This window comes from Corylus avellana, chromosome 2, assembly GCF_965113065.1.
Source record: "Corylus avellana chromosome 2, dhCorAvel1.hap1.2, whole genome shotgun sequence".
In the NCBI taxonomy this organism is placed as follows: Eukaryota; Viridiplantae; Streptophyta; class Magnoliopsida; order Fagales; family Betulaceae; genus Corylus; species Corylus avellana.
Window position 1 is genome coordinate 22,556,885 of NC_142491.1, and position 72,089 is coordinate 22,628,973.

The window sequence follows — 72,089 nt, forward strand, 5'->3', positions numbered from 1 at the left end:
TTCAATAGATATTCACTAAGACGGTTGTACCACATGCGTCCGAATTGCTTTAACCCATATAAAGATCTTTGTAGCTTGATAGAATAAATACTTCAGAATTTGGAAATATATGCTTTAGGCATTTTGTATCTTTCAGGAATTTTCATGTATATGTCATTATCAAGTGATCCATATAAATATGTTGTAACCACATCCATTAAACGCATATCCAAACTTTCTGTAACTACCAAGCTAATCAAAAATCTAAATGTAATTGCATCCACTATAGGGAAATTTGTTTAGGGAACGCATATCCAAACTTTCTGTAACTACCAAGCTAATCAAAAATCTAAATGTAATTGCATCCAATATAGGGAAATATGTTTTTTCATAATCAATACCAGGTTTCTACAAGAAACCTTGTGCAACAAGTCTTGCTTTGTATCTCACAATTTCATATTTCTCATTATGTTTTTGTACAAATATCCACTTATATCAAACAGGCAATACACCTTCAGGTGTTTTGACTACAGGTCCAAATATTTCACGTTTTGCTCGTGAGTTCAATTCTACCTGAATTGCTTCCTTCCACATTGGCCAATCATTTCTACGTCGACATTCATCGATGTTTTGTGGTTCAATATCATCATTACTTCTGGTAATGTCAAATGTAACTTTCAATGAAAATATGTTGTTGACAACAGTTTTGTTTCTATCAAATATTTCTCCTATACTTACATAATTTATTGAGATCTCATTATTTTTAGGTACCTGTTCCTCTTTAGGGGGTAACTCTTCAGAAGATTATTCTTTGAGGGATTCCTTTCCAAGAGAATTTTGTACAGAAAGTTTCGATGGATCAATTTTTGTTGCTTGTTTTGTGGGTAAGGCCTCTTTAGGAGCGCCAATTTCATTTCCTTGTGCTTTTCTCTTCAGAGGAATCTTATCATTTGCACCAATAGGTCTTTCACACTTCAGGTGTGCCTTAGACTCATTGCCTGCTGTATTAATTAATTGTCCTACAGGGACTTCTATCTTCGCTGGAGTATTAGCAGTTGGAATGGGAGACTTAACTATTTTCTTGTTATCAGTAAATGCATCCGGCAATTGATTTGCAATACTCTGCAAATGAATGATCCTCTGAACTTCTAGTTCACATTGATTTATGAGGATCAAAATGAGATAACATCAAATTATTCCAAGTGAATTCTTATCGTGCTTCTGGCAACGACTTTTATTTCCCTAGTGGTGAGAATTTGTTTTCAACAAAATGACAATCTTCAAAATGTGCTTTAAAAATATCACCTGTTAAAGGCTCAAGGTATCTAATGATAGAAGGAAAATCAAAACCAATATAAATTCCAAGTCTACGTTGAGGTCCAATCTTGGTGCGTTGAGGTGGCGCAATTGGAACATATACAGCACAACCAAAAATACGAAAATGAAAAATATTTGGTGGTTAACCAAATGCAAGTTGCAAAGGGGAATATTTTTGGTAAGTTGTTGGTTTGATTCAAACTAATGATGCAACATGTAATATTGCATGTCCCAAGCAGAAATAAGTAATTTTGTTTTCATAAGCAAAGGTTGTGCAATTAACTGAAGTCTTTTACTAAACAATTCAGTTAAACCATTTTGAGTATGAGTATGAGCAACAAGATGTTCAACATTAATTCCAATTGACATTTAATAATCATAAAATGCTTGAGGTGTAAATTCACCCTTCATGTGGGCCATTTAGATATTTTATGGTTTTACCTTGAGAACATGCAGCACAAGGATAATCACTTGGTAAAAGAATCTTCTGGTTCTTTAAGGGATGCCCATGAGAGTTCTCAATTATTCAACGCATCATAATTGTTCCCGGATGTCCAAGACGACCATGCCAAAGCATAAACATCTTTGGATTAGAGCACTTTTGGTGCATCACATCATGTGATTCAATTGTTTTTATTGTTGTATAATACAACCCGGAAGAGCACGCATGCAGCTTTTCCAATATAAGCTTCTGGCTCGAAATTATTGAAGTAATATAAAGATATTCGTTACTTCCTTCATTAGTGGTTTCAACATGATAACCATTTAGACGAATATCCTTAAAACTGATTAAATTTCTTCTAGATTTAGAAGAATACAAAGCATCATCAATACAAAATTTTGTTCCTTTTGGCAATACAATATTCGCTCTTCCAGAGCCTTCGATTAGGTTTGATGAACCTGATATTATATTGACACTAGCTTTGTTTAATATCAACTATTGAAAATATTCATTATCTCTAAGAATTGTGTGCGTTGTACAACTGTCTACTAGACACAAATCTTCACCAATCATCTTGGACTTAATCATTCGATCAATATGACCCATAACTCCATATATAAACAAAAATATATATATATTTTTTTTGAAACATATCATACTCATTCATTGATAAAAGTTGCAAGCCTAAAGCTCTTACAAACAGAGCAAAAAGCTCTGAAGTAAATCATAGCCGAAGCTAAAGATACAGTCATCAACAACAGACCAAATCAACCAAACACAGCATCCGCTAACCTATGACTAAATATCAGGTTGAAAACTCAGATCTGCATCAAACAGACACCATCTAATGCATAAGTAGCGCTTATTCCTCAGCCTTGAGAGCAAAACCCCCAAGCCGTTACATATTCCTCGGCCTTGAGAGCAAAACCCCCAAGCCAATACTTATTCCTCGGCCTTGGCCTTGAGAGCAAAATCCACAAGCCGATACTCATCCTCCTCGACTCGAAAGCTAGGATAAATTTCACATCCACAACCCAAAGGTTTGGACCAGTAATAGCGGGCAGCAACCGGGCGCAACAAAGCAGGAGGAGAAAGCCTTATTACAAGCATAAATAAAACCATACAGGGAAATAAAGGGAACAATAAAACTAATGCAGGAAAAGAAATTACAGCAAATAAAACCAAATACAGGGGAACTCAAAGGAAATACAAAACAAAAAAACAACAAAATAGGAAAATAAATGCGAAAAACACTCAAAGCGGGTCACTGCAGCCGGAGGAGGCCGATCACGAGCTGGCCGGAAACCGCCGCGGAAGGTGGCACAAAAAGCTTGGCGCGGGAGGGGTGCGTGAAAAGACCCGACAGCGAGCGGTGAGTAGCGAAGCGAGCACGGAGGAGATCGGCGGCACACACAAACAAACAGGGAGGGGGAGAGTTTGAGTGAAAACCCCCAAAAGCAGTACCCACCGAGAGAGAACACAAGCACAACAGAACAAAAAACACCAAAGACAGAAACAAACCTAAAACAAAAATCGGGAAGCAAGGAAGGGAGGAGAGATGCAGGCAACGGGCATCTCTCCTCCCCTGAGGCGGCAGCGCTCTGGAGGGGGGCTTGGGGTTTCACAAGGCATCTCATTTTCTATTATATCGTTTCTCATTATAAACAAAAATATATTAAATTTCATTAATCAAAAAGAAAATAATAAAATACAATTAAATTTGACAGTATAAACATACTGTAATTAAGACATAATAAAAACATATTAATTGTTGTAGACATATTCATCACCAATCAAAAGATCAGTTTTTGTGTAAAAGTTTACAAAGAAATCAGAAACATCAAGATGAATCTTACCCTCTCCATTTAGAGTATCAAGAGAAACTTGAAAATCTTCAGGATTACTGTGATTAGCAAAATTCATTTCAATCCCCTTTTCTTTTATGAAGGCTTGATATAGGTCTACCAGATATTTAGGTGTACAACAGATACGCGACCAATGTCTTTTCATACCACACTTGTACACCTATAACATTTATCTTCATAGTTCTTTGTAGGTTTATTTTGTAAACCTTTGTTTTCATTTTTTTTTTTTTTTTTTTTTTTGCCTCAGTGTGGTTCCACTTCTAGTGGTATGGAGTATTTTTTTTATAAAAATTATGAGTACGTTCTGCTTGACCTCTATAATTTTTTCTACCACATCCACGGTTTCCTTTATTACCATGAAATGAGGTTCCATTTGCTTCAGGAAATGGTGTAGAACCCGTTGGACGAGATTGATGATTTTTCATTAATAGCTCATTGTTTTGCTCAACCATTAGAAGACAAGATATTAGTTCAGAATATCTTGTGAAATTACGCTATTGATATTGCTGCTGCAAAAGGACATTCAAGGAGTGAAATGTGGAATATGTTTTTTCTCACATATCCACATCAATGATTTTTTTCTCCACACAATTTTAATTGTGAGCTGATTTTAAAGAGTGTAGGGTTATAGTCACTGACACTCCTAAATTCTTCTGGTGCTTGTATCTCTCATTTAAATTATTCCACAAGGTCAAGGGATCCTTTACCATAAGGTACTCGGTTTTTTTATGATTCAGGCATATAAAATTATAAGACATCATATTCATAGCATTAGTATGATAACATTCTAGTTCATATAAATCTCACATGGATCATAATATGCAAATGTTATAATATGATTCTTCAAACACTAAAAATTTCTAAATATATGTTAGAAGGATAATTAACAAAATAGATAATAAGATTACTAAATGTTAGAGAAACTTACAATGAATTGAGAATACCTTACGAATAGCTTTTAATGTTGAAGATCAAAAGAACACAACAATTGGCAAGAGCTTCGTGCTGATAACGTGTTGTAAAATCAAAGAAAATAACAAGACAAGATAAAAAAATTGCAATATATGAAACTAGTTCTTCAGGAACTATGTATGATTGTTCTCTATTATTGTATACTTTACATACTACTCAATACTCCCTTTTATAGACATGGAATCACAATGGGAGGTTAAGGAATATGAAAGGGTAGTACATGAATCAAAAGGTTACATCAATGTATTACATGAATGTTATAGAAATTCTAAAAGATGACATGAATGTGTAGAATTCCAATAGATGGAACTAAACGGTCATCCACCAAATGCATGAATGCATTCATAACAATTTTCATTAAATCATATGATTAATAATTCAAATTGTCTATTCAAGTTTCAACTATCATTAATTGTTAGGTCATTTAAGATATTCAATGGTTAGATCATTTAAGATATAATTAACCATATGCTTAATTTTTATCATTCAATTATATATTAAATGGATACTTATAATCATAGATATATTAATTATATATTGTATACCAATTAATTTTTGTTATTTAATATTTTTTTGAGAAACACATAATAATTAATATCCATTGACAATTGTTAGTTAATGATAGTTGAAAATGCATTTAGCATAATTAAAATGAATTTAGCATAATACATTTAGTATAATGAAGATAAATAATTAAAATGCAACTGTGACACGTCACCATATAAATAATTAAAATGCCATTGTGACACGTCACCTTATTGGTGACGTGTCACAGTGACGCGACACCAATTAGTGACGTGTCACAATGGCACGTCACCCAAATGGTGACCTATCAATTTGGCATGTCACCAAAATGGTGACATGTCACTTTGGCACGACACCAATTGGCGACGTGCCATTGTGGCACATCACTAATTGGTGACGTGTCATTTTGGCACGTCACCAATTGGCGACGTGTCAAAGTGGCACATCACCACTTTGGTGACATGTCAAAGTGCCACGTCACCAATTAGTGATGTGAATGTTTTTTAATTTTTTTTTTTTTTTTGGGTAGTAATTTAATGTTTTTTAGTGACGTTTCCCAAAAAAAAAAAAAGAAAAAAGAAAAAAAGAGGTTACTTTAGACACGTCACTAAATCTATATTTCTTTGTAGTGATTAGACAAAAACAAAAAACAAAAAAATTGAAGAAATATAGAAACGATAACTTCTTTCTAGAGGAAATGATAACTTCTTCTAGAGAAAGAGGGACAATGAGATCGATGAAGAAGATCTTTTTCATTGATCTCGTTGTCCCTCTTTCTCTCCCTCATATCTTCTTCTTAAGTTCTTCTAGTGGAATTGGGACAACGAGATCGATGAAGAAGATCTTCTTCATCGATCTCGTTGTCCCTCATATCTTCTCCTTTGTTTGGTTCCTTCATCTTCTTCTTTAGGGACAACGAGATCAATGAAGAAGATCTTCTTCATCGATCTCCTTGTCCATCTTTCTCTCCCTCATATCTTCTCCTTTTGTTTGGTTCCTTCTTCTTCTTCTTCTTCTTCTTCATCGATCTCGTTGTCCCTCTTTCTCTCCCTCAGATCTTCTTCTTAAGTTCTTCTAGTAAAATTGGGACAATGAGATCGATGAAGAAGATCTTCTTCATCGATCTCGTTGTCCCTCATATCTTCTCCTTTGTTTGGTTCCTTCATCTTCTTCTTTAGGGACAACGAGATCGATGAAGAAGATCTTCTTCATCGATCTCCTTGTCCCTCTTTCTCTCCCACATATCTTCTCCTTTTGTTTGGTTCCTTCTTCTTCTTCTTCATCGATCTCGTTGTCCCTCTTTCTCTCCCTCATATCTTTTCCTTTGTTTGGTTCGTTCTTCTTCTACTTCTTCTTCAACAAGATCGATGAAGAAGATCTACTTCATCGATCTCATTGTCCCTCTTTCTCACCCTCATATCTTCTCCTTTGTTTGGTTCCTTCTTCTTCTTCTTCTTCATCAATCGATCTGATTCTTTTTGGAAACCTAGACCAGAATGCGCCGGACAGAGGGAGAGAGCTAGGTGTGCCGGATTGTAGGAACAGCGCCACCGGAGGTGAGAGAGAGAGCTGCCAGAGTGAGGGAGGGAGGGAGAGAGATGCTAGCCGGAGTGTGTGTGTGTGTGTGTGTGAGAGAGAGAGAGAGAGAGAGTGGTGTAGGTAGTTGGGGAAAAATTAATTTAGTGACGTGTGAACATTAACACGTCACTAAATTAATCTTAAAATTTTTTGTAAAGAATAAAGAACTCAACGAAAAAAAATTTAAAGTTTAAATTAGAAACGTGTTTAGGGGTGTAAACGAGCCGAGCTTGAGCGAGCTTCCCTTGTTCAAGCTTGGCTCGTTTAAATTTTACTCGAGCTCGAGCTCGAGTCGAGCTTAAGGGCGAGCCAAAAAAATCGAGCTCGAGCTAATAATAAATCGAGCCGAGCCAGCTCGCGAGCTGGCTCTTATATTTAATATTTTTGTTTTAAAATTTTTTTTTAACTTCAAGTACTCTTAAACGGCTTAAGAAGTTAGTTTGCATATGAGCATTTGTTTAGCCTGACTAGTCGAGTATGGAGCCTGAGTCAATACAGCAAGACATTTGGTTTCAAAGAGAGAGGATATGCATTCTTTTATAGATAAGCAAACTTGGAGATTGATGTTTTCTTAACAATGTGGGACAAGTTAACATGTTGCATTCAAACTGCATTGGGACAACGCCCCCTACAAAAAAATATTTTTTTAACGTTTCTCTCTCAATTCCCCTCACCAGTTACAACGGATCTTCCACCTAAACTCTCGTTTCCCACTCTCTCACTCTCACTCACCAGACAGGTAGTGATAGTGTTTGGGTCTGTTTGATTCTTCAATAATTTATGCCTTTCGCAATCTTCCTCAATAGTTTCTGCTTGATTCTTCTTCTTTTCGTTTGGATATGCTCTAATTAAATCGAGGTCTTTTTAATGATTGCTCTCTCTCTCTCTGATCACGAAGGGTCTATAATTTTTCATTCTCTAATAGTTAAATATAAATGTAATTTTAAGGTTTTAATAATTATGAGATTTATAATTAATTATGTATTACTTAGTTTATATATATATATACACACACTCGAGCTTATACGAGCTGTTCACGAGCTTAGCCGAGTCGAGCCGAGCTTGCTTCGTTTAATATTCGAGCTAGGATTTGTGTTCATGAAGTGCTTCATTTAATATTCGAGTCGAGCACGAGCCGAGCTTATGCGAGCCGAGCCTGAACTTACTCGCGAGACGCTTCGCTCACTTACAGCCCTAAACGTGTTACTGTTCACACGTGTGAACAGTAACACGTCACTAATTTAATTTTAAAATTTTCGTTCAGTTCTTTTCAATTAGTGACGTGTGAATGTTCACACATTGGTGTGCTGTCGCAGGCACCCAAAAATAAAACCTATACTTCTAAAAATACATGTAGTAGTGCGAGTAAGGGTCGATCCCACAGAGAGTATTTAGCCTAGTTTTATGCTACGTGAACAAGGATGAGGGGTTTTAGTATAACGAAAACAATTTTAAGAAGAACAACTAAGGAACAATTCAAATTAAAATATTGAAATCAATCAAAGGAACAAACATTGGTCTAAGTCAATATCCACCATCGGAATTTTACAACTGATCATCGATGCAAATATATATCAATTCATACTTTGAATATTCACCGTTGGAACTATTTTCCTATCTCTCCTTAGTCGCAATTAATTAGAAAACAAACGATCTAATTAACCTTAACTACTAAACAACCCAAGACAAGCGCTAAGGGTTTAATCTAGTAGCAGCTTTAAGAATTAGAGAGATCGATGAAGCTAAACAACACAAGCACAAGCGATTGCATTTAATTTCGTCGAACGTTCTTCCTAAGATCTAATAATTTCTAACATAGCAAATCATTAAATCTTAGTTGCTTCACAAATTGGAGGGATCAAACAATTACGGATTTGATATCTAACCTAGCAGTAGATTGCAACGAATAATAAACTAGTAGGCCTCCTAGTAATTAAACGAGACAATCATAAAAATAGGCACAGAAGAACATCCAATACTCAAAGCATAAATTGAACGACAAAAACAAATTAGATCTCACAGTTTTATTGATTCCGAGGCTTCCATTTCTTTCAACCAATTATAAAAGCTTAGCCGTGCAAGGCCATGATTAAAACTCAAAGGAGAAGTTAGAGAAGAGGGGAGAAGATGCTCTTCTAGTCTGATGATTCCCCTCTTTATACACGTTTATGCCCCACTAGAAGCTTCCAAAATCTCCTAAAAAAACATATTCTAAACATTATCCTAAAATAACAATGTCCAAATTTGACTAATTAAGGAAAATATTAAAAATAAAATAAAGTACTAATATAACTAGGAAGGTGGTATTTGTAGCTGGAATTTTCGTGCACCAGATCAAAACTTCCGCAAATAAACTGCGTCAGATCCGTATATTAGATTTGCATGCTAAGGAACATTCCAGAACGTCAACAGTGTAGATGCCGCAACTTCAAGCCAGATTTCGACCTTGATGCGGTCAGTATCTCTCAAAACGCAAAACATGAAAGTTGTATAACTTTTTCTTGGTGTTCCATAGAATCTTTAATCATCTCAATCGGAGCTCGGATGAGAGAGTTAGGCCCAGATTACGAAGCGATGTCGAAACTGTCCAAAACCGCCCAATTAGCTTTCTTTTGCATTTAATGCCTCCATTTGCATCCTAAATCAAAATAAAAGAATAATGAGTACATTTAGGCACCAAATAAGTATAAAAGACTAAACATTAAGGGAGAAAAGTTTAACATTTTGCATTCTCATCACACGTCACTAATTAGTGGCGTTGAATTTTGATTTGATAATAATAAAGAGGTAGGGCTTTGATATCCACCACTAATTATATTTAGATAATATAACAATATGCCAGTGTTTTCATCATGTTATGTATATCTAATGTTTGTCAACCTAAGGGCATGGGTGTCTACTCCTTAAGCTATTGATTTTCTTAAGCAACGAATTAGGCAAGGGTGTCTACTATAATTCTTTTCTTTCTTAAAGGATTTAGCATGGGTGTCTACTAAGTTGTTCTTTAAGAAAGCATGAATTTGTGAAAATCGACAAACACATGAAGCCTAAGGCATGGATGTCCACTCCCGGTTCCCCATGTTGATTAACCCTAGAACCCGTTGTGGATTTCTTTTGTTACTTTTATTAAACTTAGGACTCGATCATCCAAATTGATTTAACTAACTAGTCCATACCACATGCATATGTTGATCAGGCACACACATAAGAGGAATTCATGAAAGCAGAAATTAATCAAGTTAAATATCACAACATGATCATCACAAATGCACCAATATTGAATATCAACTAAACATAACTAGGGCTTCAATCTAGCCCTACTAAATAAATTAGTTACACATAAGTTTGATATTAAACATTTTCATAAAAGAAAAAGAAAGGAAAAGAATAAACCCGAATCTTGAACTTGAAGAGCTCCAATTCTTCTCCTTGGAAATTGTGTCTATTCTAGAGGTTTAAGGGTCTATTTATAGGCCTTAGGAATACTCTAGAAACCCTAAAAACCGTAGGGTTTGATCCCTAGATCGCACTAAGTTACAAAACCCTAGAAATTGCACTTTCCATATCAAGGCTGGCGGCTGACTTGCCCATCACGCACGTGCGCTCGATCGCAGGACTGCGATCGATCCTGTTGTGCTGGACGCTTGATCGCAGGTGCCTTGCGCTCGTGGTCTTTGCCTGTATTGCGCTCGATCGCAGCTCTCCTGCGATCGATCCCACTACCAGAGCCTCCAATATTCCCAAAATAGCTCTTTTATGCTCAAGATTTCCGAAATTGCTTCCATTTCTTCCAAAGACCTATAAAAATAAGGAAAACACATAAAAGAACTAAAATTGCATAAATTAACCAAAACTTAGTGATTAACATATGTAAGTTACGGGCTAAAAATATGAATATTTTAGTACTTAACAGGTGTGGCACTATTCACACGTCATTAATTGAATTTTAAAGAAGAAATGGAAAAAAAAAAAAAAAAAGATTCAATTAGTGACATGTCACTGTTCACACGTCAACATGTTACTCAATTTTTTAGTGACATTTTACTCTTCGACACGACACCATTTGGTGATGTTTTGAAAACCAGGGTACTGTAGACACGTCACCATTACTTCAATGCTACTATGTGGCATTTGTAGATCGATCTACAAATGCTACTATGTGGCATTTGTAGATCGATCTACAAATGCCACACGGTAGCATTCAAGTAATGCTCTTTGATTTCACATGTTTTAGTCTATGTTTTATAGATTGCTTTTTTAAGTAGATTAATTAAGTATATAATATGAACCAATTGAATTTAATAGATAGCAAATATTGTCTAACATAATTATTTATGAGTAATAGTTTATTCAAGACCAATAAGATAATGTTATTAGTTTGAAAAATGATAGAATTCATTCATTTTTCAACTATTTTCATAGTGAATGAATGAATTCACCATTGAATTTGTGAGGAGTCCACGTGAGTTCACAAATTAATGGTTGATCTATAGAATTTATATGATGAGATAAGAAAAAAAAAATAGAGAAAATATTGACTTGAATCATTTATCTATTAGCTTTGCATAGTATATAATCATTAAATTGTGTTTCTCATTGTAATATGTAATCATTAAACTTTATCAATTACTAATGATAGGGGTGTCACTGGGGGCGATTTTCTAACCTAGCGGTTAGCGGTTAGAGGTTATTGGGTTTACTAACCGTAACCGCTAACCGCCTTTTTATATAATATATTTTTATAATTATAATTATAATAATATTTATACATATAACATAATCAATTGATCATTAAATCACAATTTTTTTTTTAGATAATTAAGACACAATTTGAGTATTAGTATATTATCACCATAATTTATATGATTATATCACATAATCAATTGATCATTAAATCATTTGATTATATAATAACAAATTATACATATATAATATGACATAACTCATAAGTCATAAGTATGCAAGTTCATACTGATACAACAATCAAGTATCTAGAGACTTAGTTCCAATATGGACTCATAAACTTATAAGTTCATATATGTTACAAATTATAATTATGCATTATACATATATGCAATTATGCATATTGAATAATATAAATGTATAAGATCAATACTTAATCATATGATTCAATAACAATTCAAATACTTATTAAAGTGAATCATATTATTAATGTACAATGATAATGTGATTTTTATAATATCAAATTAAGTAATTAACATTGGATTAAACAATGTGTTACTTATAACCACAATTGAAGTGTTAATGTATTATCATTCTAATTTATACGATTATATAATAACAAATTATACATATATAATATGACATAAGTCATAAGTATACCAATTCATACTAATATAACAATTAAGCACCCAGAGACTTAGTTCCAATGTATATTATAAACTTATAAGTCTATATGTTATAAATTATAATTATACATATATGCATATGAATAATATAAATGTATAAGATCAATACTTAATTATATGATTCACTGACAATTCAAATACTTTATTCAAGTTAATCATATTATTAATGTACAAATCCTTATTAAAACTAAATGTTCTTTTAAAGTTTTTAAACGTTAAAACTAAATTTTAACAGGTTATGATTTATATTTAAGGAATTTTTTTAAAAGTACAAGTAAATGTAAATTTGGGATCAAATATTTTTGATTTTTCAATATGAGCTCATTTTATAGCAATTTGGCCCAAGAAGAAACTAAAAATGCAAAAAAAAAAAAAAAAGCAAATGAGGTAAAAATGTACAGTGATCCAAAAAAAGCCCAAAACTAAAAATTGGTTATATGTTTATCTTGAGAAAGCCCAAAAAAAAAAAAAAGGTCAAAACACCTAATTTTGAAAACATAGTTATAGCGGGCGGTTATATGTTTTACTAACCGCTAACTGCTAGGCGGTTACGGTTGCGGTTAGTAAAGTTTTATAACCGCTAAGGCAGTTACGATTAGCGATTTTTGCCAATAACCGCAATCAATATGAGGGTTATGTTGTGTCATCTGTTTATTTAAATGGGTCGTATTAGAATTGGACAAGGATTCCCTTACAATTTCAACAACAAAAAAATGTAGATTTTAAAATTATGAAAAATGCTACCTTCTTGAAATGTGATATGTTATCAAGTAAGGTAAAAATAATTTCCTCTCAAAAAGCTTATTCTTTACTTTCAAAGAGGAGCATATTCTTTAAAAAATCAATAAACAATTTTATACTCAAAAATTTTCTACTGAACAATAAGGTGATAAAAATATTCACAATTGTCACAGATAACATGTCAGTTTTTAATAAAGTGACATTTTACAAACATTTCAGACAAAGAATGGCATAATTTTAGAATTAAGAATTTATAAAGTTTTTAAATTGTAAGAGATATTTATGTTTATCCATGATAATCGAAGAGTCTGACCTACGTATTGCATTACGTCTGAATTAACATGTTTTGAAATTATCAACCCCGGTGGCGGCACGCGACACCCCATTGTTCAAGGGCATATACGACCGTTTTGTTGGGACTTTTGAGACATGCAACGACCGCCGCCTTGTAGTGGATGCTTTTACAGTACTGAATTTTCTTTTCCTTTCCTATAATTTGATTCATTTTCTTTGATCATTTGTTCAGTACAACCACCCCCACCATTCTCTCTCTCTCTCATACACACACATTTGGCGATGGATTCAAGCACCAATGAAATGACTCACGAATTCTTACCCTTCGTCAGAGTGTACAAAGATGGCCGCGTGGAGAGATTGGGGAGGTTCGCCGTCCCTGACCCTGCTCCCACGAGCCTATACCCCAAAACCCACGTCCAAACCAAAGATGTCGTCGTCTCATCGGAATCCGGCGTATCGGTCCGCCTCTTCCTCCCAAAAAACAGCCACCCGAATCACAAGTTGCCACTCGTCGTTCACTACCACGGTGGAGGCTTCTGCCTCAGATCGACTTTCGATTGGGCCTCCATAATTTTCTTCAACTCCTCGCCGCAGAGGCCAACGCCATTGTCATCTCCGTTGACTATAGGCTTGCACCGGAGCACCCTCTACCAACCCTGCACAGGACTCGTGGGCCGCGCTGCAGTGGATCGCTACCCACTCTAACGGCCAAGGACCCGACCCATGGCTTATCGAGTATGCGGATTTCGGGCGGGTTTTCTTGGCGGGGGAGAGCACACTACGTGGCAGTTCAAGCTGGTGCCACCGAATTAGTTGACACTAACATTGTTGGGTTACTCTAATTGCACCCAGCTTTCGGTGGTAAAGAGCATAGAGCTCAATAAAATGTACAGCTTTATCTATCCAACGAGTACCGGGTTTAGTGACCCGATACTCTACCCGAAATTGGATCCGAATTTGTCGCGTATGGCTGGTGTGAAGGCGCTTGTTTGTGTGGCAGAGAAAGATTGGCTGCGAGATAGAGGGGTGGCGTATTCTGAAATATTGGGATAGAGTGGGTGAGTTGGAGCGGTGTCGTTTTATGATTCGGAAGGGGAGGAGCATGCCTTTTTTGTGTTGAATCCTGGTAGTGAAAAGATCAAGCCCTTGACTAAAGTCATGGCTGATTTTATAAATCAGGACTGACTTATTTCGGTTGTCGATCTTGTGGTAATTTAACTAAAAATAAATGAAATAAACGTTATTTAGTAGATTGTTATACTGATTATGGTGGTAGATCGGCATTTCAAAAATAAATTGTAGATTCTAAAATTATGGAATTTATGTCGTTCATTGCATCGAACCACTTGAAAAATACCACCTATTAAAAAGGTGAAAAAAAATTATATTTACCCCTTAAGTTTTCATTTGGTTTTAATTTAGTCATTGAGTTTTCAATTTCAAGTATATAGTCTTTAGGAAATTTCAAGTTTAAAATAGGTCCATTTTTAATTTACCGTCAAAGCTAATGGTTTGTCATTTGCCACATTTCTGATTTGACATGTCATAAACACTCCATTGCAATATAAGGTTAACAAGTGTTAAGTCATTTTTTAAAAAATAAATACACAAAAAGATTCAAAAAAATCCATTAAACTCACAATAAGTTAGTAATAAAAGACTCTGATTCTGTTGGTGTGGTATTGCATTGGGGTGTTGAGATGAACGTTGACATGTCAAATGAGACACGTGTGGTAGATGACAAACTGTTAATCTTGAAGGTAAATTGATAAAGTGACATATTTTAAACTTGAAAAAAAACCTAAGGGCTTTATTCTTAAAATTGAAAACCAAGGATTAAATTCAAATCAGATGAAAACCTAAGGACTAAATATGATTTTGCCCTTTTTATGGTATCAAGTACAGTAAATGGAAATCACAACTTGCAAAAAAACCCTAGCCTCTCTCTAGTCTCTCTTCGGTAAGACCCTGAAGAGGGATCGGATTCCATCCCTCCCTCCTCCCCCCATTTTTGGTTCTTTATTTCATTTTCTTTGCTATATTTTGATTTTGAAACCCAGCAACATTGTCTCTATTCAGCAACAGCAGCAACCGTCCCTTCCACCTAGTCTTTTGGCTTCTACTTGCGCTTGGATTTCGTTGATGTTTTGCTGGAAAACTTAGGTTGGCTCCTTGTGTTGCCGATCTACTTTTTTGTCACTGGCCCAAGTCTGTACGCACCACTACACGCGCCAAATGTGGTTCGTGCGAGCTGGAGCGTGGATTGTGTGGATCTCACGCGCTTTGCGGTGAGCCTCACGCGCCGAGTTTTCTCTATTGGATCTTGCTATTGATGCTGGTTTTCTTTGTTTTGTTCTTATTTTGTTGTGTTATCTTGGCCTTTGAGTTGAGGAGGGATGATTTTGGTGTGAGGGGTTTGTCTCATGGCTGAGTCAATAAAACTTATTTCTTTAGGGATAAAACCTACCCATGTATTCAGATCTAATTTGCCCAGAGTAGATTTGCCTCTTAAATGAAGTGTGCACATGGATTGGATTGGAGGAGGTAGATACGCTTTTTCATAGGGGTGCAAAGGCGGTTACGGTTAGCGGTTAGTGGCAATAACCGCTAACCGTAACCGCCTTAGCGGTTAATAGATTTCACTAACAGCAACCGATAACCGTTAGGCGGTTAGCGGTTAGCGGTTAACCGCCGGTTAGGGGTTAGCGAAATAGATAACCGCCCGCTAACTGCTTTTTTAAAATTGGGCTTTTTTTTTTGCTTTTTGAGCTTAACCGTTAGGCGGTTAGCGGTTAGCGATTAACTGCCGGTTAGGGGTTAGCGAAATAGATAACCGCCCGCTAACTGCTTTTTTAAAATTGGGCTTTTATTTTTGCTTTTTGAGCTTTCTTTAGGGCTTTTTGGACTTTTTTTTACCCTCATTTTTTTTTTCTTGTATTTTTAATATCTTCTAAATCCTAAATTCCTAAAGTATCTAATAATGCTTTAATTAAATTGTAGACTTGTAGTTATAAGTAATATATTATTTAATTCAATTGAATCAATTGTGATTATCATTGTACATGAATCATATGATTAACTTGTAGACTTATGACTTATGAGTTATGTCATATTATATATGCATTATTTATTATTATATAATCATATGATTTAATGATCAAGTCATCATGTGATATAATCATATCAATTATAATGATAATATATAAATTACTAAAATTATAATGATAATACATTAATACTTAAATTGTGTTTATAAGTAACACATTGGTCATTGTTTAATCCAATGTCAATTACTTAATTTGATATTATACGAATCATATCATCATTGTACATTAATATTATGATTCACTTGAAGTCTTGAATAAAATATTTGAATTGTCATTGAATCATATGATTAAGTATTGATATTATACATTTATATTATTCATATACATATGTAGACTTATATAGACTTATAACATATATAGACTTATAAGTTTATAACATACATTGAAAATAAGTCTCTAGATATTTAATTGTTGTATTAGTATGAATTGATATACTTATGAGTTATGTCATATTATATATGTATAATTTGTTATTATATAATAAAATGATTTAATGATCAATCTCATGTGATATAATCATATAAATTATAGTGATAATATATTAATACTTAAATTGTGATTTAATTATTTTTTAAAAAAAAAAATTGTAATTTAATGATCAAATGATTATATGATATAATCATATAAATTATAGTGATAATATATTAATACTCAAATTGTGATTTAATTATTTTTAAAAAAAATTGTGATTTAATGATCAAGTGATTATGTTATATGTATAAATATTTTTATAATTATAATTATAAAAATATATTATATAAAAAGGCGGTTAGCGGTTACGGTTAGTAGACCCAATAACCGTTAACCGCTAACCGCTAGGCGGTTATAGCGGTTAGGCGATTAGCGGTTAATGCGGTTAGGCGGTTATAGCGGTTAGCGGTTAAAACCGCCCGCCTTTGCACCCCTACTTTTTCATGATTAGATTTTCAGTGTATCTACAATGTAGTACTTTTCATAGCTTTTGGCTATGTTTCTCTATAAGAGTTTTATGGATCTCTTATTATGGAATGAAGATGAAAGAATTCCCTCCAACAAAAAAAAAAAAAAGTGCGTAAAAGGAATTTTTTCTAAAAAAAATTATTCTTCACATTTGAAATGAAGCTTATTCTTTTAAAAAATTAATCGACAATGTCCATTAAAATTTAAGAGAAGTTTATTCTTTAAGACAAGCTTATTCTTTAAAATTTATTCTAACATTGTCTATTATTATTAAAAAAAGCATATTATTTTCACATGTTTAAAGGACGCATGTCATTTTTATAGATTAAGTTGAAGAAATTTTCTCCAACCCAGTTTAAAAATAAACTCTGTCCATTTTGTTATGAGTCTAGTAGTAGAGGTTAAAATATCTTAGAGATAATAAGTTATCTTTATTGACAACATTAGAATTAAGATTAAAATTAAAATATTAGACTACATTATTCATATTAGTCTTTTATTTTTATTATGCATTATTGTAACCTTCTATTTAAAGACATCATTAAGCTCATTAATAAAATTAAGCAAAAATTATTATTATTATTCAACTCTTGAATTAATTTAAGAAGTGTTAAAATTCTTCGAATACCCTTCTTTATCTCTTAAGTGCTTGAACAATTTAAGCCCCTAACAAATTTTCTACTCAAACCTTTCAAACTTTGTCTATAAAACAATAAGCTGATAAAAATATTATCAATTGTCATAAATAACAAGTCATCCTTTTAATTAAGTGATATTTTTTTTTTTTGAATCAAAAAACTGCATTCTCATTAAAGAAATTCAATGGCAATTGGAGCAACTTGCTCCATTTGCAAAATCTCAGAGATACACTCAGGTGGTTTATAGAACCACGTGTTATCCAAAAAACTCCTTATAGCTAGTTTCGACAGTGTATGAGCTGCCTTATTTCCTTCCCTACGCACAACAGTAAAACACCATTGCGTCATGGCCTGTAGTTCATGCTTGATGTCTTTCACCACGAAACCCATACTGCTCCAGTCCGGATCGGATGAATTAACCGCCGTAATCACCATCTTTGCGTCTCCTTCGAAATGAACGTGTTCAAGCCCCAAAGATCTGCAGAATTGAATGGCTATAAGTGCTGCCCTTGCCTCCGCTTGTGCTACCTCCAGATTACCCCTCAGAGTTTTGCTGCAGGCCGCGAGGAGCTACCCTTGATCACCCCTCAGGGTTTTGCGTCTCCTTCGAAGTGATATTTTTCAAACGGTTCAGACAAAGACCGGCATGAATTTTAGAATTTAGAATTTGTTTTTGTTGGGATTAAATTCTCATGTGGTTTAACAACTTTATTTTTATCCCCATCAGTTTCGTTTTGTATCACAGATAGTACCTTAATAATGGTTAAAAATAGAGATAGTACCTCCGTTTAAATTCCGTTCAAAAATTGATGGAAATCCAAGTCAGCACCCCTAAAAAATTGACATGGGTCCATATACATAATTAGAAATAAAAAATTAAAAAAAAAATCGAAATTTAATAGTGATCAATTACAAGCCTAATGGTAACTTTAAGAGCCACATCATTCTTGGAAGGACACAAGAGAGACTTGTAACGTTACTCGAGAACATATATTATAACTTCAACTCAACTCGTTAACTTGCTTGTATGTATATATTGTATAATAATATCCTATATAAATATAATATTGTAATGTACAAGTATTAACATATAAACTTGTTAGTTAATAGAGTAATGAAACATGGCATTTCATAGGCTAGTATGCAGATGCAAACGACTAGGAGGATGACGGTAAAAATTAGTCCATTATTATTATTCTTTTTTTTCTCTTTCTTTCTGCAAGTCTTTACTGAGCTACATCATTATTATTTTATTTTTAATTAAGTATATAGACACGTCCATTTTTTAATGGTGTTGACGTGACTTTCTATTAAATTTTAAATGAAATTTAAATGAAAGTACTATCTTTATTTTTATGTAAATCCGAGATATCTTTTGTGATAAAAACTAAAATTTAGGCAAAAAAAAATTAAGTTGTTAAATCACCTTGGGACAAAAATTTATTTAACCCAAATTTTTTTTTTTTTAATAATTAAACATATTTTTGTGATCACGATTGGCCGAAACCAGACTCATTTGCAGCCCTATGACAAAGAGGACCAATCCGAGCAAGGGTTGACCATGGATAGTGATGAGTTGTTTTTATCCTGATACGGCAGCCCAATAAACAACATTTACTTGTGAATGAAATCAAAAACATGATCTGTTGGTAGTTGGTAAAATCCTTTCTATAATTTGATCTCATTTTCTCTTTCGTTTGGTAAGCTTCTTTCTCCTCTCTCACAACCTCAGACGCATATTTTGGAATGGATTCCAGCACCAACGAAACAACCCATGAATTCCCACCCTACTTCAAAGTATACAAAGATGGCCGCGTTGAGAGGTACGGGGTCCCTGACTGTTTTCCTACCGGTCTAGACCCCAAAACCCACGTACAATCCAGAGACGTCGTCGTCTCTTCCGAATCCGGCGTCTCTGCCCGCCTCTTCCTCCCAAAAATCAACGGCCCAGATCACAAGTTGCCACTCATCGTTCACTACCACGGCGGAGCCTTCTGCGTTGGATCCCCTTTCAACAAGACCTTCCATAATTTTCTTCTCTCTCTCGCCTCCGCGGCACGTGCGGTTGTTATCTCCGTTGACTACAGGCTTGCCCCGGAGCACCCTCTACCAACCGCGCATCAGGACTCGTGGGCCGCACTGCAGTGGATCGCTACCCACTCGAAAGGTCAAGGACCCGACCCGTGGCTGAACGAGCATGCTGATTTCGGGCGGGTTTTCTTGGCGGGGGAGAGCGCCGGGGCCAACATAGCCCACTACGTTGCTGTTCAGGCTGGCGCGAGCGGGTTGGCTGGCCCTAACATTCTCGGGTTACTAATGGTTCACCCGTTTTTCGGTGGTAAAGAGTCCAGTAAAATGTACGGTGTTATGTACCCAACGAGCGCCGGGTTAAGTGACCCGATAATGTACCCGGAAGTGGATCCGAAATTGCCGAGCATGGCTGGGGGGAAGGTGCTGGTTTGTGTGGCGGAGAAAGATTCGTTGCGAGATATAGGGTTGGGTTATTCAGAGGCTTTGAGAAAGAGTGGGTGGGGTGGGACCCTGTGTTCTTATGAGACGGAAGGAGAGGGGCATGGGTTTTTTCTGTTGAATCCTAGGAGTCACAAGGTGGAGCCCCTGATTCAAGCCATGGTTGATTTCATAAATCTGGACTGATCGAGTTATTTTCTTTGTCATGCTGTACCTGGCAGTTTCAAATCTATGTGCTCCTTTATAGTCTTTTGTTTGTTTGTTTAGTGTTTGATTATTAGATTATGTGTTTACACGTTGATTGACGGGCTGTGTGTAAAATTCATGGATTATTTACGATGAAGCACCATTAAGGTTCAAAGGAAACCAATTAAGTTACCTTCACAACTCTAAGGTTCATATTATGCCTCCTCCTCCTCAACAAACATATGATCATAACAATCACCCACTTTGTCTACTTGTGAGAGATTGAGTTGCAACTCATCAACTTACACCACTCGCTGGTGAGCGTGTATGGGTGGGTGGGACGACCCGCAGGGCCAGCCCAACCCTTAAGCAAGTTAGGCTGTCACACATAAGGTCTCTAATTTAATAAGGTTGTCAATTAATAAATTTCTTTTTTTAAAAAAAAAAATATTCATAAAAAAAAAAACAAAATTAAAGACCTAATTGTCGTCAATAGATACACTTTAATTAAGGCCCATTACTTAATTTTTTTTTTAAAAAGGCATTAATATCATTTGATTCTCCAACATTAGAAAATAAATAAGGCTTACAACATTAATAGTAATAAATATAATAATAAAATATTCAACTCTATATATTTCGATGGAAAGTTTATAAAATATTTTATACGGTAATTAATCAGTAATTTTGCATTCCAAAAAGCGAGAAGAATAATTTTTAAATAAAAATACAATAATATTATTAAAATAAATATTATTTATTTAGTATTTAAATATAGAAAAGAAAAAATGCTTCACTTAAAATTTTTGTGTTAAGCCTTAAAATATATTGAGCCAGCCCTAGCCGAGGGGCTTAGGTGGGTTGCGACTTTAATAATAATATATTTACATAGATTATGGCCACTGCTTGACTTAATGGGCAATTTGAATTTTCTTCTTTCTTCTTCCATGGTGATGAAAAACATGACTGGGATGAGGGATGAAGAACTTTCTAGTCTTCTCCGTGTTCTCAAAAAGTAAGAATCCTAGTCCCACCAGGATACACGGCCAAGGGGGGAATTATCCTCTTGGAGCCTCATTTGCACCTCCTAGGTCTAGGGATAGGGTGCGTGGCCAACCCCCCGTCTCGCCTGCCACAACTCACCTCCCTCTTCCTTTATTTTTATTTTGTGTCAAGTTAAGATGATATTGTTGTCCACATAGAACTATTTCTTTTGGTTTATGGTCTTTTGTTTACGTATCACAATTTTAATTAAAACCCTTTACAACAAGTGTATGGATCGAATAATTTGATCATTTTTAAACTTAAAAAATTGATTTGTCAAAAAAAAAAGATAAACCTCATGGTCTTGTTAAAAAAGCGGATTAATAATCTGGTTGGGAGCCTGCGACCCGGATTGTTGAGATGACATTTTATGGGCCTGAGTAAACGATTGTGATTTGCTCTATTGCAGCCCGTGTAAAGCGATCTTTTTTTTTTTGTAAATAGCCAACTCTTTTACGCTGACGTCACCAATGAACAAATCTTTTTTTTTTTTTTTAATTTTTTTTTAAATAAGCTCGTTGAATTGTTCGCCATAGCATGCAAGTGAGTGAACATATGAACGCGAGTAATTTTAGAAGTCTATTTTATGATCCTTTTGAGTCATTTTAAAAATGATGTGGTTATTAAAATTACTATTTGATCAAAATCTAATAATGATCAATTACAAACTCAATAGTGATTTTAATAGTTATATCATTTTTGGAAGGACTTAAGAAGGACACGATAGGAACTTATAGCATTACATTGAACGCACCTAAAAAAACTTTTTATTTTTATTTTTATTTTTTTAAGTACATTCAGAATCACAGAGGGTCCCATACTCCGTCACTTTAGTGTTTCTTTTTTTACCCAATTTTTTTTTTTTTTGAATGAAAGATTCAAATATTCTTATTAATAAAGATCAGGAGGCGGAGTTAGGGACCCTATCAACACTCATGAGATAAAGCTGATTGCTCCATCAATACAATATCACTAATATAATTTGGAGTTTGGTTCCTCCATATTCTATCACTGACATCTGTTATGGCTGCTTTTGCAAGCCTGTGTGCAGCCTCATTTGCTTCCTGATGAACAAAAACACAAGTCCACCGAGGGAGTGTCCGTAGAAGGCGTCGAGTATCGTCCACCAGGTGTCCAAATTGACTCCACGTACTCGTTGAGGAGTTGACAGCCTCCACTATTTGCTTAGCATCTCCCTCCAGGATAAGGTGTTGCAGTCCCAAATCCATACTAAGATGAGCTGCATGAAAGGCTCCTAAAGCTTCCCCAGTAGACAGCTCCAAAGAACCCAGTCTTGTCTTGCTCATTGCCACAATGACCTACCCTTTCTCCTCTCAGATTATGACTCCAATTCCCACTCTATCATGAGTTTTGTCTATGGCCACATCCCAATTTGCTTTGAACCATCCTTGACCAGGGGCTGTCCATAATTTCCCACGATCAACAGGATTCACTGCATCTCGTTGAGAACCCTGGTTGTGAAGCTTCTGGAACTCCGCGATAGACACAGCTGATTTCTGCAAAATAGCGCTTCGGCTGGAAAACTGTCCCTCGTGGATCCATGTGTTTCTACGAAACCATATCTATTGAAGCTCACAAACACCGTATAATCTTCCAAGTTGCATCTCAGAAAAATTTGTTCCGCTAGCTGCAAGAAACTGGTCCCCTCTTGCTTACATTTTTGGAACAACCTTTTGCTACTTCTCCATACGTCCGAAGCTTCTGGGCATCCCCATAACTCATGCAACACCGTCTCTGGTTCCTTCTTGTAGATCAGCACATAGGCTCCTTCACCACCTTTCGCCTATGAAGATTATCCTTAGTCAGTAGGAGGTTGTGGCAAGCTCTCCAAAAAAAGTTTCTAGCAGTATTTGGGAGAGGTATTTTCCAGATGGTCTTCCACAGAAAACTCTCCTCTTTCTGGGTTGAACCTTTCGGATTTCTCCTGTGTTCCAACTCATTGGTTAAGTGATAGGCACTTTTGACCGAGAAAACCCCCGAATTCATCCCCCTCTAAATCTGAAGATTTGGTTGGTTCAACTGGCTAATAGGAATGGACTTAATTGCTGCCACCTCCTCCTCAGAAAAAAAAAAAAAAATACTTGATAGCAAATTTTGATTCCATCCTACATTTTCCCGGTCAAAGAGCTCACTCACTTTGCTTCTTGGATCCAACACCATCGGAGGGGATTGGAGCCTGTAAGTGGATGGAATTGGGATCCATTTATACCCCCAGATATTTACCGATTGCCCATTACCAATGCGCCATATCATTCCCTCCTCAATAAGATCCCTAGCGCCTTGGATGCTTCTCCAAGCAAAAGACGGTTTCGTGGTCAATTTAGCTTCCAATAAAGAGGTATTTAGATAGTATTTTGCCTTGAGGATTCTAGCCGTGAGACTTTTCGGGGCTTGTAACAATCGCCAGTATTGTTTCGCCAATAGGGCCTTATTAAAATTCACCAAGTTGCAGAAGCCCATTCCACCACGGTCTTTCGACATGGACATTTTACTCCACCTCATCCAATGAATAAGAGACTCATTTTCGTGAGACCCCCACCAAAACTTCTACATCAAAGAATTAATTTCGGTGAATAAACCCTTTGGAAGAAGGAATATACTCATGCTATACAACGGGATTGCTTGGATCGCTCCTTTCAAAAAAATCTCCTTTTCAGCTTGTGATAACAATTTTAGCTTCCAATCTCCGAGATGCCTATGAACTTTGTCCTTGATACTCTTGAAAGCCTGATTGCGAGATTTTCCCACAAGAGTAGATAAGCCACGATATTTTTCGTATCTCTAAGTGGCAGAAATCCTTGATAATCTCAAAATCTCTGTCTTCGGATCTGGGGTAGTGTTGCGGCTGAAAAAAATAGATGTTTTAGCTCAGTTTAACCGCTGTCCCGAGGCCTTCTCGTACATATGTAGAATTTTTGTTAGTTGATGCCAATGAGTGGGGATAGCTTTACAAAACAGCAAGCTATCGTCAACAAAGAAGAGGTGGTTTAACTGAGGCCCTGTCTTAAAGGTAGGAACTCCAGGTAATTCACCATTGCTCTTCACCCGTGACAAAAGGGAGCTAAGAGCTTCTGCACATAACAAAAACAAATAAAGTGAGATAAGATCCCCTTGTCGGATACCCCTAGAAGGGATAATCTGCCCCGTAGGAGATCCATTAACAAGGACCTCATATGTAGCCGATGTGACACACATCATTATCATCTGGATCCATCTCTTATCAAAACCCATCCTACATATGACTGCTTCCAAAAAACTCCATTCCACCATGTCATAGGCTTTGCTCATGTCGAGCTTTATGCCATATAACCTACTTTCCCCGACATCCTCGACTGCATTGTATGTAGAATCTCATAAGCCGCCAAGATGTTGTCCGTTATGAGCCGGCCCGGTATGAATGCACTTTGGTTATGGAAAATAATTCCAGGGAACACCAATTTAAGTCTATTCGCAAGGGTTTTGGAAAGCAACTTGTAAAAGACGTTACAAAGACTTATGGGCCAGAATTCAGTAACACAAGTTGGATTTGCAATTTTTGGTATCAATGCAATATAGGTTAAATTGAGCTCTTTATTCATGCATCTATTATTCAAAATATGAATTACAGCTTGGCTAACCTCTTCTCCAATGGACGCCTAGTTTTTTTGAAAAAAACTAGCGGAAAACCCATCAGGACTGGGTGCTTTTAAAGGGTCCATTTGAGTGAGAGCTCTCCCCACCTCTTCATCTGTAAATTCTTTCAAAAGGGAGTCACTCATAGATTGAGTCACCATTGCGTCCATGGTCTCCGAAATCGGCTCCAGGTTTCTCGACCCTTCGGCAGTTAACAGCTCTTGAAAGTATCAGACAAATGCATCTCCAACGAGTTGTTGAGTCTCCCACTTTTGTCCCTGTGCGTCGTGATATCCACAAGCAGACTAGATTTTTTCTTCTGACTCACACATGCGTGAAAATATCGAGTATTTCGATCCCCAAACCTCAACCAATCTTTTTTTGCTCTCTGTCGCCAAAAAAGATCATCCTCGATCTGTTTCTCGGCCAAATCATCTTTCAGCTTGTGTAATAGAGAACTAGTCGTACCATTTGAGTGAGACTGGGCAGTGAGTAGATTGGCTAATAGTTGTTGAATCTGTTGACCCATGTTCCTCCCATGCACCCTTTGCCACTCCTTCATACGGATCCGGATCCTCTCCAGTCCATAATGGACTGGACAATATCCAGTTAAGGGCTTAGATTTCTCTATAGAAATCTAAGGCTAAAATTATGACACGTCACTCTCTTAATTAAAAATAACAATAAAACAAACAAAACGGCAACAACCCACGCTAATCCTCCGTTAGACAAACTCCTTCAAATCCTCCATCCCCACATCTGCAGAGAAAAAGTGGCCTCTCCTTTGTTGGGCCGACTCGAAACCCGCTGCCGGCGAGCGGGGGCCATGGGTCCGTTGGTTTCGGGGGCCAGAGAGGGGAAGGAATGTTGGGGTACCATGGCTCCGACTATTTGGGGCGCCGTCAAGGGGAAGGACTAGACGGAGAAGGTGGTGGCCATGTACTGGGTCTGGCCGAGGTCGATCTCCCTGGCGGGGATGAACATGAAGCCGACTTGGGACCCAGAGTAGAGGAGCTGGAGAGTGCTGTAGTAGTGGGAGAAGATGGAGCGGTTGGGGTTTCGGATGGCGGCGGTACTGGGAGAAGGTGAAGGTGGCGGTGCTGTTAGCGATGGAGAATGATGGGAGTTGGACGTCGTTGACGGAGATGTTGAGGACGATGATGATGACGAAGATGAGGAAGATGGTTTTTCTGGTTTCTGGTTTTTTTTTTCATAGTTAATGGGTTTTAATTTTCTTTATTTCGAAATTATTGTTTTAATTTTGTTTATTTTCTCCTTTATTTTCATTGTATCTTTATTGTAGCTTTCCTTTCCTGGAGGAAGACGGTTTTTTTTTTTTTCATAGTTAGTGGGTTTTAATTTTTTTTTTATTTTGAAATTATTGTTTTGATTTTGTTTATTTTCTCCTTTATTTTCATTGTATCTTTATTGTAGCTTTCCTTTCTTGGCGGAAGATGGTTTTTTATTTTTTATTTTTTATTTTTTCTGGTTTCTGGTTTCTTTTTTTTTCATAGTTAATGGGTTTTAATTTTCTTTATTTCGAAATTATTTTTTTGATTTTGTTTATTTTCTCCTTTATTTTCTTTCTATCTTTATTGTAGCTTTCCTTTCCTGGAGGAAGATGGTTTTCTGGTTTTTTTTTTTTTGCATAGTTAATGGGTTTTAATTTTATTCCATTTTGAAATTATTGTTTTGATTTTGTTTATTTTCTCCTTTATTTTCATTCTATCTTTATTGTAACTTTCCTTTCCTGTAGTGTTTTATAGAGAGAGGGAAGGCTATCTCCCAAATCTAATTTTCCATTGACTTTGAAGAGGTAATCTGTAAATACTCGTTTCATTGTGAAATCCAAACAGATTGGTGACTATTGTTGAGCTGGATTATGTAGAAACCCAAACAGACTATGACTATTATTGCGGCTATGGTAATAGAAACCCAAACAGATTGGTGGTGAGAAATTACAAACCAATTCAAATACCTCTTCATTCAAAAAACAATATTTGATCAGCACATTAAGAATTTTATATCTTAAGCAAATACCATGAAGCAATATCTAAATACAATTTTTTTTTCTTTTTCGACAAATCTGAAGCAAAGGACACATCTTAAGCAAATACTGTGAAAGCAATATCTAAAGCAAAGTTTTTTCCAAAAATTTTAATCCAAAAATCACTACAAAATACAAATATTGTCATCTTACATTTAAGAGCCAAATATAAGGTCATCTTACATTCAAGAGCCAAATATAGTGTAACACAAAATGATTAAATTTTTAAACTACAAAAACTCCATCTCCGAGCACATGTTGAATTTTTTTTGCCAACGACATTTAGTTCTCACATCATCCTCCTTCCTTCGCTTCTTGATGAATTAAAAATAATAATAAAAAATAAAAAATAAAAATCAACTAAATTATTCACTTAAAACTTTAATTTTTTTTTTTAAAAAAATTGACGAGTTAGAAAGGTAATATACCTTCATTTTTTAACTTCTTTAGTTGGTTCATCTTCTAGAAAGTTTTGATTAGGGAAACTACGAGATGCAAGTATCTAGAGAAAAAAATAAAAAAACCGTCATAAAGAAAATAAGGCATAATTGAATTTATTATAAGCTTATCACTAAATCAACTAAATAAGTCAAGTATGAAACTTCATAATTAATAATATCAAATTAAAAATAGTATTTATGAATATATTACCCTAGATATTTGGGTAAAGCTAGGAACATGACTATATGCAATATCCTCGTTGCTCTTCTGTGTGTTGCAATCATGTATTTCTATATCCTGTAAAAATCGTATGCGTTTAATAAGATTAATAATATACTATAATCACATCAAAACAAATTTAAACATGGAAAGACAATAAATATAATTTAGTATACTACCTTTGACTCTCCGATTTCCTTGGATTGATTCTTTGATGTGCTTTCTTTGGGTTTCTTCATATTTTTTATCCATGGTTTAGGTCGACGTTTCTTATTATGATAATTCTCATTTTTCTTTATTCCTTTTGGCCCTACCGTGATTGAAACACATGGTTGATCCTCTTTGTCTACAATTTTGGTTGAAAGCCTAATAGTATCTTCTTCTGCATTAGCTTAACAATTATTTGCATCACAAAGTCTTTTCTTCATTTCACCCATTATTCCACGTGTAAGCAGTGCCCTACTCTCAAGTTCATGTAAGCACAAAACTCAAGAATGGACCTGAAATTTTTCATAAGATGATTGGGGCGCTGCCTCCCCCTAGTTTTTTGGGAATGGTCAACAATTTCATCATTGACTAAGACTTATTATTATTATTTTTTTAATAAATACGTCATTGACTAAGACTTGCTCACATGCTGTTTCACACTATCATCTCTCATATGATATACAAAGGAAGCAGCAGTTGCATCAAATTCCCCTCTACTTCTCTCTGACAAATGGATCCTCACAGCAATGAAGTAGCCCATGACTTCCCTCCCTTCTTCCGTGTCTACAAAGATGGCAGAGTCGAGAGGCTCCTCGGCACCGAAACTTTACCGCCCACCACCGATCCCCTCACCGGCGTCCACTCCAAAGACATCACAATCTCCCCCGAAACCGGCTTGTCCGCTCGCCTCTACCTCCCCAACACCACCTCCGCCCGCAAGCTTCCCCTCCTCATTTACATCCATGGCGGCGCCTTTTGCGTCGAAACCCCCTTCTCTCCTCTTTACCACAACTACGTCAGCTCCGTCGCCGCCGAAGCGAACGTCGTGGCCGTGTCCATCCACTACAGAAGAGCTCCCGAGCACCCTCTTCCCATTGCGTACGACGACACATTAACCGCCATCCAATGGGCTGCCGCGCACAGCAAGGGCGACGGGCCCGAGGCTTGGCTTAATAATCACGCGGATTTCGAACGAGTCTTCTTGGCTGGAGATAGCGCCGGAGCCAACATCGCGCACAGCATGGCGCGGCGCGCCGGCGTCGACGAGCGGCTGCTGGGGTTCAAGATCTTAGGGATGGTGATCGTCCACCCTTTTTTTGGGAACGGTGAGCCCGGCAAATTGATGAAGTATATTTACCCGACAATGAGCGGGCCGGATGACCCGAGTTTCTACCCGGCGCCAGATCCGAAATTGCGGAGCCTGGGGTGCTCCAGGGTGCTGGTTGTGGTCGCTGAGAAAGATGCGTTGAGGGATAGGGGATGGAATTATTACGAGTCACTGCGGAAGAGTGGGTGGGGTGGGGTGGTAGACATAGTGGAGACGAAAGGAGAGGACCATGTGTTTCATCTGTTTAACCCAAAGTGTGAGAAGGCTCTGACCCTCTTGAAACAGGTGGCTGCTTTCTTTAATCAAGATTAGCCTGATGATTATCACCTGCTGTCTTATGAGCGTTTTTTTTTTTTTTTTTTTTTTTTAAGCATGATTTAAATAAATGTTTTGGTGATGTTAGTGGATGATTATGTTCTTATAATCATCATATTTAGTTACTTTTTTGGGCTTTGTAATACATCCTAAGTGGAAATTATATTTTGCTTCTTCTAATTAACTACTATTTTATGTGCATTGTTTCTTGGATATTTTAATTTTTGCAATGTTATTCTAATCTACCATGCATTAGGATTGCAATGTCACCCTTTTTCAACTTAGAATGATAAAAATGCTTCCGGATCTTTTGGAGCATATCGGACTATACGGGGAAAGAGATTCAATAGGGTCAGTATAGTATGAACCTCCCCCATACGACTGCATTTATGGAAGAGATATATGGATGACCCCCATATCAAGGGACTGAAACGGACCAGAGAGGATCCTTCTCCCATATCAAGCATGATGTCCGCATTAATTAAAAGTAGTAGGTTGGATGCATTTATAATAAGGATACGGAAAGTTGGAATAAGATTTTTTACAATTTAAATGTATTTAATTAATTATAATGAAGAGATATTTTAGTATTTTTATTTTTTAAAGAGATAAAAATACTTATCTATTATAATTAATTCATGGAGGTCGCTTCTCCCTTCGATAGGGCAATTAGCATTTATGAGAGGGAGTGTGGCTTTGGCCCGTTTATGGTGAAAGTATGGGAGGTCGCTTCCAACCTCGAGAGAGCGATTCACGTAAAAGAGAGAAGTGACAAACCCAGCTAAGCTCCAATCATAGGACAGGGGCGCTTGGAAAGAGAGGGAACTGGACTCTAGACCCCTAGGTAGGATGACCCATGTGGCATCTAAAGAGGGCTCGAGAGCCTGGAACCCAAGGCAACCTCGTAAGACGTAAAACAAATCGTGTAATTAAGGAGGTGTTTGGCAAATTGGATGACCTAAACACTGTAATTGATGTAGATTGATGTGAAAAAAAATAAGAATGTTTGGTATAAAAAAAATGAAAAAGTGGTATGAAAAAAGTGAAAAAGTTTTATTTTGTAGTGATTTTTTTATTTGAATAATAATAAAAAGTGAATGATTTAATATTAAAAGTAAAAAAGTTAAAATGTTTTGATGTTGATTTTTTTGAGAAATGGTGATGAACAGTGTTTGAGCCAACTCCATCCCTATTACCAAACAAAGCTTAATTCAAGAACTAGGCAACAATTTAAACTTTTTTTACCACCGCACAAGATATACTTTTCTAACTCCTCATGAAAAGCCTGAACTGAGTAGCCTGACGGACTTCTGAGCCTTGTATTTATGAAGTGCAGTCAATCAAGGAGGAAGAAGAGTAGTGCACCAAACATTAGACTGGAGTATGGTGAGATATTTTAACAACCTTTCTTTTTTTTTTTTTTTAAAGATGAATATTTCATTGATTAAATAGTAATGGATGGAGCAGCTAAAACTCCCTCAACATTCGCAAAATAGAGCTGATTACTTCATCATAACGATATCACTAATACAATTTAAAGTTGTATTCCTCCATATCCTATATTACTGACATTTGTTATTGTCGCTTTTGCAAGCCGGTGTGCCGCCTCATTTGCATTCCAATAAACAAAATTACATTTCCAACTTGAAAAAGATTGTATAATTTGCCTTGTATTATTTTTAGGTGTCCGAAACGACTCCATGTACTTGTAAGAGAGGGAAGTATCATAAAAATTAAAATATTAACATGGAAACATTGTAAAAAGAATGATAGTCGGGGCATAAATGTAACTTTCCTAAATTTAAAACTCTTGGGGGCACAAAATCAGAAATTTTCTTTTAGTTCCTTTCGTAACTGTTCTGTTCAATCCCATCAAGAAAGACCCGAAAACATCTGTAAGAATCAGGTATATGCTTTTAGATTGGTTAAATGTAAATAAGTATTAATTTGCATTAATTAAGATTGGACTCTACCGTAACTAAAATATAGAATATTATGAGAATATTCTAAGAAAATTATTATAATATTTTGTACGTAAGTATTATAAAATATGATATTAAAAAGGACATTAAATATCAATATATTATATCATCTCTCATACTCAATGTGGTTAGGTAGAAACCATCTTGAGTTTGATCAGATCATAAAAAGACACCTTGGGGAAGAAATCAAAAGGTTCAAGCAACGGAGTGTAAATGTGGACAAAGATTTCTCGTAATTTCTTTAAAATTATAGATTATTAAATTACGTAATTTAAATCATTTTTAAGCATCAAAATGATTGAACAATGTTACCCACCACGTCGAGCTTCCATTGTTCCCCTTTGGTGTCAGTTTCCGACGAGTGCATAATCGGCATCCCCGCTGCGTGTGCCTGTTCCCATTTGTTTTTTTTTCCCTCATATTGTCTTTGTTCATGTTTTTTTCTTGTATGCATTTCATTCATGTTATTTGCTTGTAATAAGGCCCTGCCTCTTTACTTTGCCCATGTTTTATTTAGGTTTTCTTGCTTCTGTTTTGTAATAAGGCTTGACCACTCGATCTGCCTGCTTAGATGTGAACTGATTTTTGGTCCAGATCTTTTAGGTCGTGGATGTGAATTTTAGTCCAAACCTTCGAGTTGTGGACGTGAACTTCATCCTGGCTTTTGGGTCGAGGAGGAATTTGCGCTACCTATGTATTGGATTGCGTCTGTCTTATGCAGATCTGTTATTTCAACTGATAACTAGTCATAGGTTAGCGGAGGTTTTATGTGATGTTGTATTCTTATAGCTTCGGCTATAATTTGCATTTTCAGGGCTTTGTGCTCCTGCAATATAAGAGTTTTATGCTCGTGATTATTATCAATGAAATTGGAATGTATTTCTTTCCAAAAAAAAAAAAAAAAAAAAGAAGTAGAATGTTATCAAGATAATCAAAATTGATTTTTTTTCTCATAAGGCTTCATCTTCACTTTTATAGAAATGCTTCTTCTTCATAAAATCAAAAAATAATTTTTGGCTCAAAGCAACCTAGAGAGCAAAAACCTGATGAAAATTTACTCAATTTTCAACTGTAACATACCATATTTTTTTTAATATATGACATTTTTCAAACATTTCAATACCTAAAAATAGTCAAAATCACGTAATTTGAAAATCTACTATTTTTTCTATAAAAAAAAATAAAAATAATAGGGACCCTAATCTTGTAAATGTAGAGCGCCATGCTAAATATGATGACAAATGAAATGACAATCATTCTCAATATATTTCATGTTCTCATGAAATGCATCATTGTGGTTATCTTGATAGCATTTTTATTATCACAATTGCAATGCCCCCAAATCTGGCCCTAACCAGTCTGGTAAGATTACTGGCAATTATCCAAATATAATTAATTGGTAGCTAACTAGGGAATCGCCCCTTTAAGCATAATCAGAGTTAATGCATAGGAAAGTGAACTAAATCTGAGAAATATAATAACCATAAAGGAACCATACATTATCGTCAAAACATAAACATGGAGCAACTAATAGAAATACAAATAACCTGATCAAACATGGTGACAACATGAAGATTTCTAGCTTAAATAAATCCGTAGTGGCAACCTCGCCACTCTCCTCTTCCTATAAGAGGTTTCTTACAAGATGTAATAACCACATAAGTTTAAAGACTTAGTAAGTAAACCTTACAATAGACTACGATATGAGCCAATTATTATTAAGCATAATTAAACGTGCATTTTGACAAAGGTTTGACAAATGATGTTGTCTTTGTTAATACACCATAAAATATTGTTTCGTTTAAAAGAATACATATACTTCCAGCGGCAACGCTTAAGAGTTTTAATGCAGAAAACTAATGCTTTATTGAGTCATAACTATCATGTATGGTCTACTCGAGATATTACCAATTCTTAGTAGGGTTGGCGCTGTCTCAAGGGACTTGTAATAAAATGTCAGTGCTCCAACCATTGTACGCTACCGTTCATAATACTAGCAGTTCTACCGAGTCTGACCTCGAGTGGCCCACACTACTAATAATGAATAATCATTGGATCTAAGACCTATATCACATCCACACACATTTGACCATCGAATCAAATTTATATCGTAATCCTATGGCCATTATACCACACGTACTGATGTATCATGTCATACGATGCATTTTATCAACCAATTATTAAAATAGTTACCAACTTATGCAAAAATAGGCATGCTCATATAATACGAGTGCTTAGTGAGTTGACATATCTTACATTTTTAAGAAAAACAGTTGTAAGTGTCTACTTACCTCGTGCGCTCGCTGGAGTCCCTCTGGCATCACAAATCCAATACTATAACGAAATACGACATATCGTTATAAGCAGTACTAGAGAAGTCTTCGAGTAACACAATAGGTTCTAACTAACGAAAAGGGCCGTTAACAACCCTAATCTCACATATTTGGGTTTCTAGGTGAATGCTTTGCTCTTTGGGTGAATGCTCAGGCTCGGGGGTGAGCGTTCGGCCAGAGAGTGAAAACTGTCGGCTAAAGGCCCAAATATGGTTTTATGCTTCTATCCCGAAACTAGGGTCTGATACATCTCATCCTAGGCTGCTAATGGGCACATGTCACGTAAGAAAACATGCTAGCATGCAAACTTAAGAGATTCAAAGTGAGTTTAAAGCTCTTTAAAAATATTCTTGCTCTATTTAAGGAAATATGTACAAAAACTTGTCCATGCATCTTTAAAACTTTGTAATAGACACAAAATAGGAAGCATAACAAAAATGCTAGATGTTTGGGCAAGAGGTTACCCAACGCCCACCACACACCACCGAACACCCCATCTACCTCCGAGCCCTAGACACTGTGAGTCTCCAAAACTAACCAAGACGGTGGCTCCGATAGTTTTGTCAATATGTATTTTGTCTATATGGTATTTTGTTACGAGAAATACAATTATTTAGTATGAAGGATTATATTATTTTTTGGAGTTTCAAGCTTAGGTGTCTGCTTCCTATTTAATGATGCAACACACTCAATTTACACTATAACTTGATTAAAGTTATTCTCATTCGACTTATGTACTTAAGCTAGCAACAACAAATTGCTTATTTCTAGGGAGACCTTTACAATTAGAGTACTATCAGTAAATTTCCTAAACTTTTTCTCCTGGCATAAATGCAGGGGAAATCCCTCAAAACCATACCTGCAACATATTCCATTTGCCTTCCATAAGGGAAAGGTATAGTGCTACCAAAAAATATGGGGAGCAATTTAGCTTCCCTTATCCTTATTTTATTTTCAAAAAAGACTTTCTACTTCCCCGAACATCGTGTGAATTATAATAGTGCATGCATGTAAAATAAAATGATTAGTAGATTTTATGTTACCCTAGATCCATTCATCAGAATGACCAACACAGCCATCCATGGATGATGTCACACCTTGCAACATGTAGTGACTCAAATAATTAATTAAGCTTAGGTAGCTTAATTAGAGGGTTAATTTGGGTTTTGAGCCATTAGGAACAGCTGGAAGGGCATTTTATGTATTTTGGACTTTTTGGCCAGACGTACACCAATCAGTACCGAACGTATGCTCCTGTCGTTAGTAGAGGGCGTATGCGGGGGGACCACCGTATGTATGCCTACAAAAAGTACAAGGACGTATGCCTGTGGACCACCCGAACGTAAGCTGCTTTTTGGAAAACATCTGGATAATACATGGACGTACACTACAACCTTTAGGCCACTGCGCAAATAGTACTGAAAATACACCCCAATAGTACTGGATGTCCACTACTTTTGAGAATAGTTGGTAGCGCCATCTGCTTTTTCTTACCTATAAATACCCTCCTTACCTTCAACCTCTCACACCCATTTTCGCCCCCAAGCTCCCAAAACTTTGTGAGTGTGTGTTCTTGTGAGTTTTTGTGAAGAAGGAGAGGAGGTTCTTGAAGTTACTTCTAAGAGGTAACCCTCTACGCTTAACTTTTCTTTCTATGTTGTTATGTTCTTTCAACGGTTGATTAGACTAGCTTAGTTGTTGTTTTGAGTTTCTAGCTAGGTTATGCTCTAATCTTGGCGGATTAGTGTTTTACCTTTATCGAACATGTTTTCGTGTGCATGGAGACCTTATTTTGAGATAGGAAGCCTTAGAAAGCCTTTTGGCAACCTTTGAAATTGGTTTGGGAGGATAGGAGGATGTATGGACAAAATGAAGTTCCACCTGAAAACCTTCTGTGCAGACGTACAACCTCGAGCCCAGACGTACGGTTAGAAGCATTCTCGGGAACGCTATTTTGGCCAGCCGTCCAATAGCTCATGTTTCATGTTCTAGGGTTGTTTTAAGTTAGACTTAGGACTAATAGAAAGTTTTCTAGAGATTTGGAGAACCCAAACCATTTGGAGGAATATTCGGAGACTTTGTTCGACCTAGGTGAGTTTTAACTCACATAATGCTCACTATTTATTTTTCCACATTGCACGTCTATTTTGTGAACCAAAACATATATTTGCAACTCTCACGATATACACTTTATTGCACACGAACTCTAGCTTTTTGTGAAAAAACGTTGTGCTGAACATGTTAATGAAAGTGAGACTTGTAAAAAAGGCATGTATGTAAAATACGGACAAGATTAATTTTATCGTATGACATTGTACACCGATACGTGCGGAATAATGGCCATGGACTTACTATACATGTTAACTTTGTGGTCAAATGTGCATGTGTTATAAGGGCATTGAATTCAATGGTTGTTTCGTGACTGGCGCAGTCTTAATGGGCAGTTACTACTAGACGAACATCATTAGTGGTGTGGGCCACCCGAGGTCGGACTCGGTCGTGCTGCTACTGGGATGTACGTTAGCGTACAATATCCGGGGCATCGGTGTTGTATTACAGGTCTCTTGGGACAGTGTCAACCCTGCTGAGAAGAAGTAATATTTCGGGTAGACCATATTGTTGAACTATCACTGTTATTCTTTATCACATGCATATATCATATATTTATATCACACCCATGAAAAATTGTCATGATGGAATTGTTCCATACTTTATAAAATAGAGTTCATCACTAATCTGATATGGATATTATTTGTGTTAACATTCACTAAGTCTTTAGATTTACCGCCTTTATTTTATGTTTTTCTCCCTCCATTACGAATAATTGCACGGTTTAGCTAGCATAGACGAGGATGCCTATGGGCCGGACATGTGTGACTGCGCATGACCTGATCCGAGTCATTTTTGAGGATATAGACTTAGTTTGGTTGGAGTCCATGTGGGATGACAGAGGAACTACCTGGGTAGACATGATCGAGATTATTATCTATTTATCTTTGCTTACAGTTAGGATTTGATCTGTTGATCATTTGTAAGACAATTATGTTATGGGATGTAACCTTTTATCTTGATGATGGTTTGATGACCAATACATTTGGTGACTACTTTTATATTATGAGAAATTATGTTTACTCTAGTGTATGAATGTGTGATTATTTCATTATTTCTCTCTATTCCTATAGTTTTAAAGTCTTTCGCTGAGGTCTTTCGCTTACGAGAGGTTGTGACCCATGAATCTTGTCCCGTGGGGGATAGGGTTGGGAGACGAACCATGTGGTCAATTACCAGTTAATTGATTTGCCCATCAAGGTCGTTACACAACATCACTACTAGTATGGATCACCCAAGGTCTGACTTGGTTGTGCCACTAGTGATGGTTAGCCATTATACCTCTTCGGGACACTGGTGTTGTATCAAAAATACTTTAGAGGAAGTGCACATCTCATTGAAAGAGAGTAAAGGATACAAGTAGAATATATGTGAATGGTTATGACTTATTCACCTCACCGTAAGAGGGTAAAAAATGTGCAACCCTCACTTTATAATGCATTAGTGTGATTTTCTACTTTTTTGTTCTGACAAGAATCCTATTGCATAATATTGCATGTAATTTAATAATTTGTTACAAACTTTCGGAGTTCACTCTACGATGACATATTTTTTCATATACTAACTCACTAAGTCGTGGACTTACGCTTTATCTTTTCTACCTGTAAAATATGTTTTTTTTGTAGAGGAGTCAGCTAGGATTTGAGTAAGGAGGGCCTCAAGGCTGATGCGACTATTTGGTATAATGACATTGATCCGATAATGGATTGAAGTCTCATTGTAGGATTTCGCAGGTTGTTGATGATAATTAGTACTTTTAGATAAAGCTATAGACTTTAATATTTTTAGATTTGTTTAATTTGTGTGTTAATGTTTAATATAGGTATATTCATAATAATAATGTGTACAATGTAAGGATTTCAATTTGAGAAATGATAAGGTTATCAAATCTTTTACCAAGAGATGAGTACTAGAATGATGTAAAGTTTATTCATCGGTACCCATAGCATTTCTCTTAATTAATTATTTTGATTACCTCCGATGTAAGCATTTCTCTTTCAATTTATGTAATGGTCCTTAGTATAGGCTTTGGTGATTACGATTGATAGTGATAGAATAGTAAAAAAAAAAAAAAAAATCATTTATTCATGCTATTTAGTATTATGATTTTGAAGAGTAGGGGTAATCTACTGTGCTTATTTCCTTGGTAAATAAGTTTAGAGAGAAATTTCGAGTTAATTACTAATTAATTAATTTCAGAGTGTTATAAGGTCCCTATACAATTGTGAATATTAACTCGAATGAGACAAATGAAAAGGAAGTGCATGGCTTTTGCTTAACTAACAAGCATGACAAATGGTGGAGGCCTTAATTATAAGGGTTAATTACCTTTTTAGTATTTACGTTTACACATTTTTATTTTTTCACACATGGGTTCAAGTTCTATAACAAATGGTACCTGGCTTATGGGGAAAGATCAACTTAGTACCTCCATTGGATTTCGTCACACGTGTCATTACATAGAAATGCCACGTGTTCTAAAAAATAAAAATAATTAAAAAACTAAACACTAAAAAAAAATTTAAAAATTATGGGGTGGCCAGGCCACCCCATTTTGGCCAATGGGGGTGGGCGGCCACCCCCATTTGGGCCATTGGGTCCCCAAGGCCTTTGTAGGTAGTTTGGCCACCCCCAGACCGGCCGCAAGGGGTGGCTCAGCCAATGGCCAAAATGGGGTGGCCCGACCACCCCATAGATTTTCAAATTTTTTTTTTTTTAAGGGTTTAGTTTTTTAATTTTTTTTAATTATTATTATTATTCTTGATTGTTTTTATTTTTTTAGGACACGTGACATTTGTATGTGACGACACATGACATTCAGTTAGTTTGGGCTAACCGAACGAATGTACTAAGTTGGTCTTTTCACGTAAGTCAAGTACAATTTGTGATAGAATTTGAACCCAATAGGGTAAAAAATAAAAATTTACAAACTAAAGTGTAAAAAAAAAAGAAGAAAAATGTAGTAATATACTATTAAAAAATAATAATAATAAAAAAAAAAGTAGTAATATACTATTAGCATATGCATGCTCATCTTAGTTATGTAATAGTTACACATATTAGATAGTTCTTAAACATGATGGTTGATTATTATTTAATTATCTATTATTTTTTCAAGTGTCTGCTGTAGACCGTATAACTACTTTTTAAATTATTTTCAAAATATACCTGTTTTTTTTTTTTTTTCTTAAAAAAAAAAAGGGGAAACTTCAGAAAGCTCCCCTGAACTTCCAGCCAATTTGAAAAACCCCTCCTGAATTTTCAAAACTCTCATTTAGGCCTCCTGAACTTTCATTTTCTCTCACTTTGGACCCTTTTAACATTAAACTACGTCGTTTTGGGCTGGGTAGGTATTGTAATTTTAGGACACAAAACGACGTAGTTTAATGTTAAAGGGTCCAAAGTGAGAGAAAACCAAAGTTCAGGGGGCCTAAATGAGAGTTTTGAAAATTCAGGGGGGGTTCTTCAAATTGGCTGGAAGTTCAGGGGGCTTTTTGAAATTTTCCCAAAAAAAAAAAAAAAGAAGAAAGAAAGAAAGAAAAGAAAAAGCCACTAAATTTCTCAGCGTTTCACTTTGAGACGAGAAAATTAAATTCCTGACATTGGTATTTTAGGTGCAATAGAAACGCCAAGAAAAAGTTATCAGCTTCTTTTCACAGTTACCGGATTTTTTTTTTTTTTTTTTTTTTTTTTTTTTTTTGTGGAAGGGTGAAACTCAAACAACACATTGATATCACGATGAAATTGAGAAAGAGTAAGATTCTTTTGAATGCGAGGAACATGAAGCAGATTGTGTAAAAGAAAAGAGGTATGGAGATAAATTAATTTGAATGAATAAATATTGGGGAGAAAATCGATAATTACTGTAATTCACTTCCATGAATGGGTTGCGAACCTCGGATTAAAGGTAGGATCGTGCACGCCGTGACGAACCACCCCTCGGATACAACAAACCGTATGTAAGGGCTGTAAGAAGCACAATGCTTCTCCCACTAAACTCCTGACTCAAGCAGAAGCAACAATCACATCACAAGAGGCGTATGTCCTTGCACAACAGTGACACATAATCTATGCTGCCGAAGGCACGGGAGCCATCTCCCTTCGCACGATGGGTGGGCCAACCCCTGCAGGGCCCATACCAAGTCAGACTCGACGACCCATGAGTCACCACCCTGGCCAAACATGTTCGGCACGAATCCCCAAGAAAGGATCGCCAAGAGCCGTAGGATAGTGTGGCAAAAAGGGGTCTTTGACCGTGTAATTGGTGCGTGTATAAAAGGGAAATTCATTCAATAAAAATACCAAGAATATTAAAAAAATCTAACTTCCGTGAATGGGTTGTGAACCTCGGATTAAAGGTAGGATCGTGCTAAGCTCGCAAAAAAGATAGTTGTCAAACCATACGGGTTGTCAGACAAACCATCCCACTGTGGCAAACCCGTAATGATGGACCTCACCAAGGTACGTCTCCGACGAACTTCAAAAATCACTGTGCCAGGCCCGGCCCATTCATGGCGAACCAACCTCGAGAGAGGAAGTAAGCCCGCCGTGACGAACCACCTCTCGGATACAACAAACTGTACGTAAGGGCTGTAAGAAGCACAATGCTTCTCCCATCGAACTCCTGACTCAAGTAGAAGCAGCAATCACATCACGAGAGGCGTATATTCTTGCACAACAGTGACACATCCAATCAACATGATCAATGTTACCGGAGGCACGGTTGCTGTCTCCCTTCGCACGATGGGTGGGCCAACCCCTGTGGGGCCATACCGAGTCAGCCCCGACGACCCACAAGTCACCACCCTGGCCAAACATGTTTGGCATGAATCCCTAAGAAAGGATCACCAAGAGCCGTAGGATAGTGTGGCAAGAAGGGGTCTTTGACAGTGTAATTGGTGTGTATATAAAAGGGAAATTCATTCAATAAAAATACCAAGAATATTCAAAAAAATTTATCTTCTCCACTCTTCTTAGTTCATTTCCGTGATTGGGTCTATCACCATTATCAAGCTTGCGTGAGTGAGTTATCATTAAACACTAATGACCGAAAACTGTGTTAACAATTAAGATGTTTAATTTCCAAACCTTTCCCTTCGCCCACATGAAGTTGGCTTTGTCCATTATATTCCTCAGTTTGAAGATTGAGGTTAGCAATATCAGATGTAACAGGGAAGAGGAGAGATGGTAGCACCAAAGACACAAGTGCTTCCAAATTACAGAAGAAAACCCCAAACTTATTACAACAGGACTAACGTCTAGAACCAGGAAATAAAAACAAATGAAATAAAATTGAAAATCTGCTTCAATCAGAACAAATGGCAATAAAATTAGTTTGGTGAGCTCTTCAAGAGACAAAGCCAAGCAGAAGAAACTTCTTTGTAATTTTTGCAAACATACAATATATTTATATTCCTATATCTCCGAAATTTGAAAATTACATTTTATTTTATGAATTACCCAAACCATCCACGCTAGCTATATACCTACTCTTGTTTAACAAAAGAAACCAACTTTTTAATCAAATCCACAGCCTTTTCATACTTGAGATTGAGCAAATGGAAGCAGTGCTTCTCCCCTGAATTCTCTACAATCTCCACGGATCCTGCCCACCCACTTTTCTTCAATTCTTCATAGTACCGTTTACCCGGATCCATCAAATCGTCATTCTCCGCCACAAAAACCAACACCCTCTCACACCCCAACTTGGCTAAATCCCCTGCATTCGGACTCATCCTAGGATCCTCCAACCCGCTATTGGTTGGACACATGTACAGCCACATTTGATCAAATTCTGTACCTCCAAAATATGGGTGAACCAGAACCGCCCCAACCACCTTCACTCCGGGTAACCCGATCGACCCTACCCGAACCAACAGAGTATGCGATATGTTCCCTCCGGCGCTATCTCCCGCAACAAAAACTCGTTGAAAATCGGCATGATCGTTCAACCACGGCTCGGGTCCTTTCCCATTACTATGGGATGCCACCCACTGGAGCCCGGCCCACGAGTCCTCGTAGCAAGCGGGTATTGGTCGGGTCGGGAATAGACCGTACTCGACTGAGACGGCGACGACATTAGCTTCCGCGACGAATGTGTTGAGGAAATTATGGTACTTGCGAGAGAAAGCGGATTGCTTGCAGAAACCACCGCCATGCACGTAGAATAGGAGAGGGAGTTTCTTGGTCGTGTCAGCAGATTTGGGTAGAAAGATACGGGCGGACACCGGGGGTTCGGATGAAATGATGACGTCCTTTGATCGGACACCGGTGAGCGGGTCATCGGAGGGTGGGATTTTCTCAGTGATGGGGTGGCGTAGCACCACACGGCCGTCTTTGTATACATCGAAGTAACGGAACTTGTGGGTGATTTCTGAGCCACTGGAAGCCATTGAAAGAAGCAAAGCTCTAGGCTTTTCTGGGCAGAGAGAGTGAGGGTTTCTTGGTTTACTTTAATTTTGATTGTGTAAGCGGAGAAGTCTAAGAATTTCTATGGAAAAAGTGGTTTCATCCATCATAATGACGCACGCGAAGCTTACCAGAAGAGGAATGGCGTGTTACAGCAAAATGGTATCTCAAAAATCACTTTTTTTTTAAAAAAAAAATTTTTAATTTTTTTTAAGATTTTGAATTAATGAAATATTTTTTTTTTTATATTTTTAAACTATTTTTTATATTTTTTTAGGGAAAAATATAAAATGGCCTCCCAAACTACTAGCCATTTGCAATTTAGCCCCCCAATGTTCAAAATGTAATAAAATAGTCCCCTAAATTACCAACTTGTTGCAATTAGGCCACTCCGTTAGTCAACACCGTCAAAATGGATGGAAAAGTAAAAACAACGTTATTTTGTTGATGTAAAATTACTAAAATGCCCTTTTAGGAAAAAAAAAATAAATTAAAAAAAATGTCCACTAAACGTTGTCGTTTTGCTTTCAAAAAAAACCTTTGCACGACAACCATATCAGACTTCTGTCCAGCAGTTTCTCACTTCGTCTTCTTCATCCGGAACCCCTCCAGGCTCCAGTTCGTCACTTCCCTTCTCCACGCAGCTGCCCAACCTTCATTTAACACATGCAGAGAGAGAGAGGGGGAGGGAGAATCAGAAGAGAGTGGTGGTGACTTTGATGATGGTTGAAGATGAACTGTAGCAGAGAAAATGGAGACAGCCAAAACTTTCCTTAAAGACAAAGCGCTCTCTCTCTCTCTCTCTCTCTCTCTCTATCTCTCCCTTTTTTAATGGGCCCAGCAATCCTACCCCAACTGTCACGTATTCTTCCACTGTTAGCCAACAACATTGTAAAGCTTTCTCCTTTCTCTTTCACCACGGCATCACCATTTTTCTCAGTCTTTAATGGCTGCCTAATAGTAGAAATTCTGCATAAAAAACTAATGGGTCGGTGTTAGATAAGCATTTGGGACCTCTCTTTTTGGCTGTCACAAAGATAACCACATGGAAAAAGTCTTTGTTTTGGTCAGGTTTTTTGCTGAATCTGCAGAAAACTCATCTTGATGTTTTGGAAAGCTCGATTTTTTTTTTTCCTGGGTTCCTTAGTGGTGAATTGGGGTCTTTCTTGGTGCTTGAAGCTTTGAGATTTGGTGGGGTATTGGGAAAAAGCTTTGGATTCTGACTCCGAAATTTGGAAAACGAGTAATTTTGGTGTTTCAGGGGCTATATTTTTGGGCGTCTTCCATGGTACATTAGAGAGAATTGGAATTTTTACTTTTCACACCATCTCTTGATGTTTTAGCGACTGAAGCATTTGCACTGAGTGAAGATTTTAAACAGGTTTGGGTAAAGAGAGAATGTGCAAATTACCAGAATCATCAGTCCAACTGCGTTAGAAACCCTCAAAGTTGACGAGCGGTGAGCCGGAGAGGAGAAGGTTAACTGAAGGTTGGGCAGCTGTGAGGAGAAGGGAAGTGATGAACTAGAGGGGTTCCTGATGAAGAAGACGAAGTGAGAAACTGCAGGACGGAAGTCTCATATGGTTGTCGTGCAAGGGTTTTTCTTCGAAAGCAAAACGACAATGTTTAGTGAGCTTTTATTTTTAATTTGATTTTTTTCCCTAAAAAGGGCATTTTAGTAACTTTACCTTAACAAAACGACATCATTTTTACTCTTTCATTTATTTTGACGGTACTAACTAACGGAGTGGCCTAATTGTAACTGGTTTGTAGTTTAGGGGGTTACTTTATTACATTTTGAACATTGGGGGGCTAAATTGCAAATGACTGGTAGTTTGGGGGGTCATTTTATATTTTTCCCTATTTTTTATTTATTTTTATTAATGTAAAAAATAAAGCAAATATTACTACAATTTACAACTGCCAGCTACAGAGCTGAGATGAAACTCTGAAGGAAGGTCCACGTGGTAAGCGTTGGGTGTTTTACCTTTTTTTTTTTTTTTTTTTTTTTTTTGTTGTTCAGTTAAACGACAATTAACTGATTTTTTAAGTGAATTTTAAATTTTATCTGATAAGTTTTCTTATTGTGTTTATCTAGTTGATTTGTGGTTATCCTTTTCGTCTGTGTTCCATGAATTTACTTTTTATTTTCATTTATAAGGCATATGCTGATTTTATAAGGAAGTTGATAAATCTTAAATAAAAACTTGTAATTGACAATTAACAAACTTAATCGACTAACCAATTTACTGAAAAAGTCGAAATTATTCATTCTCAATATGAAGTAGATTAATTAACTAACTTAACCGACTTTCACAAATCGATAGATAAAAATACCCCTATCGACACTGATCGACCCACTCTTAAGTCTAAAGGTAATGCTATAAGACTCCTTATCATATCCTTGGTAGGATTTATAATTTATGACTTAAAGAGGAGACTTGAAATGAGAGACTAAAAATTAGTTCATGGTATAAAATTCTCTATAATTCCTTACTGAATAAATAAGTGGTAAGCATTAGTCTCCAAGAGCTAGCTCAATTGGTTGGGACTACGCTTAATGAAGCGGAGGTCACTAGTTCGAATCCCCCTCCCCCTCCTTAGGCGGACATGTCAAAAAAAAAAAAAAAAAAAAAAGTGGTAAGCATTAAATGAAAGTTAAAACACAGGAAGAAACTTGAAAGACAGAGATTCCAAAGTTTTCTACTAAGACTTAAATGGCCAATCCATTAGAATTCCAATTTAAAATCTTTTAGTAATACTAAATTAGTATCCCTTCTTCTTTACACCATAAAACCAAGGATTAATATTTTAATAAGAAAACATCAGCACCATTTGATTGGCCACCTAATTGCTTAAAAGATTTAAATGAAACCTAAACTCTAGCACCTATTCCACTTCTCCTGTTTTTTTTTTTTTTTTTTTAATCATGGGATATGAATAGGGGTGTCAACCCAGTAATTGGCCAAAATTAAAAATCGGAACCAGGGTACCCCAATTATTGATTTTGGAAAACAGAACCGGGTAACCGGTTTCTGGTTATTGGAATCGGTTAACGATTATACAATAACCGGCTAGTTTTCCAGTTATCTGGATCAGGTAACCAGTTTTTAAAAAAATATGAATTTTGGGCTTATTCTGTACACCCATGATTGATGACTCAACTCAAAACATATCATTGATAAGCTGGCTTGGATTTAAATGAAAAGGATATGCCTTGGAGGGTTCCATTTTTTAGCAATGTGGGACTTAACCTTCCTCTTCCTGTTTATTATTTCCTGGGGCTAATCGACTTATCAAACATCTCCATAAACATGGAGTGCCATTTGCTCTTGCTTCAAACTCCTTACGAGAATACATAGATGCGAAAATATCTCTCCAAAGAGGTTCTCCATTTTGGCTTTCTTGGATGTTAGCTTGAATCTATCCCTTTTTGAACCTTTGTTTCTTGCTATTCTGATTAACTTTTTATTATTACACTGTTATAACCAACTTGATATTGAAGCTATTGCTACTGTATGACCAAAAGATTTAATTACTGCTCATAATACTTGCCAAAAGTTAATTGATGGATTGAGAGCTTTTTTCATATGTATAAAACACAATGGACATTTGTTGTAAAGAGATCTCCGAGAAGTGCCACTTTATGGGTTGAGAGAAAAAAGAGCTGCTAGGCAATTTGATAAAAAAGGATTTTTGAGATCTCTCTCTCTGGATCATAATATATCTTAAATGTCACCCATTTCATTGGTACAAATGGTTCTTTTAATTACAGCAAGTTTTATGGTTGACATACTGAAGTTAATTTGTCAAAAGTTTTGTACATTTAAAAAGTGTCGACGAGTGCCATTTTGGTGAGAAGCAAAGTCCTAATACTCCCGATAGAGTTCCACCATAATTAGAGGTTCCCTTAACATTTAACAGATATGCAATTGCTGAAACAAACACAGATACAGGAGAAGAGAACTTCCATAGTTGTTCTTTACTTTTTTAGTGGTGTTATAAGCTGTCTCACAAATGCAGAAGCATAATATATATATATATATATATAGAGGGGCGGAGCCAGCTTTCAATTTGGGTGACCCAGGGCCAAAACTTTTTTGGGGAGGGACCAATTAGTAAAAAATACCTTAAATTATTTTTTTTTTACCTTAATTTTTTTTTTTTTTTTGCCTTAAATTTTTTTTTCTTGTAATTTGGGGGGACCACGGCCACTGCCCGTCCCCCCCTAAATCTCTCTCTCTCTCTCTCTCTCTCTCTCTCTCTCTCTATATATATATATATATATATGCACCTAGTTACCCGATTATAACCGGGTGTCAAAAACCAGAATCGGAACCAATTTCCCAGTTTCCCAGTTCCCCAGTTTTCCAGTTTCGGTCTCGATTTTTCGGTATTTTTTGATACCCTTAGATGTGAAGCATAAAAGTCATGCAATCTTTATAATTTTTTCACTTGATCAATAGCCGATTCCTATTGACACGTTAAAATGAAAACCAATGCTCTCGTACTTGGAGCTTTTTGTCTTTTACATACAAGGTTAAATACACAAATTCTAATTCTGATTATGAAATTAATACTATCAAGAGAATTCTATTCCACTTCACTTTGCAATTGAGTAGTGGATTTTAAGTGATAGTTAATGACAAGCTCTACAAGTCCTTCATTGTAATTTTTTTGATTGAATGGTTTTGGTTACTTGATTGCATGGAGTGTGAAAAGTGAGAATTCATGTTTTAATTCACACTCATGTCCTTTGTGTCTTTACACATGAATTTTTTTTTTTTAACTGAATCATGGAAAATGAGTAAAGAAAAGCATCATTCACGTCATTCTATGTCCAATACCTGAAATGAGAAAGACACCAAGAAGCCCTTCAACGATGCTGCCATGGGAGGAGGGAAACTTTCCTTTGCTCCCCTCCTACCCCCTCCCTTTCTACTCTCTCAACTTTCTCTTGCCCCCCTCACTTTTCAAGCTTTTTGCCTCTTTTAAGGCTCTATTTATCGCCTTTGACGATCTATCTTCTCTTTTTCTCTCTTTTTTTTTTTTTTTTTTTTTTTTTTTTTTTTCACGTTTAGCTCCTACAGGCTACCGGATCCTCCTCCAACCTCATTTTTGAAGTTTTGGATTTGAGTTTTTTAAAATTAGATCTTTTAACTTTAGGAAGGTTCACCCTCATACGCACCACTCCATTGTGCTTCTAGGTCTCTCTACTTTCCATTGCTGCCAGCCTCATCTCTGTTTGACGAACATGCGCTCACAAATAGATCCTATTTGCTGGAGCGTGTCTTACACGTGCCGCCGCGTAGATAGCCTTACGTTGCTCGTGATGCCTATGTTCCTCCCCTCAGTTATATACCGCCGTTGATGTTAGTCTCCTGCCTCCCGATTACCATTGTTGTTGCATGGTCTTCATGCACCAGCAAGTGGCTTGCACGCGCCAACCTTCCTTCACTGTGTTGTTGTTGTTGTTTTTTTTTTTTTTTTTTTTTTTCGTCTTCTCTTTGTTTCTACGTTTCAGCTATAGTTGTTACCCAATAAGTGTTTGAGTAGGGTTAAAAGGGTATCTTGAGGGTCATGCCCCTATACATGTTCCCTGCTTTAAGAGTTTAGATAGAATTGAAGGGTCTCACGCTAGCTAGTTACGCTTCGCCCGTGCCTAGCTTGTTTAACCGTCATTATTGGCAACCACTTTTCTTACTGTATGTACAGGGGCCCCGTCATGCATTTGATGCATTCTCTTTTTATTTTTGTTTATTTTATTTGAAGGGTCTCGCGCTAGCTAGTCATGCTCCGCCTGTGCCTTGTTTAACCGTCATTATTGGCAACCACTTTTCTTGGTGTTTGTACCGGGGCCGCTTCATGCATTTTATGCATTCTCTTTTTATTTTTGTTTACTCTATTTGTTATTGGGCTTATTATTGGGTTGCCCCAAGTCTTTTATGCTTTTTTTTTTAGTTCGTGTTGGATGTGTATATATATAAATATAAATAGACACAATCACACTTTACGGAAAATCCTAGGAAGAGTCTTTATTTTTCTTAACTCCTAAAGAGACACAATCACACGTTCAATTGATAAATTTCTCTCCATTTCCATCATTGTCTTCCTTTCAAAAATTTTACAAGCACCCCAGCAGCTCCAACATCTCACATGAACATAATCTGAAAAGAACAGAAGTGTTTGATACTTGCGTGCAGACAAGTATCAAACACTTTTGTTCTTTTCAGATTATGTTACACTTAAACAAAAAAGATGCATAGGTTTATATATGGAATTACGTGTAAGGTATGAATTGATGTCTTTCTCTTATCTTATGCCAATTATACAATAAATCTGATTTTATGGTCTAAAGGAATATAATTTTAGTTGTGGTGAAAGTAATTTTCAAATCATAATCCAAGCTAGCTTCTTAAATTCTTTTTATTTTCCTTTGTTCCTAGAACGTGATTGTCGTCACTAGTCATGGTTGAACTCTACTGTTTTGAAATTAAATAAAAATTGTTGGGATGTGGGCCTGTGGCCCTTCAGACCCACCTGCAATGGAAGCCCTTTCAGCCTCCAAGGTTTTCTTAGCCATCGAGGGCTATTCTTGGGCTCCTGGCCTTCCTGAAGCAGACTTGCTATCGATCGTCAAATTCCTTTTTTTCATGTCCACAAAAAGAAAAGAGAGGGTATATTCGAACTAGTAATTTCTGCTTTATGAGGCATAGTTTATAGTTGATTGAGCTACTCCTTGAAGACCGTTCGACCAGACACAGTCCCAACAAAAATATACAACAAACCGACACGAAGCAGAACAAACTTTATTGTAATTTCGGCAACATACAATATATTCCTATATTGCGAAATTTGAAAATTACCTTTTATTTCATGAAGGTTACATAAACCATCAAAGCTAAAGACCAAATAGCATCTATCTAATCTTGTTTAACAAAAGAAATGATTTTTTTAATCAAATCCACAGCCTTTTCATATTTGGGGTTGAACAAATGGAAGCAGTGCTCCTCCCCTAAATTCTCTACAATCTCCACGGATCCTGCCCACCCACTTTTCTTCAATTCTTCGTAGTACCGCTTACCCGGATCCATCAAATGGTCCTTCTCAGCCACAAAAACCAACACCCTCTCGCACCCCAACTTGGCTAGATCCCCAGCATTCGGCTTCATCCTAGGATCCTCCAACCCACTGTTTGTCGGACACATGTACAGCCACATGTGATCATCTTCCGTTCCTCCAAAATACGGGTGAACCAGTACCGCCCCAACCAACTTCACTCCGGGTAACCCGATAGACCCGGCCCGAAACGCCAAAGTATGTGATATGTTCCCTCCGGCACTATCTCCGCCGACATAAACTCGTTGAAAATCTGCATGATCGTTCAGCCATGGCTCGGGTCCGTTTCCATTACTGTGGGATGCGACCCACTGGAGCCCGGCCCAGGAGTCCTCGTAACAAGCGGGTATTGGTCGGGTCGGGAATAGGCCGTACTCGACCGAGACGGCGACGACATTAGCTTCGGCGACGATTGTCTTGACGAAATCATGGTACTGGGCAGAGAAAGCGGATTGCATGCAGAAGCCACCGCCGTGCACGTAGAATAGGAGAGGGAGTTTCTGGGTCGGGTCAGCAGATTTGGGTAGAAAGATACGGGCGGATACCGGTGGGTCCGATGAGATGATGACGTCTTTTGATCGGACACCGGTGAGCGGGTCATCGTAGGCTGGGATTTTCTCAGTGAAGGGGCGGTGTAGCACCACATGGCCATCTTTGTATACATCGAAGAAATGGAACTTGTGGGTGATTTCTGAGTCACTGGAGGCCATTGAAAGAAGGAAAGAGTAGTGCTCTGGCTTTTGTGGTGAGACTGAGAGTGAGGGTTTCTTTGTTTGTTTTATATATTAGGTGGGAGAGAGATCAAGGGAAATAAAGTTGTGCGTTTAGTCATTAAAGTTATGCGTTTTAAAAAAGAGACCTCGATTTTGGGCTTTCAAACGTCAAGTTTTTAAAAACGCAATATCAAACAATTTATTTTAAATTTGTATTTTTGTCTATGGAATTGTAATATCAACCGTGCCCTTACCCATTAGGAGCAGCATAGAAACGATATAAACAGTAAAAATTACAGATATTTTCTCAATTTCGATTCTGCCCCAAAAAACATTAATAAAAATTAGGGGTAATTTTACTTACTCTCATGAAATTACGTGTTTTTTAAAAATATTTTCTTAATATTTAAAGTCTCTCACTTTGATGTATTGAACTTTAATTTTCTTCAATTTTTTACCTTCCTTTACATATTGTGGAATAAGTAATTTCAGTAAGGGTATTTTAATAATTTCATATTTTTCCGTTATGATTTAACTGAAAATTCTAACAAATAAGAGAAAATAAAAAGAAATTAAAATTTGATACAGTGAGAGACTTTAAACATTAAAAAAGTTTGTAAAAATGGCATAACTTTATGAGTAATCAAAATTACCCCTAAAAATTAAAATAATTAACACGAATCAATCACGAAGATACTCATTTAATTTTTTTTGAGTGTGAGGACAAGTGTTAGAATTATTTAATGGAAAACGTGGGTTCTGACTTCTGAATCTCTGACGGTTAGTTTCATCTAATAGTCATTACCAACCGAAATTCTCGCCTCATTGTTCAACCTTAAAAACAGTGGACATGACTTGTCGGTATAACAATTGTTGTTAAAAGAATTCAATTACTTTTATATTAATGATATTTTATAAAGCCATATTCTCCTATTTAGCTTTATACGGCTAAATAGCCCTAAATAAAGAGAATTTGCAATTTTTCTAGATTTATAGTGAATTGGGTAGAAAAAAGATGATGAGAATTTGCAATTTTTTTTTTTTTTTTTTTTTTAAAAAAAATTATATTGAATTGGGTAAATGACTTAACTTGAAAGAAGATGAGAATAATTAGATAAAGATATAAGTGGTTTCATAATTTTAGACACCGAAGAATTATGATTTTTATGAGGAGCAAAGGTAAAAATAAGAATTTTGGTTAAACGGAACCATAGGAACTATGTGGGACCTCTAAGGTCTCTAACTATTTTGAATTGCGGTAATTTTTGGGTATGTTGTGGGTCTTTAAATGATAAAATTTCGAGACAAAGCTCCTCTCATTTAGAGTTAAATTAAAAAAAAAAAATTATGTTTTTTTTTTATTTTTTTTTTTAAAGTCTCAAGAGTCAAAACCGGACTTAAGTGGGAAATTAGAGATTTTCAGTAGGGCTGTAAATGAGCCATTACACTCGACAGCTCGCTCGCTACCCGCTCGATTAAGCTCGACCCGAAGTCGAACTCAACACTGTACAAGCTCACTCGTTATTGTTGAAACTCACTTGATTAGCTAATGACACATATCCGACTTGCTTGATTAAGCTCGACGGGAGCTCGTAAGTTCGACTCGTTTAAGTCGAGCTCGGCAGACTCGCCGGAGCTCGTTTAGGGATCGTGAGCTCGACTCATTTAGGGCTCGCGAGCTCGACTCGTTTAATTCGATAATCGCCTGGCTCGCCTGACTCGTTTAGGGCTCGCGAGCTCAACCCGTTTTATCATCCGACCCGACCCAACCCGCACGACAATCGACAATGTAACTAAAAAAAAAACAAATAACCATGCTATTAATCAAGAATAATCATAGCTTCAATGTGTATACAATTAACTAATTGAGATCTAAAGCTATAGTATAACTAACATTATATGGACTATGTAACTATGTTATTATTTATAGGTTTAATGTCCATTGTTCAATTCAAAAATAATAATAATAATTATTATAGGTTCAATGTGTGTACAATTAACTAATTAAGATCTAAGGGTATAATATAACTAACATTATATGGACTATGTAACTATGTTATTATTTATAGGTTTAATGTCCATTGTTCAATTCAATAATAATAATAATCATAGGTTCAATGTGTGTACAATTAACTAATTAAGATCTAAGGGTATAATATAACTAACATTATATGGACTATGCAACTATGTTATTATTTGTAGGTTTAATGTCCATTGTTCAATTCAAAAATAATAATAATAATAATCATAGGTTCAATGTGTGTACAATTAACTAATTAAGATCTAAGGGTATAATATAACTAACATTATATGGACTATGTAACTATATTATTATTTATAGGTTTAATGTCCATTGTTCAATTAAAAAATAATAATAATAACAATAACAATAATAATAATAATAATAATAATAATAATAATAATAATAATAATCATAATCATAGGTTCAATGTGTGTACAATTAACTAATTAAGATCTAAGGGTATAGTATAACTAACATTATATGGACTATGTAAGTTTGTAACTATGTTATTATTGATAGGTTTAATGTCCATTGTTCAATTCAAAATAATAATAATAATAATAATAATCATAGGTTCAATGTTTGTAGAATTAATTAATTAAGATCTAAGGGTATAGTATAACTAACATTATATGGACTATGTTATTATTTATAGGTTTTTAATGTCCAATGTCCAATTCAAAAATAATAATAATAATAATAATCATAGGTTCAATGTGTGTACAATTATCTAATTAAGATCTAAGGGTATAATATAACTAACATTATATTTATATCGACTATGTTATTATTTATAGGTTTTTAATGTCCAATGTCCAATTCAAAAATAACAACAACAACAACAACAACAACAATAATAATAATAATAATAATAATAATCATAGGTTCAATGTGTGTACAATTAACTAATTAAGATCTAAGGGTATAATATAACTAACATTATATTGACTATGTAACTATGTTATTATTTATAGGTTTAATGTCCATTGTTCAATTCAAAAATAATAATAATATTAATATTAATATTAATAATAATAATCATAGGTTCAATGTGTGTACAATTAATTAATTAAGATTTAAGGGTATAGTATTACTAACATTATGTGGACTATGTTATTATTTATAGGTTTTTAATGTCCAATGTTCAATTCAATAATAATAATAATAATAATAATAATAATAATCATAGGTTCAATGTGTGTACAATTAACTAATTAAGATCTAAGGGTATAATATAGGTGTATAACTAACATTGGCGGCAACCATCTTCCGGAGGGGGGGGGGGGGGGGTTAGGGTACCGGGACCTTGAAATGTTTAATCTTGCTCTTCTTGGAAAACAAGGATGGAGATTGATTAAAAGACCGGACACTTTGGCGGCAACCATCTTCCGGGAAAAATATTATCCGAATGGGTCCTTTTTGGATTCCAATCTAGGCCGAAAGCCGTCGTATGCTTGGTGTAGCATTTGGAATGCCAAACCTCTAATCAAAGAAGGGTTCGTTTGGAGGGTAGGGGACGGAACATCCATCAAGATTTGGGAAGACCCGTGGCTCCCCAACCCGGGGTCACATCAAGTTCGATCACCAGTGAGAATTCTGCTGAAGGAAGCCAAGGTGTGTGAGCTGCTTGATGTGGAAACAAATTGGTGGAATACAGGCCTGGTACGTGATGTCTTTGGGGAAGAAGTGGCAAGGCAAATTTGTAGCATTGCTGTCTGTCCAAGAAGTAGAAGAGATCAGCTTGTTTGGGCGACCACTAGGAATGGGGAATATACGGTAAGAAGCGCATACCATTTGGGGAAGGAGAACAGTCTTACCAAGGAGGGCAGCTGCTCAAATGCCCAACACCTGGCTGTTATATGGAAACGAATTTGGAAGATTAAAGGTGCTCGAGTGGTCAAAACATTCCTATGGCAAGCATGCAATAATATTTTGCCTACGAAGGAGCTCTTGTTTAAGCGGCATGTCTCCCCTGATCCCCTTTGCCCAATTTGTGGCCGGGAAATTGAAACAATTGGCCATATCTTATGGAGCTGTTTATCAGCACAAGATGTGTGGTTGGAGTGTGAGCCCAGGATTCACAAATGTGGTAGTGAAGAAACTAATTTCATTTATATAATGGCAAACCTGCTGGACAGATTGAATGAGGACCAACTGCAGCTCGTGGCAACTGTAGCGCGCCAAATTTGGTTCAGACGGAACTCAGTAGTGCATGGGGGTGATTTGATAGGCCTGTCAGTAGTAGTTCGCTATGCTAAGGAGCAGATTGCGGCTTTCAATTATGCTACGCAGAGGAGCAACACCATGGTTGTGGATCCTCCCCTCAATTCCCCTTTTATCTGGGTGCCACCTCCAGTGGGTCATGTCAAGATCAACTGGGATGCGGCCATCTACAAAAGCCAAAATCAGATGGGGGTTGGAGTTATAGTGCGAGATCATACAGGAAAGGTTTTGGCCATGTTATGTGCTACCAAGGGTTCCATCAACCATGCCCCTACGGCAGAGGCGATTGGAGTGTGGACTGCGGTGAACTTAGCTTTGCGTATGGAATTTCATAGTGTTGTGTTTGAGGGGGACGCATTGGAGCTAGTCCAAGCCCTGAACAAAGAAGGGGACTGCTGGTCATCCTATGGGCAAGTGGTGAATGCTGCCAAGGAAGAGATTGTGAAACACCAAGGATGGGTAGTGCAACATGTCCGAAGGTTAGCCAATGGCGCTGCGCACCATTTAGCAAAATCTGCTCTTATGTATGGGGAGGGTAGAGAATGGAGGGAGGATTTCCCGTTCGTCGTGGAGGAACCTGTATCTTGATGTTTTGCTTGTTTTTGGTCGTAAATGAAAACCAATTCAAAAAAAAAAAAAAAACTAACATTGCATATACTATGTTATTATTTATAGATTTAATGCCTATTGTCCAATTAATAAACTATTTAAAAACATTAAATTATATGGTACTAATTTTTTTTTTTTTTTAAAAAAAAAAATTGTATTAAGTAGTATTTAAGTTTTTTAACTTTTAAGTATTGTTTAAATTAGTTAACTAATGTCTAATGGTATTGTAAAACAAATGCCAATAATGCTATTAATTCCTATAACTAAAAGTCTAAAACAACCAAACACACGTTTTTCAGGAAAAAAAAACCAAAAAACTTGTTAACTTAAATAAACGGTTGTGGTTGAATTGATTGAATTTTATTAAACACCAACGGTTTAGATCATTTATGGGAAAATAGAGAGGCGAACTCATCTATAATTGCGCACACGAAATAATTATTATTTTTTTGAATTTTGAAAAAATCGAACATTTATCTAGATTGATTGTAGCCTTCCGTTTAATTTGCATTAATTCTTAGCCATTCGATCGTGGAAGTGGACGACAACTGTAAACCACCCCACAAAGATATTTATCCAGTACTCCGCACTACACCACCGGGGTATTAATCGCACGGTCTTAACTTGAATAAAATTAATAAGATCAGAATAAACAGTCAAAAACAGTTCATGTGTAGAAAGGAAACCGGGTTCAGTTAGTCATGCCACGGAGAATCATTTTCGGCTACACATTTTTGCACGCAGCGCACGTGAAACGAGACTGATGTGTCTCGATAGCTTCCAGCCGTCCGTTGTTTTTAGATTAAACTGCAGTCGTTGGATTGGGAAAATGGAAGACAATTGTAAAGCAATCCCCGCGTGATTATTATCTGGTGTTCCAAAATACACATAAGCTCACTAATTCGAAATAAATTTTAAAATCAATCTGAGAATCAACGGTCAAGATGAAATATTGAGTATAGATTGCACCAGATTCACCAACTCACGCACGCGGTGGATTAATTTCCAGTCTCGTTTCTTCATGCAAGCACGACAAACGAGACTGGCATGTCTGAGTTGTATTTCAGCCGTCCAATTTTTGGTGATTAAACTTCAGCAGTTAGATCAATCTAATGGACGACAACTGTAACCCACGCCCAACCTGAGAGTAATCTAGTGTTCCGTAGAACACAGTAAGCTTGCTAGAATTAATTGATCGAACGACTAAAATAAAATCAATAAATTAATCAATATAATCGACGAACTATCTGAAAGGGTTACACGAGAATTTATTAGACACGGCCGTATTGGATTAAAAACCTATAAACTCATAAGTGGAACACGAGGCACGCTAGGAAAAATTTACAAAGATTGGATCAAATCCAGCCGTTCATTACTAAAATTGAAATCAGATCCAACGGCTTGGACTCGTTTCAGAGAAAACTAACCTAAAAATCATCTAGAACTCTCCTCTCTCGCTCAGTCGCTTGCTTTGTTCTCTGTCACTTCTCTCCAAGTCTCCATTTCACTTAGAACCCTAACCATCCAGTAACCAGGCTAACTAGAGAGGCAGAAACGATTCAAACGAAGAGATTAGAGAGGGAGCATTCAATGCATATCCCATTGTGGATTCGTGGTTGGTTGAATACTTGAATGCTCGCAATAAATCCTTCTCAACCCCCTACCTACACCCCGTTCGTTTCAGATCCTCAATCGAGCCATTGATGGATCATCTGATATCCATCCAATCGCTTTCTAACCATTCGTACAAGTTTTGTGAGACAAACTCTCTTGATCTATCGCGTGAATCGCTACTATTGCGAACCAGAAGAGTTCTCCTAGCTTGTCCAATCTCGCCGCCTAATCCTCATTTTCTTATCTTATTTACATTGTTTTTATTTGATTATTTGTGTTTTTTCAAGTTTTCAACTGTTCTTCTATTCTGTGACTTTTTTGGTTGTGGTGTGGAAGAGACAAAGATGACTGCTCTTGATCTGACTGTGACGGAAATGGGAATCGAGTACTGGGCTATCAAGTACTCGATTACCATTTTTTTATTCATTCCCAAATCCCCCCATGATCCATCCCCCTTATATACTCGAGTGTATGAACCTGATGCATCATGTATGCAAGACTTGCTTGCACGTTACTCGAGTTGTTTGAATTTGTTAGCTCTTGCTTGCTGCTTGCTAACGAGATTCGAATCAGAAAACATTCTGACTTCTGAAGAGCCTCTTCTGCCTTTAACTTTAAGTTAAAGTTTTTTTTCCTGAACCCTAATTCCGAACTTTTTTATATTTTTCGAGTATTCTTAATTTGTTATTCCTTTATGTTTTACTGTTTTCATTGTTCAAAAATGCACTAACTAGTAACTAATGTGCTAATTTTCATCATTTCAGGGAGTTTGGTAGCACTGAATTTGCGAGCTACAACAGTTTCATTTGCTTGAAGTTTCAGGTTTTTTTTTTAAAAGAAACTTGTTCCGTCTGTTTTCATTAATTGCTATGTTATAAATAACATGAATTGCTATGTTAACATCAATTGCTATATTATAAAAATGACTCTGACTCTGTTAACATGAATTGCTATGTTAGGACTATGATTCTGTTATGTTAAAATGTTTGCTATGTCTATTTATAATTCTGATTTTTTAAAATGAATTGATTAAAATTATTTGCTATGTTAGAACTATGATTTTGTTAGCATGAATTGCTATGTTAGAACTATGTTTCTGTTATGTTGACGTGTTTGCTATGTCTATCTATGATTCTGATTTTTTAAAATGAATTGATTAAAATTATTTGCTATGTTAGAACTATGATTTTGTTAGCATGAATTGCTATGTTAGAACTATGTTTCTGTTATGTTGACGTGTTTGCTATGTCTATCTATGATTCTGATTTTTTAAAATGAATTGATTACAATTATTTGCTAAGTTAGAACTATGATTCTGTTAGCATGAATTGCTATGTTAGAACTATGTTTCTGTTATGTTAACATGTTTGCTATGTCTATCTATGATTCTGATTTTTTTAAATGAATCGATTAAAATTATTTGCTATGTTAGAACTATGATTCTGTTAGCATGAATTGCTATGTTAGAACTATGTTTCTGTTATAACATGTTTGCTATGTCTATCTATGATTCTAATTTTTTAAAATGAATTGATTAAAATTATTTGCAATGTTAGAATTTAGAACTATGATTCTATTTTAACATTTTCTCTCTGATTACTTATTTTGTTATTTTATTTATCGACCTTTTAAATTTTAAAAATTATTAACAGTTATGGAGAATACATTTCAACTCAATGCATTCAATGATGTTAATTTGGGTGATGATTCACTTACTGCCAACCCTACTCCTGGATATGGTGTGTCTGCTAGCACTGAATGCACACCAGATGAACATGTTAATCTGGTTTCTCCTGTTGTTGTTGAATCTGGGGATGGGCTGAGGATGGGGATAGGGCTGGGGCTGGGGGTGAAGGTGGGTCAACTGCCTTCCAAAGGAAGGAAAGGCAAAAGACTTCCAAAGTCTGGAATGACTTTTCTTCTATTACAATAAATGGTGTAAAAAAATCCCAGTGTAATTGGTGTAAGAGGTTGTTTTCTGTAGGGAAATCTAATACTACCTCCACCCTTAGTAGGCATTTAACTGCTTGTGTAAAGTTTGTGGAGTTGAATAGCCTTAAAAAGCAAAAGACTTTGTCATTTGAACCTAGTGATGACGATGATGATTTAGGGACCCTGACAAACTTTACTTTCAATCAGAAGAAAGTTAGAGAACTTGCTGCCCATATGGTACTTCTACATGAATATCCATTTAATATGATGGAGCATGAACTTTTTAACAAGTTCATGAGGGCTTGCACACCATACTGGAAAAAAATTAGCCTTGCCACTGTAAAAAGTGATTGCATTGCCATTTATAACATTGGAAAGAAAAAGTTGAAAACACTTCTAAGTGGGATTGATAGGGTAAACATAACTACTGATATGTGGACCTCCTCCCAAAGGGTTTCATATATGATGGTTACTTGCCATTTTGTGGATTCTAGTTGGCTACTCCAAAAGAGGATTTTAAATTTTGTAATGTACCACCTCCACATTCGGGTGTTGTTATTGCTGAAGCCTTAAGAAACAGTTCTATTGAATGAGGCATTTTGGATAAAGTATTTACAATAACTGTTGAGAATGCAAGTGCTAATGCTGCTGCCATTGACATTTTGAGAGATGATATTGGGTTGAGGGGAAGTTTGCCTATTGGGGGGGCTTATGTTTCATGTTAGGTGCTATGCTCATATTACCAATTTGTTGGTGCAAACAGGGCTTTCAGAAATAGGGGACATAATAGATTATGTTAGGTAGGGGATTAAGTATATAGTGGCTTCTAAGAGGCGGTTGAATGTATTTAGTGATATAGCAAAGCGTTTGGACTTGAGTTGTAATAAACTTATTTTAGATGTTCATACCCGATGGAATAGCACCTACTTGATGTTGGAGACTTCAATGAGGTTCAAGGAAGTGTTTCCTAGATACCATAGCATAAAGCAGGCTTTTCTGTGGGTGGTAAGTCCTGAACAATGGGATAAGGTTGAGAATGTGAACCAAGTTTTAGCAGTTTTTAATGATGTGACCAACGTTGTCTCTGGAAGTGACTACCCTACATCCAATCTGTTTCTACCTGAGGTGTGGGGAATGAAAGAAATTGTGGATATTAAGGCTGCGGAGAGGAATGAATATATAAGATTAATGGCAGCTAAGCTGAGTGATAAATTTGATAAGTATTGGGGTGAATCTAATATGTTGATGGCCTTAGCTGCTGTGTTGGATCCTAGATACAAAATGAAATTGATTAGGTTTCTGTTTTCCTATCATTTATCCACTTGATGTTGATGGTGATAACATAAAGGCTATGCTGAGTACTTTGAAATAGTTGTATGAGGTTTATGTTGCTGCCCATAATGCATCTATCATTCAACAACAAGCAGCTGCTGAAGTCAGTGCTGCTACTACTACAATTGCCTCTGTTACAGAGGTAGTTTCTGGTGGTAGATCACAGTTTAGGCAACATGTTAGAAGCAATGACATCATCCGGCCCATAAAAACTGATTTGGATGTTTATCTTGAAGAAGATGTATTCATTTCTGATAGTGAGAATGGTGAAGATAGTGATGCAAACTTTGACGCTTTGGGATGGTAGAAATCTAATACCTTAAAGTACCGCATCTATCTAAGATGGCACGGGATGTATTGGCTGTTCCAATAATTATAGTTGCTTTAGAATCATCTTTCAGTGCGGGTGGTAGAGTTATTGAACCCCATAGAGCATCATTATCAACTGATACTGTTCAGATGCTCCTATATGGTTCAGATTGGGTTAGAACACTTCATGCCATTAAGAAAAAATCTCGAATACCTGTAAGTTGCTTTATGATTCTGTTATTTTATTTATTTCCATTTTTCAAGCTCTTTTTTACTTATAATTTCACCTTATTAACTTTGTGTTTGTGTTTGTAGAAAATGGTGGAAGTCGAATTGCCAAATTCGCCGTGAATGTTGTTTTCTCATTTCTATGAGAGATTCTTTGAAAAAACCAAATCTGTTTACTGTTTTCCTTTGCTTATTAAATATGTAATTTTAATGTCACATTATATTTTGATGTTATGTTCTGTATTAATTGTTATACTTTGTTGGCTTTGTTGGAACTCGGAATATTAGACATTTGGATAACCTGTTTTAAGCTTTATTATAAGTTATAACTTATAACTGCATGGAGACTCGGAATTGAGGTAATATACTTTGTTCACTTTTCCAGTTTCCTTTAGTTGTTTTCAAGTTTATCTATATTGCATATACTGGTTTTTCTTGTGTTTAGGTTTTAGGCTGTTTAGCTGTAGTATTAGTCTATCAGTCTATTAGCCTATATCATGCATCAACTTGTGCTCATTCTGCCCTCCCATTATTTTTACAGATCTGGTTTTTAAATAATCATTAAAAGGTCCATATAAAATTTTTAATTACCAAATCTTAAGTGATAATTCTCCCTTGACATCTTGCAAGGGAGTTAAAAACATCTAACAAATTTTTTTTTTCATTGAATGCAGTGACTGTCTGTGTGGGCCTGTGGCAACTAGGGCTGTGTAATTTAGTTGCATTTGTTCCATTGGCCTAATCTTTTATCTCTTTTTGAATTTGATTATATTAACTTGTTCATGTAACTAATTTTAAATCATTGAATGCAAGTTCTTTATGATTCTGTTATTTTATTTATTTCCATTTTCCAAGCTCTTTTTTACTTATAATTTCACCTTATTAACTTTGTGTTTGTGTTTGGAGAAACTATTGGAAGTGGAATTGCCAAATTTGCCGTGAATGCTATTTTCTTATTTCTGTGAGGGAATCTGTTTATTACTTTCCTTTGCTTATTAAATATGTAACTTGAATGTCACATTATATTTTGATGTTATGTTCTGTAATAATGGTAATACCTTTGCTAGCTTTCTTGGAACTTGGAATATTGGACATTTGGACAACCTGTTTTAATTGTTATACATTTTCTGCCCTCCCATTGTTTTTACAAATCTGGTTTTTGAACAATTATTAAAAGGTCCATTTGCATAATCTTAAGTGATAATTCTCCCTTGACAACTTGCAAGGGAGTTAAAAACATCTAACATTTTTTTTTTTTCGTTGAATGCAGTGATTCTGTGGGCCTGTGGCAACTAGGGCTATGTAATTGAGTTGTATTTTTCTTATTGGTTTAATCTTTTATCTCTTTTTGAATTTGATTATATTAACTTGTTCATGTAACTAATTTTAAATCATTGAATGCAGAAACTCAGAGAGCCAGTTTGTGGCAACTGCAAGTGGGAACCAAAATTGATGTATTTTGTATTAAGTAATCTTGCTATTTATGTTCATTTTGAATTTCTTGTAATCTTTATTATAGGTTCATTTTGAGTTTGCTTGTAATCTCTATGATAGGTTCATTTTGAGTTTACTTGTAATCTCTGTTATTGATTCATTTTCACTTTGCTTGTAATTTCTATGATAGGTTCACTAAGTTTGCTTGTAATATCTATTATTGGTTCATTTTGAGTTTCCTTGTAATATCTATTATAGGTTCATTTTGAGTTTGCTTGTAATCCCTGTTTATGGTTTATTTTCAATTTGCTTGTAATCTCTATTATATTTATATGTTCATTTATTTGCTTGTAGTTTGTCACATGGCTGTTTGCTGATGTTGATACAATCATACAATCATATTAAATTTTTATGATGAATGTAGTGTTTTTCTTCACTGAATTAGACTTTTTAGTGATTTTAATTTTTACTTCTTTTTTTTTAACCATTAAATGAGCCTTAAACGGGCCGAGCCACACATTTAAGGCTCGTGTGGCCCGTTAACTGGGCTCAGGCTAAAAAAAGGGGAAAAAAATCAGCTTCTAATTTTTGAGCTCGAGCCGAGTCGAGCTACTCGAGTACTCGACTCGGCTCGAATTTTTCATTCTAGTGAGCCCAAGCTCGATCCTGAGCCAATGTAGTTGTCCAATGAGCCGAGTTCGTGCAATGGTTTTCTAGCTCGGCTCAAGCTCGAGACCGGCTCTATTATTTGCCCTTTGTAATGAGCCGACCCAGTATTGGCAAAGCTGGACTCGGCTTGACTCATTTACAGCCCTAATTTTCAGACACCTAAAAGCAAAGGCCAATCAGAAATAGAGACAAGAAGGGCTATGTGGCTTTATGCATGAGCTTGTTGCTGTCAAATGGAAGGCCAAGATCTCTCGCACTAATATTCGTGTACTGCAATATAGAAGCCCCACCAATAAGTATGTAAAATTAATAGCAAGTTGTAGTAATACATCTCCAAATTCTTTGAGCATATCAAGAATCTAATGCAAGGAAAAGTGACTAAATAAAGAGTTCGTTCGGTAACTTTTCCCCCAAAAATCAATTTTTATTTTTTTATGACACATCATTCACTTTTTATTACAATTCAAATAAAAAAATTATTACAAAACAATTTTTTTTTTCACCTTTCAATACAAATTTTTTTAAAACTTTATACTACATTAATCCATGTCAGCTATAGTACCTAAGGTAAACCCAAAATTAATAGCATTACGTAATAAAATATAAACACAAGTCTTTTCCATGGGTACATCACTAGTTTCGTTTGGTGACTTTTAGGCCACTTAGGCTTCAATGAAAAGAGGTAGAAGGAAGTCCTAGCACTAGTGGCTCGTTTGTACGGGTGGCATCTATGAGCCTGATTATGATTATTTGAGCCTCACAAATCATGCACTTCGTTATGTTGATGGATTACCATTACCATTACCATTAGAAGTTATAGGATCATATTTAAATGGTAAATGTGTAGATAAATAAGTAAGTGCAATGAATCGTTCTGAAACATGGTTTTATAAAGATATTCATGCAAAACTGAAAATAAGTTATGATGACTTGCATGACTTTATAAAGACGTTTTTCCTACATATTGCATATTTCTTCGTAGGGGAGCACGTGGACTATTTCATGAAAATACTAGACGAGTGTGGTTTCTTCCAAAAATTGGTATTTATGAGCTTATGGATAGGTGTTACCTAACTATTGATGAGCGTAATACATTGGTGATACATGGTGATCTACCATGGATTTATATACCGTTCTCACCCTTTTCTTTCCAACCCTCTTATTTGCGATGTATTTTTGAACTTTAAAGGCTCAGATACTTGCAATAATTGTACGACCCATTGATATGAAGCTCTAAAACGAAAGGGAATTATGTCATACATAGATTACGACGTCAGAAATGGTGAGAATATTTCACCAACACTTATACAGAGAATTGAAGAGTGCAGGACTTCCCTAGTTATATTATCTGAAAACTATGCTTCATCCCAATGGTGCTTGGACAAACTTTATAAGATTATGAAATGTAAGGAGAAAAATAGACAACTTGTCATTCCAATATTTTACATGGTAGATCATTCCAAGGTTGCAAAAAGGTTCGAGCATAAAGATGAAGATAAGGTTAAGAAGTGCAAGAAAGTCCAAACATTAGTGGCTAATTTGTCCTTGTGGCATCTACGAGCTTGATGACCATTATCTGAGTCTTAAAAATCATGCACTTTGTTATGCTGATGGATTACCATTAGCATTAGAAGTTATAAGATCATCTTTAAATGGTAAAGCTGTAGATAAATAGGTAATTGCAATGAATCGTTACAAAACATGTTTAGATAAAGATATTCATGCAAAACTAAAAATAAGTTATGATAACTTGCATGACTTTACAAATGCGTTTTTCCTACATATTGCATGTTTCTTCAAAGGGAAGCTCGTGGATTATGTCATGAAAATACTAGATGCATGTGGCTTATTCCCAAAAATTGGTATTTATGAGCTTATAGATAGGTGTCTCCTAACTATTGATGAGCGTAATACATTGATCATACATGACGATCTACCATGGATTTCCACACCGCTCTCACCCTTTTCTTTCCAACCCGTTTATTTGTGATGTAGTTTTTAGCTTTAGATGCTCAGATACTTGCAACAATTGTACGGCCTATTAATATGAAGCTCTAAAACGAAAGGAAATTATGACATAGACCTCAAAAACAGTGACAATATTTCACAAACACTTATACAGAGAATTGAAGAGTGCAGGATTTCTCTAGTTATATTATTTGAAAAGTATGCTTCATCCCAATGGTGCTTGGACGAACTTCATAAGATTATGAAATGAAAGGAGAAAAATGGACGACTTGTCCTTCCAATATTTTACATGGTAGATCATTCCAAGGTTGCAAAAAGGTTCAAGCATAAAGATGAAGATAAGGTTAAGAAGTGGAAGAAAGTCCTAACATTAGTGGTTGGTTTGTCCCTGTGACATTTATGAGCTTGATGACGATTATCTAAATCGCACAAATCACGCACTTTTTTAAGCTGATGGTTTACCATTAGCATTAGAAGTTATAAGATCATCTTTAAATAGTAAAGGTGTAGATAAAAGGATAATTGCAATGAATCGTTACGAAACATGTTTTGATAAAGATATTCATGCAAAACTGAAAAAAAAAAAAAAAAAAAAAAAAAAAAAATCTTGCATGACTTTACAAAGTCTTTTTTCCTACATATTGCATGTTTCTTCAAACGGGAACACATGTATTATGTCATGAAAATACTAGACGCGTGTGGTTTATTCCCAAAAATTGGTATCTATGAGCTTAACGATAGTTGTCTCCTAACTATTGATGAGCATAACACATTGATCATACATGATGATCTACCATGGATTTCCACACCGCTCTCGCCCTTTTCTTTTCATCCCTTGTACTTGCGATATATTTTCGAGCTTTAGAGGCCTAGATACTTGCAATAATTATACGGCCCATTAATACGAAGCTCTAAAACGAAAAAGAATTATGACATACATAGATTACGACCTCATAAACGATGAGAATATTTCACCAATACTTAAAGATGAAGATAAGGTTAAGAGGTGCAAGGAAGTCCTAACACTAGTGGCTGGTTTGTCCTAGTGCCATCTTCGAGCCGGTGACGATTATTTGAATCTCACAAATCATGCACTTTGTTATGCTAATGGATTACCATTATCATTAGAAGTTATAGGATCATCCTTAATTGGTAAAGGTGTAGGTAAATAGGTAATTGCAATGAATCGTTGTGAAACATGTTTCGATAGAGATATTCATGCAAAATTGAAAATAAGTTATGGTGACTTGCTTGAATTTACAAAGTCGTTTGTCCCACATATTGCATGTTTCTTCAAGCGGGAGCACGTGTATTATGTCATGAAAATACTAGATGCGTGTAGTTTATTCTCACAAATTGGTATCTATGAGCTTATGGATAGGTGTCTCTTAACTATTGATGAGAGTAACACATTGATGATATATGGCGATCTACCATGTATTTCCACACTTCTCTCGCCCTTTTATTTTCAACCCTTGTACTTGCGATGTATTTTTTAGCTTTAAAAGCCCAGATACTGGCAATAATTTTACAGCCCATTGATGAGAAGCTCTAAAATGAAAGGTAATTATTACATACAAAGATGACGACCTCAGATGCGTTGAGATCATTTTACCAACACTTATAGAGAGAATTGAAGAGTGTAGGATTTTCCTAGTTATATTATCCAAAAACTATGCATCATCCCAGTGGTGCTTGGACGAACTTTGTAAGATTATGGAATGTAAGGAGAAAAATAGACAACCTATCATTCCAATATTTTACATGGTAGATCATTTCAAGGTTGCAAAAAGGTTCGAGCATAAAGATGAAGAGAAAGTTAAGTGGTGCAAGGAAGTGCTAACACTAGTGGCTAGTTTGTCCTGGCGACATATACAATCCTCCTGACGATTTTCTGAGTCTCACAAGTCATGCACTTCGTTATGCAGATGGATAATCAGTAGCATTAAAAGTTATAGTATGTAGAATCACATTTCATGTGTGTAGAACAAACGGTAAAAATCTTGAGTAAAATGAAAAACGTTTAGAACTTAAATTTGATTTGAAATGTTTATGGACCAGAATTGAAATTAATTCAAAAAAACTCAAAATGTGTCAAACGAAAATCCAAAATGTTCTTCAAATAATATTCTATCTACCCATAAAATTTTAATTCAATTAAAGCATGTTAAGTAGATGAAACATACTCGGTAAAATGCTGAATATAACAGTCTACCAATCTCTGTTAACTTTAGGTTCTTTAGATGGAATGGTAGTTGAAAGCATATTGGTAGATTTGTCTCAAGAAGTGCGGCCGATGGATTTGGGTTCTTTAGAGAATAACTCCTGTAAGTAAATAAAAAGACTTAAAGATAAACCTAGTGCTATTAAAATAGCTGACCAATGAATCTGGAATCCTTTCCATATTCTAATTGGATTCCTAATGCATACAATATTCCCCTACTACTTATTATCATAACACTTCGCCATCCAATTTTCGAGGTGAGAATTGTCGTTTTTGAGATGCGTAATAGCCCCTTCAAGGAAATTGATAAATTAAAGGTAGAAATTTTTATTTATAATATTTCTTCCTATAAATTATGTTGCAAACTTTCATCAATGCAATTTATTCCCTCTTTTTCATTACAGAATTTCCACACATGACTATTTTGCAGTTTTCTGATTGCCAATCATTGACAAAATTTCCTGATCTTTTGAAGAGCCGAAGTTTACAGCAATTGATTCTTGTTAAGTGTACAAATTTAGTGGAGGTTCATGATTCTGTTGAGTTTCTAAATTGACATGTTTATTTAACAATTTCTGGATGCTCTCAACTTAAGAATTTGCCCAGAATTCTCAAGTTGACATCTTTAATATTTCATATCCTTAAAGGTTGCTCAAACCTTCAGAAATTACCAGAATTTGGGCCTAAAATGGTAGATTTAAGATTCATTAACTTACAACACACTGCTGTAAAAGAACTACCTACATTCATAAAATATCTTAATGGGATTGTAAATATCTTTATGCAAGAAACTTGAATAAATTCTAGGACTTCCGCCACCTATAAAAGAGGTGTATGCAGTCGTATGCATCTTATTTGAAAGATTTCCACAAGTATCTGAATCCAATACAAGTTACTTGTTAAGCCTTGTTTGGGTTGACTTGTCAAGATGCCCTAAACTGGTCAAGAATATGGCCGAGAATGATGGGGAAAAGTTTTTATTTGTTAAGGTATCTCTCTCATTTGTAGCTATTTTTATGTGCTTTGAGTTATGCTTTGTTCACTACTTTCTTCACGTTATAAATAATTATGTTATAATTGTCTCCAACAATGGATTGGAACACTCCAAATATTATCTATCTCAAATAGGTTTTTGTTCATGCCTTAATTTGTAGTTTGTGTTGCTGAAAGTTTTCAATTTTTGTGTAATAGGGAAATCTCGAGGGCTACACATGTTGCATTATATATGTGGGAAATATTATCTATTTCAAATAAGTTTTTGTTTCCAACCCCTCGTCACTCACATGCATATTCCTTCCAAATCCAAACTCCATCACTCAATTCCCCATTCCAACCACCACAAAAAAAAAAAAAAAAAAAAAAACCTACAATGGCTGCCCATACCACTGTAGTGAAATGGTAGGTTTAAATAACCTTAATACAATATGTTGGTAGCGGATTTTGGCTCATGTTAGTTATATTTAGACTATCTATAAGTTTAACCTAAGGTATTCTTAGTTTTAAGGTTGAAGATTTCAATTCTCATACCTAGGACTAGGAGCTTGGTCATAGTTAGGATTGTACAAGCAGATTGCCTCCGCCATATGACTACCATCCTCTTGCCTGGTGGCTGGCACATTCTACTATCCACTGTAATTGGTGGAAAGACATAGGCCGATAGCTTATCTCTGCCAAAAATAAATTTTACTCTCAAGTTGTACCACTTTTTTTTTTTTTTTTTCAATGTTTTAAATTTAGCAATATACCCCAACTAAGTTTCTAAAATTTGTAATGTAACTACTCTATTAGTAAACTCATTCTTTTCTAACAAAAATTAATGTGCCCATTTTTCTAAAAAAAAAACAAAAACAAAAACAAAAACAAAGAGGCAGCTACAGCCACCCCATCGCCAATTGGAGGTGGCCGACCACCCTTTTGGCCATAAGGCAGTGACTGAGCCACCCTCATCTAGCCAGAGTGTGGGTACCGAGCTACCCATGACGAACCAAATGGGGGTGGCAGACCAACCCACCCTTTGGAAGTGACTCGGCCACTTCCATCTGGCTGGAATGAGGGTGGCTAGCCACCTAAATGGCTCATGGGGTGGTTTGGCCACTCCTAAGGAGCCAAATGTGGGCGGTCAAAACCATCCCCAAATCCTTCACCTCCATTTGCCCAACAGAGTTATTGAGCCACCTCTAATTAATATTTTTATTTTTATATTTTTAATGGGGGCATTTTGAGAATTCAACACATGTACACGAGGCTATTTTGAAAGTTTTCATGGAAAAAACGCACGTGAGCAATTTCCATCAAAGAATACGGAAATGGCTAACAAATGGGTTACATTGAGAATTTTGAAAACTTTGTTGGGGTACATTTCCAAAACATTTGAGACAAAAGTAAAAATATGGTAAAACTTTGGGGTGTAAAATGTATTTTTCCCAATATATTGAAACACACAAATAGAAATCATTCAACTTCAAATCCCTTTACTTGTGTTGATGGAGATCAAAGGCTTTTGGTTATTGTTCATAATAGCTTACTTGACATTTGATAATATTTCGAAAATGTGACATGAGAGAATAAATCGTGGTTTATCTTTGTCATGAGAATGTTTGATAATCAAATAGTTTTATTTAGATTATATGTGGGTCGTTATGGCGCTTCTATTTGACATCCCTTGCTGGTTTTGGATTTTTGCCTTAATGAACCATTGCAGAGTCAACCATGCAACACCACTCCACAAGGCAATAATCCACACAAGGAAACTCCAGTAACGGTTACCCACTCAACAAGGCAACAAACTCTACAAGGAAACTCAATCACAGGAAACGGCTAGCACATCTACCCAACGGCTATTACTCTCACTAAGGGAACAAATCAACTACATTTAAATATGTATTATTATTTTCCATTTTGTATATTCAAACCACTTGTATAAATACCCTATGAATGAATAAGATACACAAGTAGCAAGTTTAACCATATTCTCAATTTTTTATGGTATCAGAGCAGTAAGAAAATGACTCACATCGTCCTTAGCTTCGCTACCTCTTTGAATCCTTTTATCAAACACCCTAGTTGCACCCTCAAATGGCTTCTTCAACCTCAAACATAAACACCACCAAAAATGCCACTACCAACATCCCTGTCACCCCTGTCACCCCTGTAACCCCCCTGTCTACAACCCATATGCCCTACCTCAAAATATCCCTGCAGCATCACTTTCTCACTTTGCTAAATCTGTCCCAAAGCTCACTAGGACTAGCTTCTTGGTCTGGCATTGTCTCCTTGAGCCATTCCTCCAAGGCCACGACCTCTATGGGTTTATTGATGGCACCAAAACACCCCCTCACCCATACACTTCCACCTCCCCCGATGGTTCCATCACCATCTCCACCGATCCAAAAACCATTCAATGGTTTCGCCAGGACCAATTATTCCTGAGTATGCTCATGTCCACCATCTCCGACGAGTTGCTGCCGCAAGCCCTTGGTTGCCGCACAGCCCAAGAGCTTTGGAATGCTGTTGAACAGACATTCACATCTACCTCCAGAGCCAGCACCATGACTCTTCACTATCAAATGGCCACCGCAAAAAAGGGCAGTTCTTCCATTGTTGATTACTTCCATCGTCTCAAGTATACTGCTACCACAGTAGCTGCCGCCGGCCAACCCTTCAACAACTTTGAATTCTCCACCTATCTTCTCGCGGGTCTCGGCTCAGAATATGACCCTCTGGTGACCTCTATAACCACTCGAGTTGAACGCCTCACCATGGATGATCTGCTTGGTCATTTGCTTGCTCATGAAACACAGCTTGAACATCACAGTCAATTTGACTCTCTTTCCTGCTGCCAATGTCGCTGCCCGCAGCACCCATCTCCACCATGGCCGTGGTGGTCATCGTGACTTCTCCCGCTCCAACAGCAATTTTCGATCACGGGGACGTGGTCAAAATTTCCAATTCTTTGCATCTGGCTCCAGCAATTCCAGTGGGCTTTTAGGCTCACCCAAAAATAACCCCACCATGGGCTCACGGCCCACGTGTCAAGTTTGTGGTAAAATGGGCCATGCGGCTCTAGCATGCTAGCATCAGTTCGACCAAGCCTACCAATCTGTTGGTCCAAGCCTTCTAGCTTATGCTGCCTCCTCATCCTACTCTCTGGATATCAATTGGTATCCTGACACCGGTGCCACTCACCACATAACCTTCGATCTCAATAACTTGAACCTTCATTCGGAGTTGTATGATGGCCCTGATCAAATCCAAGTGGGCAATGGTACCTGCTTCGCCATCAAAAATATTGGCGCTTCTAAACTCTCTCCCTCTAATTTTATTTTACGCAATGTTTTGCATGTTCCTTAAATTACGAAAAATTTATTATCTGTTCAAAAGTTTACTTATGATAATAATGTTTTTCTGGAATTTCAACCTTCTTATTTTTTTGTCAAGGATCGCAAGTCCGGAAGAATCCTCCATTGCGGTCTGAGTAAAAATAGATTGTACCACTGGTTTCGTTCTTCATCAGCTATACCTCCAAGAGCCGTCTCAAGTGAACGTGTCTCTCCTATGGATTGGCACGAGCATCTCGGTCATCCTGCGGATCGCATACTTTGTCATGTCATGTCTCATTTTAATCTTCCTGTTGAGTCCAATAAAAAGTTGTCGGTTTGCTCTGCCTGTCAGCGTGGCAAGAGTCATCAACTTCCATTTTCTTTATCCCACCATCAATCCAATGTTCCCCTTGAATTAATTTTCTCTAATGTTTGGGGTCCTTCCCCTATTTTATCTAATAATGGTGCACGCTACTATGTTATTTTCGTTGACCATTTTAGTAAATTTACATGGTTTTATCCTATTCATTGCAAATCTGACGTTTTCACCATTTTTCCCAAGTTTTAGGCATACGTTGAACGCCTTTTTAACCGTAAAATAAAATCCATTCAAACCGATGGTGGTGGTGAATATCAAAGGTTATGCCACTTCTTTACCACCCACGGCATCCATCATCGCATCACGTGCCCCCACACTCATGAATAAAATGTAGCTGTGGAACGCAAACACTGCCACATCGTTGAAATGGGCCTCACTCTCCTAGCCCATTCTTTCGGTCCTCTTCATTATTGGGTCGAGGCTTTCCAAACGGCCTGTTACCTAATTAACCGACTCCCCACCCCCGTCCTCAACCACGAATCACCATTCCAAAAACTTTCCAACTTACGACCTAACTATACCTTCTTACGCGATTTTGGATGTGCTTGTTGGCCTCACTTACGGCCTTACAATAGGCACAAACTTGATTTTTGATCCACCGAATGTGTTTTTCTCAGCCCATCTCATCGTAGCTATCAATGTCTCCATCTTCCATCTAAACGCATCTATATCTCTCGGCATGTTCTCTTTGATGAATCCTCATTTCCCTTCTCCTGCCTCCTCA

At 36.3% G+C, this 72,089-nt stretch overlaps 3 protein-coding genes and 3 pseudogenes across 3 annotated transcripts; 3 read left to right on the forward strand and 3 right to left on the reverse strand.

The window, feature by feature from the left end:
* The first annotated feature begins 13,364 nt into the window (after positions 1 to 13,364).
* On the forward strand, positions 13,365 to 14,270 carry LOC132168524 (2-hydroxyisoflavanone dehydratase-like; annotated as a pseudogene).
* Positions 14,271 to 19,287: 5,017 nt separating this feature from the next.
* On the forward strand, positions 19,288 to 20,736 carry LOC132167110 (2-hydroxyisoflavanone dehydratase pseudogene; annotated as a pseudogene).
* Positions 20,737 to 22,394: 1,658 nt separating this feature from the next.
* On the reverse strand, positions 22,395 to 22,775 carry LOC148587505 (uncharacterized). The gene has a single exon (XM_088512650.1). It carries the CDS (start codon positions 22,773 to 22,775, stop codon positions 22,395 to 22,397), a length of 381 nt encoding a protein of 126 aa, XP_088368776.1.
* A 5,690-nt stretch (positions 22,776 to 28,465) lies between these two features.
* On the forward strand, positions 28,466 to 29,590 carry LOC132167005 (putative carboxylesterase 5). Its single transcript, XM_059577893.2, has one exon. It carries the CDS (start codon positions 28,527 to 28,529, stop codon positions 29,433 to 29,435), a length of 909 nt encoding a protein of 302 aa, XP_059433876.2. The 5' UTR covers positions 28,466 to 28,526; the 3' UTR covers positions 29,436 to 29,590.
* Positions 29,591 to 41,292: 11,702 nt separating this feature from the next.
* LOC132167852 (2-hydroxyisoflavanone dehydratase-like) lies at positions 41,293 to 42,329 on the reverse strand. Its single transcript, XM_059578887.2, has one exon. It carries the CDS (start codon positions 42,252 to 42,254, stop codon positions 41,349 to 41,351), a length of 906 nt encoding a protein of 301 aa, XP_059434870.2. The 5' UTR covers positions 42,255 to 42,329; the 3' UTR covers positions 41,293 to 41,348.
* A 6,730-nt stretch (positions 42,330 to 49,059) lies between these two features.
* On the reverse strand, positions 49,060 to 50,167 carry LOC132165618 (2-hydroxyisoflavanone dehydratase pseudogene; annotated as a pseudogene).
* Between the last annotated feature and the right edge of the window lie 21,922 nt (positions 50,168 to 72,089).

What these genes read in the sequence shown, in the direction of transcription:
- LOC148587505 (XM_088512650.1), bottom strand. Translation starts at nt 22,775, where the DNA reads ATGAGCAAGACAAGACTGGGTTCTTTGGAGCTGTCTACTGGGGAAGCT.
- LOC132167005 (XM_059577893.2), top strand. Translation starts at nt 28,527, where the DNA reads ATGGATCCTCACAGCAATGAAGTAGCCCATGACTTCCCTCCCTTCTTC.
- LOC132167852 (XM_059578887.2), bottom strand. Translation starts at nt 42,254, where the DNA reads ATGGCTTCCAGTGGCTCAGAAATCACCCACAAGTTCCGTTACTTCGAT.